This window comes from Amborella trichopoda, chromosome 13, assembly GCF_054954075.1.
Source record: "Amborella trichopoda isolate Santa Cruz 75 chromosome 13, AtrichopodaSantaCruz75HAP2 v2.0, whole genome shotgun sequence".
NCBI classification, from domain to species: Eukaryota; Viridiplantae; Streptophyta; class Magnoliopsida; order Amborellales; family Amborellaceae; genus Amborella; species Amborella trichopoda.
In genome coordinates, this window is record NC_142348.1 from 38,622,174 (window position 1) to 38,694,262 (window position 72,089).

Sequence of the window (72,089 nt, forward strand, 5' to 3'; positions counted from 1 at the left end):
ACACCAAATTTTTCGTGATCCAAAAACAACAAATTTTTCTACCATTTAATCCTTGAAAAACCTAAATAAAGCTGTTTACAGCCTGCAAATCAGATCACATGCCAAAAAAAACAAGAAAAATGATAAAAAAATGACAAATTTCAAAGAATCCCGTGAAGAACATTGTGCAACCCGTGTTCTTCACGGACTCGCCGATTCCGCACGGTGAATCAGCGAGTCACTGTGCGGAATTGTCCGGTTCTCTCTAGAACCGGACGATTTCCGATTTTTTAACCGATCCGGTCCCTTTTCGCGATTTCCGAGTCGAACCGGGCGAGTCTGGTTCGACTCGGCTTTTTTTAAAACGCTGGTTTAAGGTGAGGAAAAATTTTATATAAGTGCGAGGCTCTAAACAATCAAATTAAGTCCCGCCTCAAAAATTTCACTGGAAAAGATTGTTTCGACGCCCAAAAATCCTAAAATTGATCATCTCGACCTCAAGATGCATGGACCTGAGAAAAAATAGATTTCACGTTTTGGCATTAGTACATCTTGTAATGTATATTTGGATAGTCAATTTTCAAGATTTTTAAGTATTCATAGATATGCCGAATCTGCACTGATTTTAAAGCTTTAAATTTTATAACTAGAGATGAAAATAACTTTTCTAGCCATCACAAAGATTTATGATACTGAAACAACATATTTTGGCTTCATTTGAAGGAATGCCCTATTTTGATTGTCTAGGGCCTCGGCCCTATAGAAACCACACCCTTCATGTGATGATATAGTTATGCTTTCTTGTGGGATTTTTTTTTTTTTTTTTTTTTTTTTGGAAAAAGTTAACTATTGTATTAAGTAAAAGGGTGTAGAAGAAGATGTGCATTCCTTAATGGGCAGCTCTATAACAAAAGGGTGCACAAGAAGACATGCACGAAAGTTTTGGGAAAGATGCTAGCGTCAGGGTGGTAGCACCGGCACACCTTTCATCACTATGTGGTTTTCATTCCCACCACTAATATTAGCCTCATTAATACTTTCAAAAAAGCTAACTCTTAATCTACTTGAAAAAACAGATAGGGGTATGTCTTCCCCCTGAATTACCTAAAAAAAAAAAAAAAAATTTCTACAACAAAAAACCAGGTCAAAAAAATGCTATACATCAGAAAAAATAGACCATAAGATCAGGAAACCAAAAAACAGGTATCTAGTGCTCGAAAAGGCTCGTAAGAGTCCCTTAGGGTTCTGTAGAGAGGCACCCTCCTTGGCTATGGCGTCTGCTGTGTCGTTTGCTTCTCTCCAAATGTATGGCCAAACCACTTGGATGACATTCATGGTGCTAGAAACTTTTGGTTGTCATGGAGAGAACTTTATCTTCAACTCTGTTGGTTACATATTTCGACAAAAATTGTAACGGTTGATTGTACAACCGAGTGTTTCAAAACCAGACCTAGCAGTGCGAATTGTTTACTCACATATATTTGTCGGATCGCTCGATTGGCAATCCAGACTGAATTTGGATAATTTTAAATTGGTAATCTCAAAAAAAAAATTAAAAACATAAATTAAATTAATTAAATTAAAATAGAGGTTTTTGAGGCAGAGATCAGAGGGGATTTAAAAAAACATTAAGTAAGCTTAAAAAGGGTAAAAAGAAAAAATATACAGGGGTTTTAAGGAAAATCCAGAATCAGGCCCATACCACCTTGGAGCCAGTTCAGTCTTAAGCAAGTTATATCCAAATCGACAATCCAAATCATAAATCATTGGGCTTTAAAACACTCGTACAACCTCTCCATTTTCTCAATCTTGACCATTGTTGGCAAGTCGAAGAATAATAAAAAGTTGGCTAGCCAAAACATCGGGTAATGAATCAATTTTTTTTCAAAGAGTCAATGGAAAAAATCGGGTCAAAAATACGGATAGTCAAACAATGAGGTAAGTTACAAAGTCATGAATAATTCGGCTTCATCTTAAAAAACCGGAGTAAAAAAACAGATAGGTAAAGATGACATAATATAGGATTACGATTTGCAGTTATTGTATAGATACATTATAAAGCCATTGAACAATAATTTTATGACCTTACCTAGTGTCATTAGAGTGATACTTGACAACAACAGTTCTTACTTTGTTGTCACAACAAGAAACATATCACATATTTATTTGGAGCATAAAATGAAATATAAATAATACTTAATACAAGAACTATATTAGTAGATAACAAGAACTGTAAACTAAATTATAGAATTATTGTTTGAAGAAAAACACACAAAAAAGACTCTTAGTATAGGACTGCAATTGACTAATACAAATTACAAATCCAAATACATAAAATAATAGTCCATCAAAAATGCTAAGTTATATACACCAATGAAATAAAAAATAAAAAAATACAATCAATCAAAACTTCTCCATATATAAAAGAAAGCAACAAAATGTCTCAAATTAGAATCTCATGCTGAAGGCCTTGCTTCTTACATCTTTAGTATACAAAATCTTTAAGTAAATTCTGATCTCACACAAAACAATCTTTATAAAGATGCACTGGGTTTATAGAAGAAAAAAAAAATTGTTTTCATTGAGTTAGTCTTCTAACTCTACCTATTATTTTGAGATACACGATTGTTCTAATATCCTGTTTTTAAAGGAATATAATTTTTTTAAAACCTTTTTTAAAAAAAATTATTGGAGAATCGTTTTATGGAATTTTACTTTAAATTAAGATTTTTAATTTACTCCTACTATTAATTTTTTTATCTTTAAATAAAAATTCAAATAATAATATTAAGTTAATGAAGAAATAAAGTTATAGGGAAGAATTTTTTTGAAAATGTTTTTTTTGAAAAAAGATAAAATACCTATTTACATCGATTCCATAAAAAAAACATGATTTTTTGAAGATCTTTTGAAAAAGTAATAGCTCTAAACGGATTTGAATGGATTTAAAAAAATTGTAGCTTTTTTTTTTAAACAATCATGTTTTAAATGGATACTTGTTAACTACGATCCTGACCAGTGTTTAAAAAAACGCCGAGTAGAACCGGACTCGCCAGGTTCGACTCGGGAATCGCCATGGGCGGATCGAATAGGTGAAAAAAATCGGAATCGTCTGGTTATAGAGAGAACCGGACGATTCTGCACAGTGACTCGCCGATTCACTGTACGGAATCGGCGAGTCCCGTATGAAAAAACAGATTTTTTTTTTTTTTTTTTGTAATCCATGATAGATTTTTTTGTAATACTTGATCTATTTTTTTGTAATCCATGATCGAATTTTTTTTTTTTTTTTTTGTAATCCATGATCGATTTTTTTGTTTTTTTGTTTTTTTTTGTAGCCCACAATAGAATTTTTTGTAATCCATGATCGAATTTTTTGTAATCCATGATCGAAATGTTTGTTTTTTTTTCTTGTAATCCATGATCAAAATTTTTGTTTTTTTTTTTTTTTTTTTGTAACCCATGATAGAATTTTTTGTAATCCATGATCGAATGTTTTGTAATCCATGATCGAAATGTTTGTTTTTTTTTTGTAATCCATGATCGAAATGTTTGTTTTTTTTTTGTAGTCTATGATCGAAATGTTTGTTTTTTTTTTGTAATCCATGATCGAAATGTTTGTTTTTTTTTTTGTAATCCATGATTGAATTTTCGTTTTTTGTTTTTTTTGTAACCCATGATAGAGTTTTTTGTAATCCATGATTGAATTTTTTGTAATCCATGATCGAATTGTTTTTTTCTTTTTTTGTAATCCACAATCGAATTTTTTGTTTTTTTTTGTTTTTTTTTTTTTGTAATCCATGATCGAATTTTATGTAATCCATGATCGAATTTTATGTAATCCGTGATCGAATTTTTTGTAATCCATGATAGAATTTTTTGTAATCCATGATGGAATTTTTTGTAATCCATGATCGAAATGTTTGTTTTTTTTTCTTGTAATCCATGATCGAATTTTTTGTTTTTTTTGGTAACCCATGATAGAATTTTTTGTAATCCATGATTGAATTTTTTGTAATCCATGATCGAATTGTTTTTTTCTTTTTTTGTAATCCACGATGGAATTTTTTGTTTTTTTATGTTTGTTTTTTTTTGTAATCCATGATCGAATTTTATGTAATCCATGATCGAATTTTTTGTAATCCATGATCGAATTTTTTGTAATCCATGATCGAATTTTTTGTAATCCATGATCGAATTTTTTGTAATCCATGATTGAATTTTTTGAAAATTTGTGATTTTTTTTTTTTTAATCCATGATCGAAGTTTTTTTTGTAATCTATGATAGAATTTTTTGAAAATTTGTGATTGTTTTTTTTTAATCCATGATCGAATTTTTTTTTGTAATCCATGATAGAATTTTTTGAAAATTTGTGATTTTTTTTTTTTTAATCCATGATCGATTTTTTTGAAAATTTGTTAATTTTTTTTTTTTAATCCATATTATTCAAAGAGAAAATGAGAGAGATGATGATTCTGAGGCCACCCTATCCCAGCCATATTATTCACATATCGAGTCCCAACAGCAACAGTGTAGGGATGAGCACGACAGTGCAGGTGAGCATGAAGGATGGACAAGCTTCGAGGATTTTAGATTGGGAACACAACAAAACACTAACACTCAGGGATTTGGGAATAGTCAGGCGCCTGCTAATATCGATGATTCGTTTTTAGATCGAATCAATGAATTGTTAAACGAATTCAATCAATGGCACCAGCGTGACCAAGAAGAGCTATAACGTCGTCTATCATTTTATTTTTAGATCATATGTTACTAATTTTATGCTTTATTGTAGTCCATGTATGTTGATATACTTATTCCATGATAATTCTATGTTTATCCTTTTGTGTGATGTAAATTAGATGCTGAATGACGGTTCATGCAGGGAAAGAACATATCAATATTCGCATATTCATTCAAAACCATGAAAATTCTTAATGGAGTACCATCATTTCTTATCGAATTCCTAAAAAATAATATTTATAATGAATTTTAATAATTTTTTCGAATTTTTTTTAAGCTTTATTTTGACCGATTCACCCGATTTCGGATCCGGATCGTCGATTCGCCGATCCAAATCGGTTTTTTGGATGCCCGATCCGGATCACCGATCCGTTTTTTAAACCATTGATCCTGACGGGCAGCCATACAAACTTGCCTGTTATTGTTTTAAAATTAATTCATTCATACCTAACCATTGGAAAAAGTATAGAAAGAAGAAGTGATGACAAGTCATAATCATATTGGAAAAAAGTAAAGAAAGAAGAAAACAACGAGCACAAGTCATAATCATACATAACTGGTCGTAAACGGCACATCGAAAGGGCTAGAATCAAATTAAAGTGATGTATTATATTGTTAATTAGGATATTTTGATTTAGGAAAATCTAAAGCCTTAGTGGTCATGAGGACCAAAATGTTCATGGTTGGGCCCCCCAAAATACCAATTGCTTTGGGGGAAGGATTTTTAATTGAAAATTTTTATATCAACTGACTCGTGAATGATTTTACAAAAAGTAACTGCTTTTGAACTCTTCAAACCCTAGGTCTGATTCGTCCCTCAAATTGATAGTTTAGACCCCTTCTTGAGGAGGATTTGATTCCAGAAAAAAACATTTTTCTCCATAATTTTTTTGTTTTTTTAAAAAAAATTTTAATTTTTCTTCTCTTTTTTTTAGGCAAAATTGACTTGGGGACTCGAAATTTTTCAGATAAAAAATTCCTCCTGATCATGTTTGTTGGAGGTTAGCAAGACCTTTAATAAAGAGATTGTCTACAAAGAGACCATTTATCTTTTGTATATGAATGTCAAAATCATTCACACTCATTAGATGTCAAATTGGATGACTTGAGGTGAGTCAAAAAGTCCAGAGATTTTTTTAAAAAATTTTGTGTTTATTCAATGACACTCTTGTAACTTCCCAATTTGAAATCTAAGGTACAAAAATAATTGTGACATTCATATACAAAAGATAAATGGTCTCTTCTAGATAATCCCCGTAATAAATTATGTGCAAGGCTCATTTTTAAGATGCTCGTTGCTTATTTTTTGTGTCTGTGTATGAGTGTATTCATGACACTATGTTATTATAATATAATGAAACCACAATTTAAAAAGAATAATGTTTGTGGCATTTGTATGACCTCAAAATTTTGTACACACACTCTTTTCATTCAACAAAAAAATAAAAATTTATTTTGTACCTAGATATATTCAAAATGAATTCCCTCCCAACAATAAATCTAGACAATTCATTTGGTGAATTTCAAGGTCTAGATCTTTACGAACTGAAAATCATTTTTTTCTTTTTAACATTGTTCTTCTAATGATATTAAAGTGATCTAAAATTTTTTGAAAAGGTAAAAGATATTTTTAAGGCTTAGATCTAAGCATCTCACAAAAAAAGATGACCTTTATTAATTGGGTTGAAAAATACTTTTTTGGGTATATTTTTATTTTTTATTTATTTATTGTCAACCAGAATGAAAAGAGTGTATATTTTTAGGGTCAACCAAATGGTCCTAATATAGTTTTTGAAGATTGTTTCAAGTTTGCAACCTTAAACAATCAAAGTAGGGGGGCGCCTCCAAACTTTGTCATAAGATGCAAATTTGATAAAAAAAATGTATTGTTTAGCATGAGAATCTATTTTCATCTTTTATTATAAAATTTTAAACTCCAAAAATAGTTGAAATTAAGCAAACCTATAAATGCATAAAAATATTAAAAATAGATGGTCCATATAATATATTACAAGGTGTACTATTTTTAGGACATGTAGTCTTTTTTTTCATCCATACCTATATATCTTAATGTGGAAACTGAATGTTTTTCCGACATCATAGCAATCTTTTTTGAAAGATTTTGGAGGTTGACCTTAATTCTACATTTAAATGTTTTCTCATATAGGGAGTGATTTCATGCAACGGTTTTGTATATGTCCAGGTGGTTACACTACGGGGATATTGGTTTGTAAATTTTAGTACTATGTCAATAAATATGATGGTAATATGGTAAAGTATCATGTGGCTGATTATACATAAAAGGTACACATTCAAATGTCAAGTGATTTGTGATTTGTGATTTGTGTTCTCTCGCGTATAGGCAAACCGCTACCCAAATTTGGGTTACACCTATTTTGAGATTTCTAATGATGCAAAGTAGGTATATATTTTAAATTGTTTAAATCATAAATAGAATCCTAAGGTCACTCGCAATTTTTTATTATCTACATAGCACTTCAGATTTTTAAGTTAGTAGTTACATATGGAATCAAAGGCAATAAATTAAAGGAAAATTATTTTATGGGGGCTGGACCGCATTTCTACAATATGCCGTCGAAAAGTATAAAGCATTCATTTTAAGGATGGATGCAAATAGGTAGTCCATCTAAAAACAAGTGTAACTAACAATCCAAATGTTTTAAAAGAGGTTGCTAGAGAGTTGATAGATAGATCAATACAATGACCTCCCCTTATATATAAAGAAGCTCCGAAAAACCAACCCTATAACTGAAGTTTACATTTACACAAATGAAGGCAGGTTCAAAGGACTATTTATTGTTGTTCATCTATGTATCATGGGTTTTGTTAACGGATGCAGGCCACTAATGGGTATTGATGGGAGATTCTTAAAATAAAAATATCAATGCATATTATCGTGTATCATTGCCACTGATATAGATAATGGGCTTTTCCCAATGGTATTTACAGTGGTCGAGAAGGGGAACTACTAGAGTTGGTATTAGTTCTTGAGTATATGAAGTGAACTATTGAATGAGTTTCCTAATCTGCTTGCCTTAGCAATTGTATCAAATTGACAAAAAGCCTGCTAGAAGAAATAAAAAAATGTTTTCCCACATGTTTTCTTGCATTCTTATACGACATATGGGAGAAAATTTCAAGGGCTTTATGAAGAAGTCAGCAAATACCGAAGTATTACTTATGCTATTTTGGAAGGCTGCCCACAAAGCGACCATTGGTGGTATTCACGAAATAATGTTTGATATACAGTGTGTCAACCCAGAACCATATGAGTAGATTAAGAATAAACGTACCTCCCCCCCCCCCCCGCCCCCCAAATCTTGGGCAAAAGCCTATTTTTCAAGAGTTAGATACAATCATCTTACCTCTAACATAGCCGAGTTATTCAATCCATGGATTTTATATTCTCGAGAGAAGCCGACCATTGTAATGTATGAAGAATTAAGGGTACAATTTATTATCATGTTTGAAAAGAAGAGGGAGTTAGCTAATAGTTGGATTGGCGTGCTAGTACCAAAAGCCCAAGAATTACTCAACTTGCGAAAGATGAAGGTAAGATTTTTACACCATTTTATATTTGTCATGGATACGCAGTTTGAGATCCACTATACAGGGAAGAAGTAAGTTGTCGATTTAACTCATTGGACATGCAGTTATAAGAAATGGTAACTCTATGGCATATTGTGTAGTCATATATCATTGCGTCTATTAACTATATGCACTTGGATCCCACTGCGTACTGCAGTCATTATCTTACAATGGAATGTTTTAAAAGGGTCTTCCAAACTCCCTTTGAGCCTATCCCAGATGATAGTGAGTTGACTGGTGTGTTCAACCGGACAGTGTTGCCACCAAGGCTAACACGTCTTCTCGGTAGACCAAAAAAACAATGAAAAATATCTAAGACTGAACACTCCACCAGGGCTTGGAAATGCAAGTGATGCAACACAATGGCTCATAATAGGAGGACTTGCAGATAACCGATAGACCATTAGGGAATGAATCATAGGTTCATAATGCTGTTTGGATTATCGAAATATTATTTTGATGAATTAATGAAAGTTCATAATGCTGTTTGGATTATCGAAATATTATTTTGATGAATTAATGAAGATCTAAAATTTCATGTTGTCAATCTAGTGTTTTTATACTTGGTATTATGTGGTGACATATTTGTGACTGGGAATGCAATAACCCTTAATATCAAACTTTTGTGCTAATTCTAAATGACATGCCCTTCCAAGTGTGGGCAATAAACCTTAAATATCAAACAAGCCCTAAAGAAATGGTCAATTTCAAAATTTATTATCATTTGGGTTACAAGTGTAGAAATGATGGGCTACAAGTGTAGAAATGATGGGCTACAAGTGTGGGTTTGTAGTAATATTAAACAATCAAATGCAATGATCTCAAACAAATTGCTCTTCAAATAGTGAGTTATTAAAAATTAAAAAAAAAATTATTGTTCAAATGTTCAACACCCGAAAATTCTTCATTTTCGATTGTTAAACAATCGAAAACAGATGTTAAAAAATAACAAAATTTCTGGAATTTGCATACATGTTTTCGGTTGTTCAACAACCGAAAATGCCAAATTTTAGACTTTCCAAAAATCGAAAATTCTTCATTTTCGATTGTTGAACAACCAAAAATAGATGTTTAAAATCAGTATTCTTCTTGAATTTGCAGAAGTGTTTTTGGTTGTTCGAAAACAAATGTTAAAAAATACAAAACTTTTGGAATTTGCATAAGTGTTTTTGGTTGTTCAACAACCGAAAATGCCAAATTTTCAGCTTGTCAAAATCCAAAAATTTGGTATTTTCGGCTGTTTAACAACCAAAAACACTTTTGCAAATTCCATAAGAATACTGGTTTTGCATAAGTATTTTCGGTTGTTCAACAATCGAAAATGAACAATTTTCGGTTTTTGAAAAGCTGAAAATTTGGCTGTTTCGATTGTTCAAAACACTTCTGCAAATTCCAATAGTTTTGTATTTTTTTAGCATCTGTTTTAGAAAATGAAGAATTTTTTAGTTTTCAACAACCAAAAATTCATAATTTTTGGTCGTTGAATAACCAAAAATTAAAATTATTTTGTTTTTGAGTAGCTCACCATTGAAGAACAGTTTGTTTTGACATCATTGCTTCTCAATATTTTTCAAGTGTTGAGATATGTTGTGGTTCCATTTTTTAAAGAGTATTTTGAGGTCTTACATTTGAAGAGCAGTTTATTTGAGGTCATTGCTTTTAAATAAGATATGTGCCTATGATTGTTTAAAATTACGACATTATTGTTTAAAATTACGATATTATACAAACCCATTATATAAGAAATGGCTTTTCATTTCTACAATATGTTTGCTTGTTTAAAAAATACGTGGTCCCAAGGTATACCAAACCATCATTTCTTCAATAAGATATGTGCCTATGATTGTTTAAGCAATATGTTTGATTGCTTAAAGATGGATGCAAACCGGTGGTCCTTCTAAAAACAATTGAAACTAATGGTACAGATCACCCAAGGTATAAAGCATCCATCTTAGAAAATTAATGTATGTATTCAAACTCAAAATACTCAAATATTGCCAAAAGACTATTACATTAACTGCTTGAGAGTTTATTACAATATGATAACATTATAAATGCTTTTAAATATAAAACTATACAAAACACTCAATACACTCAAAATTAGGAGTCATCGCCTTCTCTTGGGCTAACACTTCTGGGCTCCTCAACCACAGGTGTGTGGACGGGACCATGTCTTTTACAACACGACTATTTTTACCCACTACACCACTTCTAGGCTCATCATATGCGGCTTCTTCATTAACTTGACGTTGTAAATGTTCCATCCTAGCTTCTATTTCATTCATATCCACAGGCATAAACTTAGACAGCATTTCAAACGCGTTCTTAACAAGATTATGAACTTCAGGATATCACTTCTATCTAAGTGCAAGTGCCTCTGCTAACATGACTATACTAGCCTGAATTGCACTAACCTACAAAAACAAGATAGATAAATATAATATTAAAATAATTTCATAGAACTAATAGGTAAGTACAAAATTAAAACAATTTTAAGGATAATATAAGCATATCAACTGGTCCTCATAACCTCGAGGTCTCATTATATACTGTGGTTCCCGTGCTGGAACCACCTTTTCTTCTTCCTAGTTAACAGGTTGTATTATGTCTTTTGGTGGGTTAGCAACATTATGGATAATAGGATGGGTCACTTAGTTGAACCAAGCCTTGAACTCCTTTAAGGGTAACCCATTGTCAATATCCACTTTAATGTATGGCATCATGCGCTCATGTCCAGTCCACCAATGATAGATTTTGTTAGAACTAGCATTTCTCCAATCTCATTGCCCACATTTTCTTCTAGACGTTTTACCAACAAGATGAGATTTTTTGGAATCCCTTGTTTAGCTCCAAACTGCCGGGACAAACGATCCGACATATGTGGCTCGACAATATCATCAAATATCAGGGTCGTTATGCACATTGCAGTTTCGAATACCTACCGCTATCATCTGAAATGGCACCATTAGGCTTGAAATAGGGATTCCATATTGCCTGTCATATGATTTGAAATCACACATATGACAATCAGTCAACAAACAACTACAAATACTTAAAACAATCAAAACTAATCCATAATAAATCTTGTAATATGAAGGTTAACACTATCCTCATTAGGTTGGAGGTTGTCGAATTCTTGTCTACTGTGAGGCATTAGGTTATGTGGATTATCATAATAATTCTTTGATGGCTCCCATCTTTTTGCTCTAGGCATATTTGAAGAGATACTATGTAGTATGGGCCTCGTATACATAATATGCTCATAAGACCAGCACTGCATTTTATCAAAATATGATAAACAATAATTATTTTTGGAAACTAGTCCAAACTATTATGCTTATGTCAGATACGAAAATATAATTTACCTGCATAAGAGTGGTTGAATCACTAAAATGTCTTCGCTTGAAAGTACAAGCCTTTTCGAGGGAACGATATAGATATGCGAGGGCTGCAGCACCTTGTTGGGTTCATGTGGCCTTTAAAGGCCTTATGAGTATTTGTAAAATGAAATGATATAGTGAAACATGAACTCAGTGGGAGTGTGGTCCCTCGTGGACCATTCTAAGCAAATGATGGTTTGCTAATACCGATCTGTACTTAACGATCTAGGCCAGTAGGTTGGAAAAAACCCATGTTACCTGAGCATAAAGAACAAATCGAGAAGGGTTCTAATGGGTAAGCCCTTGATGAGGTCGAAGAATATGCCCGGATGAGTGAGCCGATGGACTGTGTGTGATGGTGGCCTACAAAGACAGGGCTCAAAAACTCATCCATGTACCATCATACAAAATGCATATCGATAAATCGTTCGTGAAAGCTAGAAATCTACCTTTTAGGGTAAAGCATATGCATGTGCGAGAGATACCCCTATGCGCTATAGAGCTGTGATTGCATAGACCTGAAAACCACAGATTGGGATTACGATCCCTTGGCTCATCGGCTGAACTTTGGTAACCCACTAATGAGCCCATGCTTGGACTGTAGGTCATGGGAAAAATTGGATTGGTCTGATAAAGCAAGTGTGGTTTGTAGTCCATAGTTGAAGGTGGAGGGCCCCATGATTGTTGATTCTTAAACCATATAGATCATTTTCCCATCAAATTAATTTAATTGTGTTTTTTTTATGATAGAAATTATTGTAAGTTTATTATTTTAATTTTTATGAACCCCTGGATATTTTATTTATAATTTTTTGTTTTATAAAATTAAAGATATTGATTTTACAATTGTTTAAATATTCAAATAATATTCTAAAATCATTTTATTAATTTTAAATATATAAAAAAATCATGGGGGTCTATTGTGTACATGGGCCCACTATATTTTTAGAAGGTGGGGCCCATGAGTACCTCCCTTGGGTGGCACGCCCCACCCTTATACTCTTTCCTATTTTTTGGTGATATGGCATGTGGCCATATGGTTGGAAGATATTGACTAAATATTAATTTGATATATCTTTGAAATATTTTGTGGAAAGATTGAGTAGACTTGTGCTATTTTATGATACGCACAATATTTTGATTAGATTTAATTTATTTAATTTCTATTGATGGGAAAATGGTTTAGGAAAGAGGGATAATGGTTCATGCATCTTTCATAATGTTAATGACCCATCTATGGAATGGATGACTCAAATCTATCACCCCACAAGTCACCCTTGATCGACGATCTATGTTCAATCTCACAAGAAGAGACAAGTCAAAGAAAACCCTAAGAAACCCTAATCTTATTCAAAAGCCTATAAAAAAGGATTGTCTCTACCAAAAAATATCTACACCTTATCTTTTTATTTCTCTCTCTTAAGAAAGTTTCGCTCTCTCATGTTTAATCTCTATCTCTCCCACATTGTGAAAGAACCTAAGGGTTTAGGTTATGGAGTTCTTCTCTCATATCTCTCAAATATAGATTTATGGCTAAGGGTTTTAGGGTTTAGCAAAAAGAAAATCCATCTCTCTCAAACTAGGTTGCTAAGAGAATTCACCTAGGGTTTGAGTTTGTGATCAAAGGGATTCATGTTCTATTGGTGTGGCTTGGCCGAAATTTGTTTTTCCAATTCGAGATTGAAGCTAGAGCATTGATCCCGCACCATCAGATGGTGGTGACTCGGTGTGGGGTGTAATAAGTCTGGTTAAGGTAATCTCTGGCACTCTTCCTTTTGTTTCTTGCAATCTTATCTTTTATTCTCAAGCATAGTGCATAGTTGTTTCAATGGCACCAAATTGTTAAGATCTTGGTTTTATTGTTATGTTGATTTTATTTTGAAATTTATCTTATTATAATAAAGACCACCTGTAAGTGATCTTTTGCCAAAAGAAAAGGGTGAATATATATATATATATATATATATATATATATATATATTTCCCTGTAAAAGATCACATAGGTCTTTCTTTCACACCCCAAGTATATCTGTTGACTTCCTCAATATCCTCAAAGAATTGTAAATACCTCGTTGGCACATTGCCTGTGATAGATCTAAGAAAATGGTGACACTGATGAGGAAGAACAGGTAGGCTCAAGTATACCTAAAAACTTGTACATAGGTTGTATCAGGTGGCAATTGATGAAAGTTGGCCTTCAACTATGCGTACTTGATGACTGCCAAGTTGCCTCTAGTGGGGACTATACCCAAATTGTTTTTTATAAACTCTAGGAGGTCACTACCTGGACGACATGTAACAAATTCGCCATCCACAGCCAGTCCCAAGATCTCGTAAGCATCAAATAATGTAGGTGTCATCTCACCAATTTGAATGTTATAATGAAAAGATTTGGTCTCAAAATGCCACCTCTATATATTGGCTGCAACCAAGGGATGATCTACTCACCCTAGCCGGATAATAGATAGAGCACCTAACCTTGACATGTTCACTAATTAAACTTGCTCATTGGTTAGATGTCAATCGTTTAATTGAAGTGTTTTTGCATCAACTCTTATTTCTTGTTTTTCCTAGAATACAACAAATAGAAAATATATGGGTCATAGTACATATACATGTACTTCCTGTACGACGTTTAAACAAACTACAATTTATTGAAAAATAACAAACTAATGGAAAGAGAAATGAATATATATATATATATATACATGTCATTCCCAAATGTAATAAGATAAATGTTTTGGATGCAACTGTAGCAAACTAGGGTCTTGAGGAGCTCCTACATATTCATCATCTGGATGGATACGATTCATATTCACTGAAACCCCATATGGTCACCATGTTAATTATAAGGTTACATATGTAAAATTTAACTAGATAACTGATGAACAATAATGACATGCTATCATTAAACGGAAAAGATGGTCAGTTTTAGATTATAACCTAGTGTTATGGAGCTCTTCAACTCAACATATAGGTTCTAATACAAGTCCCATATTTGGCTTATCATCATTTTCCTCACTTTACCATTAACCATTACAACAACAAGCGCTACTCTATGAAAAGAATATGAAAATACAAAGGAATAAATATCGAGATACCAAGACCTCATGACGCATTTGCATATAGAATCAATAAAACAATGCTAAGTCACATACTAAACCTCCAACTAGGTGATCACAAATGCACATATCGAATGAGCTCTCAAATAAATCTAGTCACGAATTATTCTAATCCAAAATATTGAAGTATGAAGCATAAAGTTATTATTTCCTATATACTCCTAAAACCACAAGTATTTGCAAAATGCTCAATGCATACATCATAAATCAGATACAAATTTTTATTTTTAAGCTACTCAATCTATCGACAGGAAAAATCAACCCTCTCTAAAGATATTACTATATTTATCACAAATCTGTATTTAAAACTATCTAAGAGTATCAAAACACACAATACAATATAATGAAAAATTTGCCCCGTCAAAACGAAGCAACACATCAACAATATATGCAAATGTGTTACCTCACAGTCATGGTCAATCACAATTTTGTAAATTTCCTCACATACACTAAAATGTTATGCTAAAAAGATACTCAATAGCGTATATAAATTTCTAGTTCTAAAAAAAAACCCAATTTCCTAGTTCTTAAAAACCCCAAATATCACGGAAACACATTTTCATGCTTATACAACCGTGAAGTCCGTCAAATAAACTCTAAATGAACATTATGTACTCAAGTGTGAAACCCTAAATCAAAATCTTATACAATTTAAATTTCTAAAATGGATCCACAAATCATTATATACATACCTTCACTATAGATCAGAAATCCATAAAATACCTTCAAAATCCGAGAAATACCGTCAAAATCCAGAGCTTGTAATATAGGGTTACATTTTTGTGACAGAGGTTTTTTGACAGATGCGGTAGAGCAGAATGTGTGAGGTTTCCCACAGAGAGCGTGAGACATAGAGAGCAGAGGGAAGAAAGTTTTAAACTATCGAGGCTTTTTTCGGTCTTTCAACAACCAATATAAGTCTCATTTTGGTTTTTGAAAAACCGAAATTCCAATCATTTTGGTTTTTTATAAAATCGAAAAAAGATAAAATCGCCTTTTTTAAAAAAATTCGTTATGAAGTGAAAAAAAGAGACATGCCAGTAGTAACGGAAACAATTTACTATTTTGGTAATAACGCAAACTTTAACAAATATTTACATAATTTTCCCTAATTATTATTTATAGTTTTCAAATTTATTTATTTTTTTTATATTCATGATCTCCTGTTAAAGACTATATATTCTTTAAAAATTAGAATTAAGTTACATTTTAACAATTCATTTATTGCCAAGCCCGCCTTTCTTGAATATGCATCGAAACCATGTCTTAAATTAAAAACTGAGCGAACCATATGTAATAATAATACTACTAATGGGATTATAAAATATTAAAGTTTGAGTTTAAAAAATCAGTTGCGATTCACAATAGACATTTAATTAAAAATTGAATCTAACATAAATCAAAATTACTATTTTTTTTGTTTAAAAATATGGCAGTATTGTTATTTCAAATTTCTATAATTAAATTTTCATGTATTAATTAAACATGGTAAAAAAGATTTATTCCTTAAAATTAAGACTACCGACCCATTGAGATTCTTTTTTTTTTATTTTTTTTTCTTATGCTTCAAACTTTTCTTGATAGTAAGCAAAAAACAAAAAACATATGCTAAAATAGTTTTTAGATAGAGAAAGAGAGATTGAGTTTCTAGAGAACGAAAATGAGTTTTAGAGAGGGAGATCAATTTTTAGAAAGAAGAAGAGAGATTGAGTTTTAAAGAGAGATAACGAGTTTTTAGAGAGAGCATGATTTTTAGAGAGAGAAAGACATTGGGTTTTTAGAGACAGAAAGAAATATTGGGTTTGTAGAGAGAGAGCATGAGTTTTGAGAGAAATTGTGTTTCTAGAGATAGAATAGGTATTTATAAATACCAAGAAAGATTGGGTTTTTAGAGATGGATTGGGTTTCTAGAGACGGAAAATGAATTTTTAGAGAGAAAAAGAGAGATTAGGTTTTTAGAGAGAGAATGAGCTTTAGAGATATATAGAAAGATTGGGTTTAGAGAGAGAAAGAAAATGGGGTTTTAGAGAGAGAGAGCAAGAGAGATTGAGTTTCTAGAGAGAGAGTGGTTTTTTAGAGAGAGATTGGGTTTTTAGAGAGAATGGATTTTTAGAGAGATAAAAAGAGATTGGGTTTTTTGAGGGCAAAAGAGAGGATATGAGTTTTTAGAAAGTGGGTTTTTAGAGAGAGAAATAGAGATTAGGTTTCTAGATAGAGAAAGAATGGATTTTTAGAGAGAGAGACTTATTAGGTTTCTAGCGATGGAGAATGGGTTTTAAGTTTTCTAACAAATATTTGGACGATATAATCAGACCATTTACCTTTAGTACAATTAATCTTGACCGTTGGATGTGAAATTAGATGGCTGAATTTATTCCATTGACTATGCACAAACTTCAAAATAATTTTTTTGAAATTTATACCACACCCAATCTATTAGATTTAATATTGGATGGTTATAAATAATTGTGACCCTCCTCCGATCAAAGGTAAATAATTTCATTATATACAATCCCAAAATATTTTAATATATATTTATTTTATTTTTTTGACTTAAAAAAAAAAAAAAAAAAGTTTTAAGGGTGAAGATTTAAAATAAAATGAAATGTCTTAATGGGCAAGGCGGGCTTTTTATTTGGCTCAGGGCTTGCTGGGCCAGCAGCCATATCGGACATATTTAAGGATTTTCCAGGGCAATTTGGCCCACCCCATTAAGAAGTGCTATGGATGGAGACCTGGCCCGGCCCAAAGGCCTGAACAGGCCCAGCCCGGACCATTACCAGCCCTACTCCACAACCTCGAGCTCAAGATCTCAAGTTAGAGAGAGAGCGGGAGAAGTTGGGGATTTGGGAGAAATGGGGCGTATATGGAGGGAGGAGATGATGTTTTGGGGAAAGCTGCGCGGACAAAGCTGGGGCACTCTTTTAAGGGGAACGCATTGGGGAATTTAGCCTTTGGGGAAGCACGGGAGAGAGAGAGAGAGAGATGAGGAGAGAGTTTGTAAGGTGAGAGAGAGAGTGTGTGTTTTTTTCAGCGGGGGCAAATCGTTCTCGCATTTTTAAGTTGCGAAAACTTATAAAATTGCAGGCCTTCAAAATCTAAGGCAGAATTTTGGAATGCAGTAAAGGCCACCCACAAAATAACCTAAAAAATATAGTTAAAGGTTTAAATATCTTTAAAATTTGCAGATATATATATATATATATATATAATTTTCTCTTCTTTTCTTTTTTTTATTATGAGGCGAAGTTTCTCAACTGTTTGAGACTGCAAATTCCTAAATTAACGGATGCTTCCTCATCATCTCAAAATGTGCCATTTTCACCTCAAATATCATTTGGATAGCATTTCTGGTCACAGAGGTACTTAAAAGTGACATAATCAGTGGTGTGCCCTACTGCCCACGCACTGTTTAGAAAACATAACAACCGCTAAATGAGCAAATGACACATTGACTACAACTCCTCGAACGCAAATCCAGTCCATTATACAAAATATATGCATGGATAATCAGACTTAACACATAGCTTCTTAAAAGAAGCAGGTTTTGTCCCACACTGATTCTCATTGCTTCCTTACAAAAGTAATTCAGAAATTCATTTGAGGCCTCCACTAATCTCACAGGTTCAACTTACAAGAGATGAAGAGCTCTCGTACAACTTCTAAGTTGATACAAATACTAAGTAGAGTAGTTAAATAAGGGAACCCGGTATGTTATTGCTCTGGGGTTTGTGGTCTTCTTTGGAGGAAGAAGGAGCCGATCAAAACAGCAATTCCAGTAAGTGCAATTGTGAAAAAAAGCCTCTTCTGAGATGAATCATGTGCTCTCCCTCTAGGTATGCCTCGTTGCCCCCAATCAGATGCGCTCTCAGCCACCCTTAATGTGACAAGAGAAAAACACAATTCACAAAGTATCCCAATGCATTAGATAAGAACACATTCCCACTGATTCTGCAGAGTTTACTTAAATGCTCATTTATTGTAAACACAGGTTTTTATTTACTGCTACTGCGCCACCTCAGGAGAAGTTATAATAATAGCGTCGTAATTTCTCCTACAAATCTTCCAACCTCTTCACACAATTTCAATCTCACCAAACCAAGCATAAGGACATGGTATTGGAAACCTCTTGTAAATGGTTACAATCTGAGGAGCAAATGTCCTGAAAATATCTCCAAACCCTAAATTTTGGAGAACTTTTACTCCAGACCTTAGATGAGCAATCCAAGATAATTTATTCCTATAGAGGAGCACAATCCCCTCTACATGTTAAGTTCGAGTCCTACTATTGAACCATAATTAATAAATTTAAAAAAAATTAAAAAAGAGAAAAGAGGAACACAAACCCTAGCTTTTTGGAAACTGAAGGCCTACCAGTCACATTAGTCAACAATGTTCCCCAATGCAAAACGACCAAAATGAGAAATAACTGAGGAAATGACAAATACACTTTTTAAGCCAAACCAGATGAGAAAGCAATGAAGTACGCGTGGACACAATACAATAACACTCAACAATGAATCTCAAAATTTAGAGAAGCATTGACCAGTTGGGGAATTGAACCCTAGGAGTTCAGTTTATGTCACATTAGTCAACAATGTTCCCCAATGCAAAACCACCAAAATGAGAAACACCTCCTAACATAGAGAGAGATGCATATCATTCATGTCAAAACGAGGAAATGACTGATACACTTTTTAGGTCAAATAGGATGAGGATGTGATCACTACATAAATACCCCTGAAGTACACATGCACACTATAACACTCAACAGTGAATCTCAAATTTTAGAGAAGCATTAACCGGTTGGGGAATTGAACCCTAGGAGTTATGTGATGCAGCAGGTTTTGAAAATGAAATTCAATACACAGATCAGGACCATGCTTTACATAATCATAGAAAATTTACGGCCATAAGTGTTATAACTATCCAATTCATCAGTAGTTCGAAAGTGGGACCCATAGGAGCATCACATGACCCAAGGTATGCCATTAGCTTTTCTACGATCATATGGATTATAGTATACCTTCTCTAGACATTGAAATAAAAATACAAAGAGTCAAAAGAGTGCGATTTAGAAGTTATAATATTAATTGCATGACTAAACTTCCCCTCATAGGATTCATAGGACTGTGATACATAATGGCAACAGAAAAGGGACACAAGTACAACCACATTTTGCCAGATTTGTTTCCATAATGAAGAGGAAAAAAGAAAAATCTGAAATGGCGCTTTGTCCAAAGGTGCCAGAGGCCTGGGGTGGCACCCTCTCCATTCCATGACAAACACAATACAAATACCTATAGATGCAGAGTTTAAGAACAGAGACATGAGTCCACAGGATTAATCACACAGACCAAACAGTGGACATGAGAACATGTTACCATGTAGTCATAATAACTACCATTCTCCCATTGGGAGAAAAGGATGTGTTCTATAAATATATACAAAACAGCTCTTCATGATGAGCCAATCCAGCTCTATACCAGTGATGTCAACAGAAATGGTAATCCACTTTAGCCACAATTTCCAACTTTCCAACAATCCAAATTATCATAAACTACTAGGTTTTTCCTAATCACATGCCCTGATCGATAATGGGACTGGAATACCCTTTACTGGCCCTAAACCTTTTGTTCAGTTTTCTCTTAATCCCTATGCTGCCTAACCCTAACAATACTCGGTGGGATTTACAGGTAATAAACATATGCAGGGAGTCTCAAGAGCTATTCGAAAGAGAAGAGGTGAAAGAGCATTAGCACACACAAACATCAAAGCAAGTAGGAACCTTTATCTATTCATTAGTTAATTTATTAATGGCCAGGAGGTCGGGTGAACTTCTTTTTTCTGTCAAACCACAGAGAAGCTAGAAAAACGGAATAGAGAAAGAAAGAAGAAATGACTCAAATTCCGAATTGCCCCACAAGATCCCTTGCACACCCTTTCTATAGGAGTGGAGACGGGTCCTTATAATAATGGAGGCCTCATCATTGCACCGCATACAAGGACACATCTTGTACCATCACAAGGACAAAGATTCCCTAAAACAAGTAAAATAATGACTGACAAGGACAGATTGGGTATAATAATTGAAGCATTAGCGGTACTATAGTGACTGATATAACAATGACTAACATCGACTGGGTATGATAATGACTAACACACTTACAAACAGGGTACAATAATTTAAAGGGGGGGGCATGGGGGGGAGAGAGAGAGAGAGATTCTGCATCACATGGCACTGTACGCAAAGGAAGGCCCATCTACTAAATACGATGTGGGTCTCATCCTCTACCAACTGTTTCCCTTCAGGATGACATTTCCACAAGTTCTCCTGTCAGATCCTCCAGTTCCGGCAAGTCTTCTGATCGCTCTGATTGAGCCTTTTCTCCGAGCACAATTCCCCTTTGTTGTTGCCAATAATCATGAGCCTTTTCTCCAAGCACAATTCCCCTTTGTCGTTGCCAATAATCACGCCGCTTCATGTCTTCTTCCCATTTATTGAACATTCCTTCCTTCTAAGCTTCCGTCTAGCTTCATCAAGCAAGGCATTCAGTGGCCTTTCTGGAGCTAGTTTTCAAGTAGGCGGCAGCAGAACTTTGGTGGACTCATGACTGTAGATTCTTATGCAGTGCACTCGTACCAGAGACTTTGTTTTTTCATGTCCCAGAACACTTCTCTCCTTCTTCAACCTGTAATTCCACCTATAGATCCAAGGGCAACAGCTTCATGGAGAGCAAAGACAATTTTGTGAGCATTTGCATCTCCTAGTTTTCTAGGAATGATTCTTCTAAACCATTCCTTAGTCAACGCTTTTCTCAGAACTCCGTACTAGGGCCACCATTCTTTGTCAAACCAGAGGGGCCTAGGGGAGACAAAGTGGATCTCGATTTTCCCCATTTTCTTATGCCTCACAACTACAGAACCCATTGGCAGTAGCAACCTTTCGGCAGGGGCCAAACTAAGTGCAGACCATTAAGCTCCGAAGCAGTCAGACCTTAGTAGGGCATTGGCTATGCTCCACGCATCACTGCTACACACTGATGATGATATGGTGGTGAACTGGTGATTATCACATCCTTGCCATTGCTAGACCACTTGCTCCACAATTCATCCCTTCTCATCATTCCAATTTGGCATACTCCAATGAAGTATTCCCTAGTTAGGAAGTCTGTAAGAGAATTCTCTTTCCCTGGAACGTGTTTGATCATGTATGTTGTGTTTTCCCCATTTTCATAGTGATGCGTCATATCTGCATACCCGTTCGCATTAGCAACCTTTTGGCAGCGGCCGAACTAAGTGCACATCATTCGGCTCCGAAGCAGTCAGATCTTAGCAGGGTATCAAATATGCTCCAAGCATCGCCGCTGCACTCTGATGATGGTATGGTGGTGATTATCACATTCTCATCATTGCTATACTACTCGCTCTGCAATTCATCCATTCAAAGCATTCCAATTGCGCCTTCTCCTCCAGTGAAGTACTCCCTCGTTAGGAAGTCTGTACGAAAATTAATTTTCCCTGGAATGTGTTCAATAGGGAGAATTAACTTTCCCAGGTCGACTTGGGCAGTAAAACGTTGATTCAGGATATGAATTTGAAATTTCTGGATAGCTTTTAGGGAAGACAACTTCTTTTTCAAAAATGCATATTTGATTTGGACATCATTCCACAATACAACGCAAACTGCATTATCCCTCTCCCTTTTCTCCCATTCTATTTGAGCACTCCACCCCATTCGACATAGGTGTCAATAGTTTTTGGTTTCGAATCGTCCGGTAGGACGAGAATCGAAAGTTTCTGAACCCTTTCTCTAATGCAGGCTACGACCTTAGCGTGATTCTCTAATGAAATAGTCTTTAAGACTGTTTCTTTAGGAAATCTGTTAGAATTTTTTGGTCTGTGGCTAAGCCAGAGTATAGTCTGACACATAGTTTAGGTATCCCAAGAAACTCTAAAGCTGAGTTTTCTCTGGAATTTGGTCCAGGAATTTAGAGGCAAATTCAATGGAACGGTCCAGTATTTCGATCTTCCCATTCTTAATTTTTTTTTCCTAAGGTTTCAATTTCATCATTGAACATGTTCATTTTTTCTCAAAGAGCCAGTTTCTATCGCCTTTCTAAAGGACTGAAGATGTTTGAAATGGCTTTCTAGGTCCTTCCTGAAAATTAGGATGTCATGGATATAGACTGCAGTCTGCAGAAATGTAAAACATGGGTAAATGATCTTGTCCATTTTATTATGAAATTCGGCAGTGCATTCTTTAAGCCAAAGGGCATTACGCACCATTCAAACAATACCATAGGGATGGCGAAAGCAATCTTGTACCATAGTTACCCGAATCTCTCACCGATGGTCCTGATTCTGATTCAAAACCCCAATCCAGCTATTCAGACTAGGAATCTTCATGGAACCCATTTCCGTGAAATCTAGAATCACATTTCCTTATTTTAGGAATCTCAATTCCAACACTAATAGAATCTCATTTCGAATATTTATCGATTCTCGATTCTGCAGTTGGTGAATCATGATTTTACACTTATTGAAACTAGTTTCCACATTTACCGGAATTCTACCACTTCCCCCCTTTTTTTTCCTTTTGCTTTTTTTTTTGAGAAGTGATGTTTAGAAGTTTTCAGTGCATCAAAGTAATCGAGTTAGATACTCAATCTCAAGTTACAAGGTATAGTCACCTTTTATGACATGAAATGATGAATAGAAACCAAAGTGGTGGTCCACGTTCTCTACTTAATTCTTTAAATATGTATTGTATTGATCCAATGGAGAGATTGTAACTCCAAGATGTTACAAATAATATAATACAGATACTATAAATGTGCATGTATAGCATGTTAGTCAATGTCTAGCATCGAGAAATGTATTGTTTCCCGTGCAGTTCCCCTCTCGATTCTAAAGATGTCGGAATCTCGATTTGATAAATAAAGGAATCTCGATTCCATATTAGTCGATTCCAAAGAGCTAGGAATCTTGTTCCATCTATGTAGAGATCTTGATTCTTTTTTGTCGAATCTCTATTCCTAGAAATAGGAATCTCGTCTCCCATGTTTCCTCTTGTATAGACATCGATTCCGAAAATAGGAATCTTCCAACCAGCAGTGATTCCGTGCTTCCAATTCCTAAATGGATTCGGTTCCCAAATCGCTTTTGGTAACTATGTCTTGTACCGATCCCTCTAAGCAATTCTAACATGCCAAACACCCGATTTGGGGTCAAATTTGTTGAATATTCTGGCATCGATAATACAATTAATGAGCTTTTGGTGGTTTAGGACCCCATAGCGAATCCACTCCACAATATCATTGAGTAGCCTATAATTGATCACAAGCCTAGAAACCCCTGTTTCTGATCATTTCGATTATTCACAAACAAATGTTGGATAGGACCACAGGTTTTTGCTTGGTCATATTAGACCTTTTACTAGGAGGTCTTGGATCTCCTTGTTGTATTGTTGGACCTCCCACGGCATTTGCACTGCCCTAACTCGAGTAGGGATTTGTTTATCTGAAAAATCCTTTTGATATGAGAGGTTGATATGAGAGGTGAACCACCCACGAATGCTTTTCCCATAACACTTCAGGGTTTAGAGAGCAAACAGTATCAAAGCACTACATGATCTCCTCTATGTACTTTTGATAGCACATTTCTGCAAGCTGCGATCTAATCTGTACGTGCGGAATATCGTTCTGCACACTAGTGATGGTAGTGTATGCCCAACTCATTCTCTGGTAATTCTCGCAATGGCTGACGGAAATGGAGGGACAGAGAAATAGAAAAGAACTTACTTTTCTCCTAAGGTGGCCACTGATTCCTTTGACACAAAAATGGGCCCGATTTTTGCGATGAAAGCCATCCCTAGACCTCTATCACATTCTAGGCCATCCACGACTATGAAATCAAAGTTTTCACAAACATCACCTATGCGAGCGTGCACATCTCCTACCAGGATCTCCCTCTTCAGGAGAGCTCCATCTATAGCTTTAGCTCTCTCTGCACATGCCATCCATATATGGGATGGAACCAAGGACTTTCTAAGGCCCTTGAAGTTAGATCTTGAACCTACGTTGGAAAAGACCTTTCAATGGACAACTCCAACTTTGATGGTTGTGATGGTTATCCATTTCTGGGCACCGTGAATCATTTCGCCAATGAACATATTGCCAAGCTCATCACCTTCTGTTTGCGGGATTTGAAGTGGTGAGACATCTATCTTTGATCAGCTTGTTTTCCTATGCTCTTTAGCCTGCCAAAGTTCAATGGCTTGTACCAAGTCTGTCAATGTCCTTCACTATTCTACCCACTTTATCCTGGTCTGCTGTTGCACCCACCCATTGTGAGAGCTAAGAGTGTGAGGAATCTTTGTCCATATGATGACACAAAAGGGGTCCTTGAATGTAGAGAAAAATGAAGCCTCATTCTTGTAAGGACCCCTGCCCACTCCAACACAAAGGTGGTGCCAAAGTCTCAAGGGGGCATTTTAGGGTCAACAAACAGTATCCCAGTCGCATTATCAATCAAGGCTAATGCGATTGGTACACAAAACTCCGAGGTATCCCATCCATCACATTTAGTTTAAGAACTGAAAAACTCGGCCAGACCCAAGTTTTCATAATGGGACCCTGCAGCTCAAGTTCACAAAAACTTGAAATGGGTTTTGAAAACTAGTGTTAAAGTAAACATGTGTTTGTCAGTGTGACATGTGAATCTATGTAAATGTCTACCAGCCTACATATTCAGTCAATAATAATACCAGTATCAATATCATCAAGTTTTCTGTGAAATGAGTGGACAAGGTACAAGTCATAGCAAATAACAGCCCAAACAATTGCTAAATATTGAGTCCTACAACTTAGAATAGAACTGCTTAGCCACAAAACACATGTGGAGCTTACAATTACTAATACCTCCTCAAGCAAGATACATACTTGAATAAGTAAAATGCTTCTGTTATTCATCGCTTTGCAACATGCAACAGATTGAACAAGCCACTTATCCTCGCATCGTAACAACAAAATGAGTTATAATAGTGTTAGTCTAGTTCCTCCTAATAGAAGGGCATAATCACCAATTTTGTATAGAGTGTTCAAATCAATATGGTCGTCCAATGCTCAATTCCTGTCTCCCACACTGAATGGGAAGTGCAAACAAGGTGGATTAAAGAAGGCAGGGTGTGACAGTCATGAGTCTTCCAAGTGTTCCCATCCCAAACAGAAGAAATCTAGTCAGTTATCTCTTGTGCATAAAACTTTCAGAGCAATTGTAAGCATAAAGATTCCCAAAAAACCATAAATGATCTATGGATTATATGAAACGCTATCCGCAATGAGAAAAAACCCCAAAATGAAATAATATCCACCTGGAAGGTTCAGCAGGAACACCAGGAGTGCCGCTATGAAATTGTCTTTCATGGTCCAACCGCTCTCTGAGCCTAACATATTTGCAACAAATTTCACAATATTCCGTCCGGTTCCCACATACCTCCTGGAAAACAATAAAAAAAAAAAAAAAATTGAAACATTTTTCAAAGAGAGCTATTGCTGTTACAACTGAAAGTTTGTTCCGATTAAAATCAATATCCAACAGATCTCACCTGATGCTTGAAGAGATCGACCACAGGCAATGGGAACTCGCAATACTCACACGTGACAATCCTCTGAGGGCACCTTTCACCTTTATGTAGGGTTAGCACTTCACGCTCAACTGTCTCACTGCATAGTGAACAAGACACCTGCTTTCACAATTATCGGCTACAAAGGTCAAGACGATATTGCAGTGGCCTCAGCATTAATAGAAATTTTATTGAAAGAAACACAATAAGGCAAACAAATCTCATGAAATTTTCAATGCAGGAATTCCACTAGATCGGCATAACTAGGGATAATGAGTCTTTGCTTTGACATTTGACATCATTTATACTAATGAAAGCTTCAATATATATGGCGGTTGAGAATCACGACATCGATTAAGTTTGAGAATGAAAGCGAGATTGACTTCCCAAATTAAACAAATTACTTAATTGGAGGTGCATAAAGTTCTTGCTCAAACACAATGTTGGAAGTGCATTATGCTCAAACATCTCATCAATCACTCAGGTTCATAATATTTTACACGGCATGGAACCAGTGTAAAACAATATATGTGTATATATATACGGCATGGAACCAGTGTAAAACAATATATGTGTATATATATAAATATATATATGGAAAAATTTGATACAGAGCCGAGGCTCTAAACAATCAAATTAGAGCCCACCTCAAAAATTTCACAAAAAAGAGGTTGTTTTGATGCCCAAATAACCTCAAATTGATCATCTCGACATCAAGATGCATGGACATGAGAAAAAAAATAGATTTCAAGTTTTGGAAATGGTGCATCTTGTAACATATTTTTGGACCGTCAATTTTCAAGATTTTCAAGTTTTCATAGATCTGCTCGATATACACTATTTTTTAAGCTTTAAATTTTATAATTAAAGATGACAATAAATTTTAAGGCTATCACAAAGATTTCCAGTATTGAAACCACATATCTTAACACTATTTGAAGGTGCGCTTTACTTTGATTGTTTAGAGCCTCGGCTCTATACAAACCGCACCCTATATATATACATATATATATATATATATATAGGAAAGCTCTTCCCAACGCCTATAGACGAAAATGAACAGTGATTCCGCCTACCCTCATCACAGTTGTCCGGCAGTGTTTCAATTTTCATTTTTTTTCTACAAATCCAAATTACTTAAAATTTGGAGCGTGTGTACATCTTAGTGAGGTGCAACTAATAAAAATATGAAGAATATAATTCGCAAAATATAAATGGACAAAAATACCCCCGTAAACTTTCAGAGGTATTTTGGTCAATTTATATTTTGTAAATTATTTTTTTCATATTTTTATTAGTACACCTCACTAAGATGTACACAAGCTCCAAATTTCATATCATTTCGATTAGTAAAAAAAAAATTGAAAATTGAAACACTACCGGACAACTATGACCGTGCGATGAAGTTTGGATGGTGATGAAAGTAGGCGAAATCACTGTTCATTTTCGCCTATAGGCGTTTTGTAGTATCTTCCATACATACATATATATATATATATGGAATTGCAGGTTCTTTTTGGTTTTGAGTTTATTTTGAACTCTTTTCAAAATATCACTAAAGTTGTAATCTTCGTTAGTAGGAACAAGAGTCGGTTTAGGAGCAAGAGAACTTGAAGGTTCTTTGGCCATGTTGATATAATGAATTAAGGCTTCTCTTTTATCCTCAGGGTCGCTTATTTTATCAATTAGATCAATTATGAGATTTTCTTCCTTGGTCAGAGTATTTAAGTTTAGGCCATTCAAGAAATTACACTGACAATTAATATCTTCATAATCTTATTTTATCAATTAGGTCAATTATGAGATTTTCTTCCATGGTCAGAGTGTTCATTTTTTATAAATCAATGTTATTATATATGAATGTTACTCTTTCCTCTTTATGAATTTTATTTTATTCTTCTTCCGCTATTTATGGTATCAGAGCCGAGTTTATTCAGTAGAAAACTGAACCAATTTGTACATTTTATCTTGTTAACATACCTAAAGTCGCTGTGACCCAAAGACCACCGTGAGCTAGGAAGGCCAAAAGGTGCAGGGACTGTTTCCGGTTGACTCGGAACGAAAACTAAGATGAAATGGCAAATTTGTTTAAAACATTATCGAATAGAACCGCTTCTGGTAGTTCTAGTAATAATACTCTACAAGTAAATAATAGAGAAGAAATAATAATAGATAATATTGAGAAACAATTGCAAAACTGGAATATCCCAAAGGTCCCAACAAATGATATTTATAAAAAAGGAATATTTGAGTTTAAAGCAGTTTTTCAATAAAAACAATTGAAGAAACTCTCAGTTATGGAAAATCAAGATAGCTTTCAACTCTTTTCAACTAGAATGATTGCAGATCATATCAAAAGGGGTTATAACTATCTTCATGTAGATCTTGTACAAATAGTAGTAAAACCATTAACTAAAAAGGACTAAATAATTCGGTTTTACTCTATCTATGACATAGTAGACATAAAAGATTCAGTGACTCTTTTAGGGATCGTTGAGTCGAGTGTTTGCAATGGACCTATATATTTCAACTGCTTTCCAAATTTTTCTGTGTACCTATCCAATCCAAATTTATTAAAAGTTCTAACTCTTAACCTTAAAACTCAAGGTTTTGACATGGACCCTAGATCCCAGAACTTGGCTTTTGTTTATAGAATTTGTTATAAGGTCATGAACACTCTTTGTCCTAATACAAGATTAATGGATAAAAAAAGACAAACAATATTTTTTCAAACTAATATGGAAAAATCTATTCTTGTCACGCCCAAAGCTATATACTGAAAGCAGGTAAACTTACCAGAAAATTGGTCTGTACAAACTGAGACTCGTTTACCTATTCCTGAAAATAAAGAGCCAGAACAAATAATTGAATATCCAAATGGAGAAGTTGAAATCCAATTTCCATCCCTTAGAAAAACCAAATTGAGTATTCCAAATACTGTTTTAGCTCTTAGGCTGCCTGCCAAGAATACTGTACCTGCAACTTATACTCCTTCTAGAAGTTTGACTTCTTCAGTACCTCAATCTAATTATGAAAAAGCGCATGATGACAAAATCATTTTAGAAGGATTAAAAAAAAATGAAAAACAGGTATAACATCCGGTTTATACTGTAAATACTCCCAGCTCTTCTCAGACTAAACCTGATGAGCCAACCATGTCTGAATTTGATTTCGAAATTCTGACAATTCAAACCCAAGATAAGTTTGTCATAGATAAAACTGGGTAAAAAGGGATTTTCTGTCTAAAGAAAATAAACAAATAAGGGAATGGTTCCTCGAAGAATTTAATGAAAGACTGAAAGAACTCTTTCATAGTAAATTTAATAAATTCATGATACAACATAAAACAAATATAAAAATTTTTAAACGACTTAGGTATATCCTTAAAAAGGAAGGAATAAAATACCCAGAATTTCAGGATAATACTATCCAAAATATTAATACTGTTCAAAACACCTTTCATACAGTTAAAGGAGAAAGCATTGAAGCTATCCATCCTCTTGAAACTAGTCTAAACCTAAAAGGAGAAAAACAAGACAAAAGCTTCACCTTTCAAAATTGGACCAAAAGTTTCTGATAACCAGATGGCTAAAATTGAAGCCATATCCCATATAATAGAACAGAATAATTATACAAATTTATTCCTACAGACTATAGGGAAACAGAGCAATAGAATAGAAAACGTCTTAAATAAAATAAAACCTCAAGAGAAGAAATAAGATAAAGAAAAGAGTGCAGTTTTATTCAAACCACCTCCAAGTATTGCCGCAGGAAAGTTTAACCTGCAAGGAATTAAAAAGAAAGAAGACAATAAAGAATTGGTAGATGAGTTGATGAAAAGATTCGAAAAATTAGATATTAAAGGAAAATCGGGTAATATCCAAGTACTTCAACAAGACAAAAGTTTTTCTGATCTTGAAATATCTAAAATAGAAGAAACTTTTAAACCAGAAAGCTTAAAGCTTAATAGGATTGACTATGGGAGAACAACTAGGCATGTAGCCCCAACAAGAATGTATTATCCTAGGCCCACTCCTGTAGATCTACAATAGAAGATGATCTCATTACTACTTCAGTCTCCTGTTCAGGACGATCTATAGTAAAGTGGAATATAGATGGGATGTCTGAGACTTAAATTCTCGATCTCATGAAACATATGACTATATATGCCACCGCATGTAAAGCACGTGGAAACCAAAGCCACGAAATTGCTAAAGCCATTATATGTGGTTTTGCTGGATTACTTAGAGGATGGTGGGGTTTTCATATGGACGAAGAAGCAAAAAATCAAATCTTAAATGCTACTAAACAATGGGCTTTTAAAAGTGAGGTAGGACCTGGACAGGTCCTTGAGAATATAGTTACTGATGGAGATGCAGTAAATATTTTAATATATACCATTACTCTTCACTTTATGGGGAGTACGGCCTTTTTATCAGCTAGATCTAAGGATCTACTTTGAAATCTTCATTGTCCAACTCTATCACATTACAAATGGTATAAAGATGTATTTTATTCCAGACTGCTAACTAGAGAAGATAGTAAAGCTAACCATTGGAAAGAAAAATTCATTACTGGACTTCCTCATTTGTTTGGGAAAAGAGTTAAGATAAGATTGAAAAATAAGCATGGAGGAATTATTCTTTATTCTTTGTATACTCTTCGAGAATTATCAGCAGAAATTTGTGTTGAAGGTCTTGCTTTATGCACAGACTAAAATTGAAAAGACAATTGGAGAAAAAAAGAATGACGGGAAAAAAGGAATTGAGAGATTTTGTGAGCAATTGGGCTTTAACACAATACCTACTTCCAAGCTCTCTCACAAACAGAAATTTAGAGACAAAAGAGATTCTAGAAAGACAAAGTCTAGATATTCAAAAGGAAAGAAAAATACCTTTCCTAAAAAAATTTTACAAGATCATTAAACAAAAGGGAAAAAGGAAAATAGCAGTTTGCTATAACTGTGGGAAAGTAGGACATTATAAAAATAAATGTCGTATGAAAAAGAAAATAAATGCTTTAGAAATAGACCTTGAAATAAAAAAACAATTATTTGATATCCTCTTAATTAAAGAGAGGATTCTGAAGAATTCTTCCGACTCTGATGAAGAAATGCTCATCGGAGAGATAAATGATGAAGAATTGATTTTCTCCAGTTCAGATTCTGAAACAGATTTTGAAGATATTAATTGTCAGTATAATTTCTTGAAAGGCCTAAACTTAAATACTCTGACCAAGGAAAAAAATCTCATAATTGACCTAATTGATAAAACAAGTGATCTTGAGGCTAAAAGAGAAGCCTTAATTCATTATATCAACATGGACAAAGAACCTTCAAGTTCTCGTGCTCCTAAACCGACTCTTATTCCTACTAACGAAGATTGCAGCTTTAGTGATATTTTGAAAAGAGTTCAAAATAAAACTCAAAACCAAAAAGAACCTACAATTCATGATCTAAAAAATGAAATAAATGAGGTTCGAAATGAATTGATAACTCTAAAAACTAGAGTACAAATTCTTGAACTAGCAGCCACTAAAAATGAAAGTGGAAATGAGGAGAAAGTCCTAAAAAAGAATTTAATAATCTGATGCATGATTATAATTAAAATCTGTTATCACCCGAAATGGAAGATACACTCCCAAAAGTGATAGACGACCCACAAACTTCCAATAACTGTAATATGTTAAGAAAAATACAAGATTATCAATATGTCAACGTCCTGGATAAAGTAATAACCCAAAGATGGTTTACCATCATAAAAATAGTGGTACAAAGAGAGTTCACTTTTCAAACTACTGCTCTTATCGATTCAGGAGCCGATCTAAACTGTATAAATGAAGGACTAGTTCCAACCAAATATTTCAACAAAACAATACAAGTTTTAAACACTGCTGAAGGTAGTAAAATGATAATAAAATATAAACTATCTAATGCAGCAGTTTGCAATAACGATGCATTAAATTTCTTTTTATAATGGTTAAAGGATTAAGCCGGACTGTGATACTTGGAACTCCCTTCTTAAACATGCTTGACCCCATTAGAATTGATAATACTGGGATAAAAGCTGATATTGAAGGATATGAAGTAAAATTTGACTTCATTGATAAACCAAGAATTCATGAAATAAATAGCATCAAAAATAAGATTTTTATGAAAAAAAGATTTCTCTTTCATTTAAAAGAATAGGTTAATTATAAGACTATTGATGAAAAATTAACATCACCACAAATACAAAATAAAATTAATAACTTCAAAACGATACTTGAAAAAGAAGTTTGTGCAGAAATCCCTAACGCTTTTTGGAATAGAAAGCAACACATTGTGGAACTTATGAACCAGAATTTAATAAACAGAAAATTCCAACTAAAGCCAGACCAATACAAATGAGTAGCAGACTCCTAGAAATTTGTAAAACGGAAATACAAGAACTTCTTGACAAAAAACTAATTAGGAAAAGTTCTTCACCCTGCAGCTGTGCAGCTTTTTATGTAGAAAATGCTTCGGAGATTGAAAGGGCAGCCTCACGCCTTGTTATGAATTATAAACCCTTGAATAAGGTTTTGAGTTGGATTCGCTACCCTATTCCAAATAAAAGGGATCTCCTTGATAGATTAGTCAATGCCTGTATTTTCTCAAAGTTTGATTTAAAATCAGAATATTGGCAAATTCAAATTTTGGAAAAATATAAATATAAAACAGCATTTAATATTCCTTTCAGGCATTTTGAATGGAATGTAATGCCTTTTGGGTTAAAAAATGCCCCTTTAGAATTTCAGAATATTATTAATGATATTTTTAATCCATATACTAAGTTCATTATTGTCTATATTGATGATGTCCTCGTATATTCTGATAATATTGACCAACATTGGAAACATTTAAATATATTTTTTAAAGCTACAAAAAATGCCGGACTGGTTGTTTCTGCTAGGAAAATAAACCTTTTTAAAACAAAAATTAGGTTCCTTGGGTATAATATCTTTCGAGGAAGGATAATTCCTATCGATAGAGCAATTGAATTTGCTTCCAGATTCCCTGACATCATAAAAGATAAAAAAGAATTACAAAGATTTTTAGGATGCCTAATTATATTTCAAATTTTTATAAAGATTTAGCTTCAGATGCTAAACCTTTATTCCAGAGACTAAAAAAGAATCCTCTAGATTGGATTAATGAGCATACCATGGCAGTTAGAAAATTAAAACAGAAGACCAAAGAATTACCTTGTTTAGCTCTATCCAATCCTACAGCTTTTAAACTTATAGAAACCGATGCTTCTGAAATAGGATTAGGAGGTATCCTTAAACAAAAAATCCTACATGAGGAACAACTTATACGCTTTACCTCTAAAGCCTGGAATCCGGCACAACAGAAATATTCTACTGTTAAAAAGGAGGTCTAAGCAATAATACATTGTCTCACAAAATTTCAAAGTGACCTGCTTAACAAAAAATTCCTCATACGGATTGATTGCAAATCAGCCAAAGACATTTTAGAAAAAGATGTCAAAAATCTCGTCGCCAAGCAAATTTTTGCTCGATGGCAAGGTATTCTTTCCGCTTTTGATTTTGATATTGTACATATTCAATGGAAAATAATCATCTTCCTCACTTTTTGACTAGAGAATTTTTGCAGAGAGGGAAGGAGAAGCCAACAGCCGAGAATACAGCCGATGGATATAGTTCCTAGCCCAGGAAAAGGCCTGACTTTATAGTATAATAGCCCAGGAAAACACCTGGCTACAAATAGTTCTAGCCCAGGAAAACCCCTGGCCTCCTCATCAAATCCAAATGCTTTAATAAGAAAGCAAGCTCAAGAGATTCAAATATCTCCCCAACAGTCCCCTTTGAGCTCTAATAGTCCAAACCCTGATAGAACTTCATTTCTTGATACAACTTATATCCCGCTGATCATAATAGAAAATAAACACAGGAAAGAAGACCCTGCTGAATTAGCTGCCATATATCTGCGCCATCATCTACATCATAACATGGGATAAAGATGTAGAGAATGGTATGAAGCTATTTTAATGGAAACCGGGTCGGTGTCAATAGTACACCACCATAGAAACAATGACTCGAAAATAGCATACTCAAAATTCCAAATACATAAAATTATCTCTTATAATGACTTTGGCCTGAATCCTTTAAAACCAAGGGCATTAATTACCAAAGGATTTAAAATCAAATCCTATACTTATTTTGAATATATTAAGGCATGGGACGAAGTCTTTGCCTACCAGAATGAAAAAATACACACAGCTGGTATGTGCAGTTAAAGGAACTGAGCCAACAGAATTTCCAAATTAGTTTAAAAGTTGGTTCTTGTTATGGGGATCGTTAAGCCAGATACTTCCAAAAAAATTTCAAATATCACAAAGAAAATTCTCTGAATATAATAAAGCGAATCTAAAACGAGACTATCACATATATTTTATGGCTTTATATCAGATTCCCTGGATTTTAAAATGGTCCTACCAAATTTTTGAAGATGATTTAGACCGGTGAGATTATATTCCAGAACTACAAAGGCAAATTTCAATTAAATGGTGGGACAATTATAAGAATGATTCTCTAGATTCAGATAAAATCTACATGAAGGCAATTCTGTATTCCTCACCAAAATCAGATATGGGATTTTCCGACTACATTGCTCTGATGCAACAGAAAAACCCCACTCTGTCAAAAGCCGAGCTCAGAAAAAAATTACTCATTGCCCTGAAAGAAGAAGTAGAAGTTAAAATAACAACTTTCTCAAATGATACAGAAACCGAAGATTTGGATCCTCCAAACGAAGATGATTGCATGGGAATATTTTCCCAAATAAATTAGACAAAATATCAGAGACGGTACGACTCCATCACCATTCAGGACACGTGTCCCAAAGATGACAGTAAAAGAAGAATGTCAAAACACCAATCACTATTGCTACAATAAAAGAAGCATTACTGGCGACAAAAAACACCGTTGCTACAGTAAAAAGCCGACAAGAATCTTTCCCTTACCTTTGTTTTTACCCTACCTTTTACTTTGACGTGAAAGAAAAGGCATCTTACCTTGTCGGTGCGGACTTAAGAACGTTTGGAGTCCTCCGTCCCCTCTTCTATAAAAGGAAGACCCGACCTCAGAAGTAAGCACCTTGGGATTTCCTTTTGAATATCATAGTTAGGGTTTTGATACTTTATAAGTAAGTGCTTTCTGAGTTGTTGTTGTAAGTTTGAGTGATTACTGTGAGTACTTCAAGTCTGTTTTCTGCCTCTCACCTCTGCTTCGAGCTTTCATATAAGTCCCTATCTCTGTTCTGCTTCTGTAAATCTTGTACTTCTGTTTCTATTTTTATAAATCAAAGTTATTAGGTATGCATGTTACTCTTTCTTCTTTATGAATTTTATTTTATTACTCTTCTGTTATTTATGGATATAAATATAAATAAATATATATATATATATATATATATATATATATATATATATATATATATATATATATATATATATATATATATATATATATATATATATATATATTCCACTGCATCCCTTCGAAGTTCTAACTTCATGTTCCCGCCATTTCAGCTCTTATCAATCAAAACTATGTCATCTGCGAACAACGTAAACCACAGTACCTCATCCTGTAGGGGCCTAGTTAAGTCGTCCATAACTAAGACAGAGAGGTACAGGCTCAATGCTTGACCCATGACAATAGGTCTACATCAAGGGACAGCATTGAGCTCGTACCCTTTGTCTTAGTTATGGACGACTTAACTAGGCACCTACAGGATGAGGTACCGTAGTGCATGTTGTTCACAGATGACATAGTTTTGATTGATGAGACCCAAAACGATGCCAACTTAAAGTTAGAACTTTGGAAGAATGCTCTAGAATCCAAAAGTTTTAACATTAGTTAAACTAAAGCAGAGTATATGGAGTGCAACTTTAATAATAATAGGAGTAGACAAAAGGAAGTAGTTAAGATTGACGGTCAGGAAGTACAAAAAGGACCGCACTTTTGATATCTTGGGTCGATAATCAAGGTAAATGGAGAGATTGAGGAAGATGTCGCACCCATAATTAGAACTAGGTGGGCAAAGTGGAGATGTGCAACTAGAATTTTATGTGATTGCCGCATACCAATGAGGCTGAAAGGTATGTTCTATAGAACAACGGTGAGATCGGCTTTCCTCAATGGGGCGGAATGTTGGGCAGAGAAAAAACAACATACCCATAGAAGGAATGTAAAGGAGATGAGGATGTTGAGATGGATGAATGGCAAGACAAGAAGGGATGGAATTCAAAATGAATCTCTTCGAGAGAATTTAGGCGGGGCACTAATAGGCGATAAAATGAGAGAGAGTAGACTTAAGTGGCTGGTCATGTGTGGCACCGACCAAGTACGGCACCTGATAGGAGGTGCGTGTTAATTCAAGTGGAAGGATTAAAAAGGGCAAAGGGATAGGCCCAAAAGGACATGGTTGGAAGTAGTCCGAAAAGATACGGGGACTTATGGCTTCACTGAGGATATGGTCTTTAATTGAGCAAAATGAAGAACCAGGATTCATGTAGCCGACACCAATTAATTGAGAAAAGGCTAAAATGATGATGATGATGATGATGATGATGATGATATATATATATATATATATATATATATATATATACACACACACACACACACGTTTTATCTAAGTTCTAGGACCTATGTGTCCTTTCACATTTTGTATAGCAGTCCTACCCTATCATATATTTTTGATAATACATAAGTGGTTTAAGAGGTGCGTGAGTGGTTTTGTTTTTTAACCTCACCTCACTCTCTTCTCTGACATATGTCTCTCATATCTATCTCTCCTCTCTCTCTCTCTCACATCCCTCATATCTCCCTATCTCTTTTCTCTCTCTTCTTTTCTCCTGTTACTTCAGAGCTGATATGATCTTTCATCTTACCCTTTCTCTAAAACCTAGACTTTCATCTTCCTCTTTCTTTAAACCCTAAACTTTCATCTTCCCCTTTCATTTAGAAAAAAAAAGAGCAAAACAAGAAAAAAAGTAAAACCTAACCTTGTTGATGTTGATCTTGTCAGGGGTACCCTGGGACTGTTCAATCTAAAACCTAGGATAGCTTCCTAGGGTTTTGTGTGCAAAAGACCATGTGGATTTGTGGTTAGCGTGGCGATACTATTGTGTGTGTGTTTTCTCTTTCAAGATCTAGATCTACATAGAGGTTGTGACCTAGTTTCAATGATGGCAGCATGTTGATCCTCAAAGATGTGTTTAATGTGGTCCTCCCTAATTCATTCAAGTGTGAGAACGTGACCAGATCTGAATGATACGTATCTCTCTCATCATTATGAGATTTGTAACATTGTACTCGGATTGTGTGAGTGTCTGAAATTTGTCGACCCCGGTTGTCCTCCTTTCACTTTATTTTGTATAGGAAATTAGACTTTGAATACTTAGTCTTCCTGAAACTGTGGAGATACAAATCACCTCAGTAAATTAAATGAGTCACATTATGTTGTATGCAAGGTTTTGAAAATTGGTAATCCAGATTGGCTGGCCGATCCGGATCGAAAATAGGTCAGGCCAATCTAGATCCCACTAAATATCGGGAACTGGCCAGTTCCCCCCATGAACTAGTCGGTTCGGCCGGTTCTCTGACATAACAGGTCCCACTTTATTTTTTTTAATATTTTTCAATTTTTTTATTCCCTAATCTTTTTAAATTTTGTGTTAACTGGTTCACTAGGTCAGTCGTCGATCTAGACCGCCAATCCAAACTGGTTTTAAATACTCATATGTCTAGACTAATGTTTTTATAATACCAAGTATGTGAGCTGATAGTCAGTTCATTAGAATCCTCGACAGTGTAGGAAAATCGTGTGGTTCAAATTCTAACAGCCAGTTAGATCGGAACAGGACGGTTCCGGTTTCAACCGGTTTTTGTGAATTGGCCGGGTATTTTAAAAAAAATTCAAACAAAATTATATAAAATCCCAAAAAATACAGGATTTTGTTTGTAATGCATTTTTAATGTTTTTCACCATTTTGGCAAAGATTGGAAATTTTTTTGGCAATTAATACGTAATTTTACATTTTTCCATCTTTTTGGAAAATTTCAAAAACAACCCTTGGCACAAATCGACTCTTTAAAATCTATTTTTTTCATTAATTTTCAACTTCATTTGGATGTGTTGTGTTTAATCATGCTTTAAGTATACTTTTCATATTATAAGATTTTTTGTAAACTTTTTAACACTTTTTTGATCACCCGGGACTTGCTCGGATAGGCCGGTTGAACCGGCAGGTTTATCGGTTAGGCTAGTTGAACTACTTCCGGCCCCATGTCCAGTTAACCGTTCCCGTTCAATTTTTCCTACACTGATCCTCAATTACCGAAGACCATGAACCATTGGGAATGTCTTAGGATGCCCATCCTATTAGGCTTGCTTGATACAAGTTTTGTGGATAAGATCACTTGGTTTGTATGGATTTACAACCAAGAGACTATGAACCTTTGTGGTTCGGGTATTGAGTTATTTTGGCATAGGCATGAGCATGCTTTGATAGTACATGTTATATGTTTTTTGTTTGAGTGGCAGTCACTACAGTCCCATGGTTGTTTTAGTTGCTCGGATATTTAGATATAAAGGTACTCTATTGTAAACTGCAGAAGGGATCCAAATAACTTAATTTTCAGTGGGGTTGGTGGACCAGCTGGAACAACATATTGTTATGTTGTCCAACATGGAACCCGGATATGTGGTATTGGTAGTCTGGCTACAAAAGGAAGCAACATGATTAAAGAAATTCTTTGAGTTGCAGAGATCCAACCCTATAAGATGGGGATGCGTGAAGATCTTCTACGACAACAAGTTCATGATTCGCGATGCTAATACTGAGGAACGTAAAGATGGACTATGGCCACGTTCGGGACGATATCTGAGCTAGAGAGAGAGAAGCTTCATGACTCCCATAGAGGCTGCATCCATGAATCCTCAGTGAAAGGATTGATGGTGACGGAGTTCACCACATTATATAATGAGCATGATGCAAGAATAGGTAAGAAAAGCTTCAGAGAGGTATTGTAATAGGGGGATGAGAATGTGTGGGAGAGATTGTAAGGCCTTCAAAGCCAAGTGGGAGATGTTGGGGTTATGTGACCATTTAAAGGCCTTATGAGATCATATAAAACTATGAATATAGTGTATAATAACTCCAGTGTATAATGTATAACAACTCCAGTGGGAGTACGGTCTAGAGGGACCAAAGGACAATTGTCCAACAGGACCGAAGTTAGCATACTGATGCCAAGACTCAAACTTGGCTTGACGAGCTAGACCGAGTTTGAGTTCTAAAACCCTATGATACCTCGGCATATAGCACAACCGAGAAGGGTTAGCAGGGTTACCCCTTAATGAGGTTGGAGAGATGCCAAGGTAGTTAGCCAAGGGATTGTGTGACCCTTGTGTGTGATTGGTACGCCTGAAGGGATGAGAGAAAAATCATCATCATGACCATCACCATGTAGATATGATAGCTGTATCAGGAAGTGAACATTGAGGGTGTTAGATATACAAGTGCGAGAGATAGCCCCCATGCACTAAATTGCGATGTGTGTGCATAGGCATGTGTGACCTTGGCATGTTCCTAAGGGGGAACCTGTAGTCCATAAATTAGGATTGTGTTCTCATCACCTATTAGCCTACTTTGGTAATCCAATCATGAACCCCTATGATGGAATGTGGGTTATGAGAACTACTGGATCAGTTTGATAAAGTGAGAGTGAGATATAATCACTAGTAGAGATAGAGTGCCTCAATATTTTTCACATTTTCCTTAATGAAGTTGGATCTAATTCCATCAAATTAATTTACAATAATTAATTTGATTATAAATGATTTTTTATTATAAAACTAAATTTTTAGAACTCCTTGGATATTTTATTTCTTCAAAATTGATTTTAAATAAACTTAAACTGCATTTTCAGGTATTTAATTATTCAGAGAGAAATAAAAATACTTATTTTTTTCTAAAAATAATTTAATGAATTTTAAATTATTAAAATACGTTGGGGCCCATTATACTCCATGTGCTCCACCTTTCTAGCACACTTGGAGGAGTGGGCCCACAAGTACCCCATGGGTGGCACGCCCACCTCTTTCATTCTTTTTCTACTTTAGTTGGCTTGCACGAAGGGCTATACAATTAAATGAAATAAAATAGGTAGGTTTGTAATAAGGCTAATTGACTTTTCAAAAGAAGAAAATGCAGAGAGTTTATTGAAAATAAAAGGCAAGTTCATAATGTTTTCTCTATACTAAACATTTGATGGGATTACATTAAACAAACTGACGAATAAGGTTCTAGCATCCAAATTTTAGTCTTGTTTATTTCTTTTGAGTTTTCATTGTAATCTGTGGACTTATGTAAGTGTCCTAGCCGGTTTGGAAAAACAAGAAAATTTAAAGTATATAAATTGTGCTAGTTCACATTGTCCACATTCAGTATGGAACCCTAAATAAGTGCCTAATACAGCAAAAAAAATTTGGGACACTTTGAAAGAAATATTTGCCCTTGTTGCTAAACTTAATTCTGTTTGGGTGGTTATATTTGTGGCTGCCAACAAGGGATGGTCATTGTGGCAACTTGATGTCAAGATTGCTTTCTCCATGGTGATTTACAAGAAGAGCTGTACATGGAGCAACCACCTAGGTTTGTTGCTCAGGGGGACGTCAAATAAAGTTTATAAGTTGAAGAAATCCATTAATGGCTTGAAACGGTCCGCACATGCATGGTTTGAAAATTTTAGTGAAAAACAAGACTCCAGATAATTGTTTTAGTTGTCTATGTTGATGATATTATTGTTACTGGCAATGATCAAGAAGGAATCAATCATTTGAAAGGACATCGCAGATTATATGTTCAGATGAAGGATTTAGGTAAGTTAAGGTACTGTCTCGAAATTGAAGTAGCCAGATCAAAGCACGGCATTAGTTTGTCTCAACGAACATATGTGACTGATTTGTTGACAGAAACTGAATGTTTGGTGCTAGACGAATGGATACACCTATGGATTCAAATACAAAATAAGGGAATTATTTGGGAATTCTGAATAAATAAGTATCTAAGACTAAAAAATGAAAACAAACAGCCGGGAAGACTTGTTCAAATTTTCCTAGGATTATCCACATAGGATTTAGTATACCCTACGCCTGATTTCTTGACAGATGGTGCACTCTGATCCTATTAGCCTTGTTGAATTTTCTGATTCGGAAAGCTAACTTAAGCAATACCTCAAAAAACTACGTTTCAGAAAGCATGAACATAATTAGGGTTAATTGGACCACCCTTTGGAGCAATTAGGGCATGTCACAAGCGTCCCTTTTACTAGGACTGAGCATGCCTCCATCTACAAACCCAACTAGGGTGGTGGATGCCACCCCTTGTACCTATGGGGGTGGTGTACAAGGGGTGGCGTGCCACCGAAAGAGTGAGAGATGAGAGTGGGGCGTAATGAGAGTCAAGAGAGAGAGAGAGTGAGAGAGAGAGAGATAGAGAGAGAGAGGACAGAAATTTGCGTGTAGAATGAGAAGGGACTCACCTCCTTATATAGGCCTCAAAGGCCCCTTAGTATATCTATCCAATTATGACGCACCATGACCAATAAGATTTTAGGAAATTTGTGAGGTGAGAGAATTATATCTGAGCTATCCATCCCATGAATCCCCATCATGCTTTAAGGAGCAATATTAAGAACCTTATCCCCTGAATCATTGATCCCATATCTACTTCTAGTCAAACTAGGATAACATCAATCTAAAAGAATATTCTAGAACTTCCTTAATCTCCTATAAAATTGTAGGAAGTTAATAAATAAATATTTTGGCAAAAATAAATATTTTGGCAAAGAATATTTCAAATAACGAACTCCCACAAAATTAGGATACAATTTCCTTTTTAAAAGATCTTCTTTTAACTAATAAAAACTTTTTACAAAATTAAGAAAACAAAATTGAGAGGGGGGAGCATGCCACCACATCTATGAGGTGTGGACCCCCCATGGGCTCCACAGCCCACCCACGTGATGTGCCACATATGTGGGGTGGGATCCATTAATTGGCTCATGATTCGACTTTGATCGTTCCACATGTGCCCCTCCACACTATCAATATATCAGAAATGCCCTTTTCAAGAAATTTTGTAGCTGAAATTATTTTTATAAATACTGAAAATATTTTCATATAAATATTTCTAACACTAAAAATAAAATATCTAGAAGTGGATTGGTGCCAATTAGTCAAGATAAGTGACTATCAGCGCACTCCACCTAACCTAGCAACCATGACTCTCAACTATCTTCTAAAACCTAACTACAAGAGACCCACGACCTACAATCTCATGCAGAGGCTCATATTGGCTCTTCAAATTGACCAATAAATAGTGGAATCATAGTCTCAAAATGTGGATTACAAGTTAGCCCCCATGATTTGCATTCTAAGACTGAGATGTTGTAAGAGCCAAAAAGCCTTAATAAACTTTCAAGATGAATCCATGTACAATAATCTTTGCTGCCCAATAGATTTATCAATCTATAAATCACAAAGTGGGTGGCACTCCCACCTCAAGCTAAGACATTTGGGTGGCAGTCCCACCTTAAGGTAAGATGTTCATGTAGGATGTCTGCAATAACTAAATGCTTATTATTGATTATTTACTGTACTAAGTAAAGGATTATGTGGGGCATGTTTGGTGGGTGATCAAAAAAATGCTTATTTTGATAATCTATGGTACTATGTAAAATACTTATCATTCGTTGTCTTATTGTATATTTGGTAGGGCATAGTCTTAAACCTCTAAAAGAAAAGAAAAAAAAAGGAAATGGGTTAACGGTGATCGAAATTCATGGCCACTTGCGGTCATTAGATTTTGAGGAAAATACAACCCCTTGATCTTTCAATCTAAAACCAAGTTATGGTATCTGCTTGGTTTTACATAGATCCTTTGGGTCAAGCTATGGCATCATCTATGTCTATACCCAATCATCTATGTAAAACTTTAAATCTTTTCTCGCAAAACACTTATCTCCTATACCAAAGGGGATGGGTGCACGATTCCCAAATTATGGGAATTTAGATTCCCAATCCATGGGGACAATGATTCCAATAATGTAGAAATCATGATTCCTATTTCATCGAATCGCGATTCTGGAAGTCATTGAACTGTGTGGGGTCATGTGCGATTCTTGAAAGATAGGAAGCTTGATACCAACATGATGGGATACCAATTCCTACAAATAAGAATCATGGTTTCTATTTTATTGGATCGCGATTCTAATAATTGGGACTCACGCCTCTGATGGTTTTCATTGTACGATGGACTGCAATTCCAGGATCAAGTATCATGGCACATGCAATTTCGAGATTCCGATTGCTGAAACGAATCGGAATCACAAGTGTTTCCAACATCTATATGATGGAGTGCTAAATGAAAATCACCAGAGAGGAGATAAAATATTACATTTTATGCCAATGAGAAGTTGCATGGAGCATGCAGATGTTACATCACAATAAAAGTTAGCTCTATCTCCTCATCTGTACATGGTCCTTTTTTTCTCATGTCCCTCTAATACACAAAAGAATTAAACAAATAAAATGGATACAGTGATAAACACATTTTCCAACAATGTTAATGCAGCAACCTCATCCTAGTACTCTGTCAGAGTTCCAAAGATATATAAAACCAAGAGATTTGGTACCCCCACTGAAGCATACTGTCAGTTTACTCCCTCGGATAAAACTCAAGCGGGCTGCCCGAGAGGCCTGCGCCCCGCCCAGGGGCGGAAATGACCCCTCATTGAGGATATTTTTGGGTCATTTTTTTAATACCAAAGGTACAAAATTGTGGGTTCATTTGAAACCTAAAACTCATTAGAGCCTATTTTAGAAAAAGAAAAATCCAAAAAAAAAAAAAATTTCTACTTGGCCACCCAAGTTCTGAGCGCCCACCTAGGCGCTGGGCGGCCTGGACCCCCCGACCACCTAGGTGCCGCCTAGCGCTTTTTGAAACACTGCTCATCCTATGGGTATGTTGCTTCTTGACCACTTAACAATCCACCCCATAAACCAAAGTTGGTCACACAATTGTCCTATAGAATTTACCCTTCAACTTCATTGAAAAACAATTTACATGATTTCTAATAGCAACAATTGAAAAACATTTTAAAAGATCCCCTATCAGTACTGAAGCATGCGCAAGTAGTTCCCACAAATCATATTCATAAAATAGAGCACAGGCATATATTCAGAACAGTATCTAAACAAAATTATTTATGACCATATGCATTCAGCACCATGTTTGAGCCACTTAATTAAGTGTAGCATAAATGGAATCCTTAACCATTAATATATGGTAAATAGAACAGTGCATTGTCTCCAGAAAACATCATATCAAAATATTATTTCAGAAGATAATACCACGTTGCCGAACCATTTATAACAAACAATTAGTAGTAAATTCGGTGTTTGTACTTGATATCTAAAAAGTGAGTTCTCAGAAACTCCAATTATATGAATATCTTGAGGGCTTCATTATTTCAGAATCCAGTTATGCTCCAGTGAGGCATATCGTTTGAAATGAAAATATTATGACAATCAAACATACCGGAGCATGGGTATTGAGGTAGTGTTCCTCAGAATGCTTTTTGGGAACCATATCTCCACAAATTCTACATTTTTCAAGGTTGCGGATGCAATGAGCATAATGCAAATCAAAATTCGGAGCTGGGATATCTCTGTCACTGAAAGCAAATTTGACATATTACTTATATTCATGTTTCTGAAGGAAAATAACCAAAACAAGATATAATCATTTGATAGTAATCATGGGAAGACAGACCGATTAATAAAAGTATCTGACATAGCAATATGAACTATAGTAAAGCTATCACCAAGCTACACGAAAACATATGCATGACTAAACTTCTGTTATGGGGACCAATATAACATGATTTCCCAAAACCAGTTTAAGCAGACAATTAAAATACACTTGCATATAATCGGAAGTATGTATGTATCAATGCAATAACGGGAAAGGTAGGAGCAAACAATTGCACCTTTGCATCAAATGGATCCATCATTCAAACGAAAGGAAATGATAAAGCCTAAACTAGGACAAAAGGGTCAACAAAGAGCAGTATTATTATCGAGCTATTGATAAAGCTCCAGGCGAGTAACATTATGCACCATTCAAAAACTATCTATAGCCTATCCGTCTATCGCATATTCTAGTCTTGCCCACCTTTCCAACCCATTCTTTCAGAAAGATAAATTTTCCTCCCGAGATACCATATGAAAGAAATATAGGATTGTGTTCTTAGAGAAGACAAGAGGAAGTATTAGAGATATTTCTCCATCATTAAGTGAGCAATCCTAATCAGGTGATATATATGAGATACAAAGATCCTCCATCATTAAGTGAAAACTCCTAATCGGGTGGTATATAAATGAATTACAAAGATCAGGAAATGAGATGCCTTTTCTAGTGGAATTACAAACATACCCTATTAAGACCGAAGGCCAATCAGCTGTTACAGCTGGATATTGAAGTTGAACTAACTTGAAAATCAGTGAAAAAAAAATTAACATTTAACTAACATTATCATGTACATCTCCAAATCCACATCAATACGTCAGTATACCCAACAATACAAAGGATGAATATAGCTTTGTTTGGAGTGCTTCTGATGTATTGGATGAAGTGACGTGGTTTCTTTGGATCCATCATAACTCAACGGATAACAAGAACTGCATGACCTACGTTTGATTGTGTGATGAACAACAAGTGACTAAGAGTCCAACACTACCCACAAGCCGTCTAAAGAGTGGCATTTTCCTGTAGCTCTCAAAAGAAGTTCTTCACATTTGCAAGGTAGTGCGGAAACTCTTACTGTATGTGAATGAAATCAAGCTATGAGATCAATGATCAAGAGCAAGATTATGTTGACTAAGACTCTAAACTCTGAGCATTTCACTACACTCCCAACAGGTAAAATGCATAGCAGAGGTCTTTAATGAAAATTTCTTTGGAATATAGTATTGTGCATAGCACACGTGACTAGCAGGTAATCCACATAGAATTGAAATGTTACTCCACCCACCAGTACTAAATTGTACAAAAGCAGAGTAATTAGGAGGCTGTCTTCCAAAATCTAAAATCAAAATAAAAAAACAAGAGATTTTTCTGTTTTTTTTTTTGGACATTCACAAAAGAATATCATGGCAATCATTAAAAAAGCATCACATGGATTCAAAACCAGTTCAAACAGTAACTCTATAATTGAGAGGATCATAAGGGAGGGCATGACAAAAGGTTTGATCAAACTAGAGTTTCCAAATCAAGCCAAGAAGGGAAAAACCATGTGGTAATGAGGGAGAGGCAACAAGAATCAACTTTCAGTTAACAATCAACAGGATTTTCACTCCCAATATGGAGCTTCTACAAGGGAAGCAGGTTCTATAAGGGGTTATGGTGTTCTGGCATAAGTAATTAGACCAAATGTTATTCGATGGAAACACATGTGTATGTTCAGATGATCCAACATTCCTAGAGTTACACAACTTATGAAGAATAAATGATAAGACCTACATCCCTATCTTGGAACTGTATATCCCCAAAATCTGCACCCCATAAGTTTTGTTAATAATTTGTCCCAAAAAAGAGATTACAACACAAGAAAGCAATTAAATATCAAGTCGACAATCACAAGTACTTTGGGGTCAGTGAGGTCAGGATTACAATAAGAAAAACAGTGTAATGGATGGAAGGTTATTAATTAATCAAATAGGAAAACTGTAGGAGCTGCTTCAAACCAGATCAAATTAAGAGTAACTTTATAATAATATTGCTACAATTAGCACACAATATAATAAACTATAGATGTCAACCAAAATCAACCAATATGCATCATAGACTGTCCAAGTTCAACTCTTTTTTTTTTATGAAATGATAATTCTGTCAATCTTGAGTTGAACCCATTAAATGAATATATGCATAAGCATAAGCCAATTCACTACTAAGTTCAACAAAATCATGATATAATTCTCCTAGGAATTGGCTTTCTATAGAAATGACACAATGACATTCATAGAAGGCAAACATTAATTTCAAACAAAAAAAACCAAAAATATTCTTGGAAGCTTTGGAGAAGGCTGCAATAAATAGAACAAGGAAATCACCCTACAATAAATATGTGGCTTCGCTCCCTCAGTTGCACTCCTTATTCCTAACAAACGACAATGCTGGACTTAACCCACGCCAATAAGCTGCAGCTCCTAATATTTTAATCACTTATCTAATGGTTCCCATCCATTGCTTACCAAACATTAGGACCATACCACAAATCATAAAAAAAAAATCCATTTAACCACAAAATAATTCTCAATTGAATTCAAACAAACTTTTCTTATCCAAGTTGGCATCTCTAAAAATGTGATTATTTCACTCCTTCCAAGTCATCCACATTTTATGGCATTCAAGTACATGTAAGCCGCTAAAGACCCATCCCGTAGCTTCATAAAAATAAAAATGAGTGCTCAAGACCCAAAAACCCATGTAAAGACATTTGGGTCCAATCTTATGAGAGTTCCAAAGGAGATAAAAGCATAATTGGGGGCTTCTGTAAGTCATAGTTATGAACCAGATTTTGGAATTCCATTTTCACTTAACCAAGTCATGTCAAAGACTAGAATGCATGGAACTCACTCAAAAACTTCCATATCTGTATTAGAAGGGCATAGTCAGAGGTCTTGGTCTTTTATCATTAAGGGTTGGGAAAGGGTGGTTAAATAAATCGAAAGTAAGGTTAATTCACTTGCAACACCAAATTTCAGCTTACCTTTTCCTAGAAAAATCAGAAAAAAAAAAAAAAATCTGAGTTACCTATCAATATCACCCATATCACATTTACCACTAGAGGGATCAATAATCAATTGCAGTGAACCAATTCACAACGTCTCACTGTCAAAAGGCCAGTATACTATCGGAGCGGAGATTTATTTCTCAACCCACTATACTTGCAGGTTATCCAAGCCAACGTTTCCCTTTGAAAAAGGAAAAAGAGATATGACACTGAATATCCATGGGATACATGGATGAATTACAAACGGATGAATTACAAACCAATGTACCCTGAGAATCAGGGCAGACCCATAAAGACTGATCAAACCAGACCAGCCATCAGAAATCAATGTAATTTTGAGATCCACAGTCCCATAATTCAATCCATAACTCAAACGTAGACTATCAAACCATTGAAACAACAAAAACCAGAGATTTAAACCTTCACTATCCGCATCCAACAATCAAATCAATGAATTATTCTCAAAAAAACAATCAAATCAATGAAGCCCAATTCTATTTTAGCCTCGAAAAGCCAAAACACTCTCACATTCTCCCCAAAAAAAGGAAGAAAAGTACAGAGAACACCAAGCAAAAAAGCAGATACCAACAAAAAAGAGAACAATATAGAGTAAATAAATTAATAATGCATAATTATATATAACGGGAAAAAGATATGAAATTTTCTGAGGAAGGGGTTCCATACCAATGATTACAGAGAGTTGTGGAGAATTCCGTACTAACTGCCATGGAATTCATTGATCTTTCTACCTGCACTGAACTCCACCAAACCCAGAAAGCAGAATTTACAAAATATGAAAAAAAAAAAAAAAAAAAAAGAGAGAGAGAGAGGGAGAGAGAGTACAAAAATAAAGAAGAAAAAAAAGAATGAGATCCCCTGGAAGACCTTGGGATTGAAGTAAAGGAGGCTGCTTTGCTCCGATTACAGAGTGAGGTAGAAAGAAAGTCTTCCTTTTGTGGCTCTAGCTACCTTTTATTCTCGTTTTCTTTGGTTCTCTCAATGGGAAGGTTACCAAATTGCCCCTGGTTTTGTCATCACCATTCATTATACAAAGCGATGGACAAAAGTCATCGATCTTGAAAAAGTTAAAGAGCAGGAAATTGACATTGGTTGATTATGGGAAGAGGGATGGATGCATGGATGGACGGTGGACGGTAATATCCCTATTATTATTGTACCGCCTATGCTTTCCCTTGGCGGGACCCTACTTCGATGGGTGACCGTCCGTTAGACCCGACCCAGGTCTGATACAGGTCCAAATATGAGATTCGGCGGGTTGCGTCGAGGTCTGGGTCCCACATTATATTTATGAGTTTTTTATGAAATACATTTAAATATTTAGATATTTTAATTTTTGGGTTGGGTCCAGTCGAGTCGGGCCTAGGTCTTGTATTATATTTTCGGGTCTGAGTCCGATGACTTCAAGTCTGGGTCCCATAATCTTTTTCAAGTTCGGATCTGGCCTTGGACTCGAATCTACCCTCTCGACTTTTCTAGAAGGATTTCTTTTTAATCTAAAATTTTTGGGAACCATTATAGGGTGCGGTTTCTATAAGGTTGCAATCTTAAACAATCCAATTAGGGTGCACCTTAAAATTTTATTATAACATGTATTTTTGTTATAAAAAAATACTTAGTATTATCTTAAAATCTATTTTCATGTGTAATTAGAAAATTTTTAATTCCAAAAATAGTTAAAATCAAGTAGATCTATAAATATATGAAAATCTTGAAAATGTACAGTCTAGAAAATGTGTTGTAAGATGAACTATTTTCAAGACTCGAAAATGTTTTTTTTTTTATATTCATGCATCTCTATGTCGAGATGATCGATTAGAGGGTTTTCTCAATATTAAAACAACATTTCCGATAGATTTTTGAGGTGCATATGTGATTCTACATTTTAAAGTTGTAACCTTATATAAACTTTTCCCTATAATAATTACTAGATGATTATTCTAAAAAAAAAAAAATTTAAATTTTGAGTTTTGTGACATTAGGTCTACCCTTTAAAAAATTGGACGGTTTCTATTCAATCTTCGTACATTAGTTTTCTCGGATACATAGAGAGTTTATATTTTAGATTTTGTTTTTACTAAGATTACTCAATGGTTTGTAGAGATTACATTGACACAATTTGAGGTCCAAAATGTATCCCTAGTATGTGTTTTTTCCGATGGAGTAAGTAGATAGCGTAAAGTAGAAAATCTTTCCCAAAGATGGCAGCCACTAAAAACAGTTGGAGCTTTCACCAGTCAGTCTCATAATCTATCCGCCTCTGATTAATCTCATCCTCTCTATGCAAAGTGCTGTATCTTATTTTTACTGTCCTCATCTTCAAAGAAATTCTCTATCTTAAAGTGTAGCGACTTTGTAATATCAACTAAACTAAAGGGCATTAGTGAAAAAAATTGTAAAAATTAAAGAATTAACATTTGTTTATTATTCTTTAATAAGGCTAATTTAATGTTTTTCACCGAACAAGGGACCCGCATTTAAATACTCTAAAAAGTCCACAAGAGCAGTAGGAAAAAGAAATTGAGTTGACAAAAAATTCCTTTTTTATCGACTTAATTTTTCGAAAGATCTCAAATAATTGAAAAAGAGTTATGATGATGACGAATTCTTTGAACACATCCCTCCTCGGGCTTCATCTTAATGCACAAGTTTGATAACCTAAATCTAAATTTCGCGGGGAAATTGTATTCCTAACATTTCGGTAAGAACTAAGGGGCATGTTTGACCGAGATTAATTTTGGTGAAATTGTATTTTGATTAAAAATCTGTAAAACAGAATCTAATTGTTCTTAAGCTGTAGCTTTTTAAAAAAAAAAATTGTGAATTCATTTTTTTTATGGTTAAACTTGGAAAAGTGGAAATTTGGGAATCTAGAAGTTAGCATATTCGTCCAACAGTGGAGATTTTCTTGGTCATAGCCTATCCACAATAGGACAACAGATAGAATCATAAACTCTTGACTTAGTATGATCTATTATTAAGATCACATGGTATAGTAAGGTACATAGTTAAAAGTTAGATTTGTGTTCCCAATAAACATTGTCTCGAGAAAAGCCAAATAAAAAGTTTTTCTTGGTTCTTTCATGACCATTCTCATACACTATAGGACCATTCTCATATACTATTATATCTTATGGACATGTATACAATAACAATATTATTTTTGATACAAGGAAGTCACAAACATTATCGGATGTCTAATGTGAAATTAGATATTGGGAATGTGTCATTGACTAGGCAGAAGGTTGAAAATAAAATTTCTTGAACTATATGACATATTTTGAGCCATTAAAATTCACATCCGATGGCTAAGGATATTTTTGACTTCTTTGTACCAAAACTACATGGTCTCATAGTATAGAATCTCATATTTTATATATCAAGTTAGTCTTAACTCAGTGTGGGCCTTTTATATCTCCCGGTATAAAGAGATGGAATAAATTAGCTTAAGGGAAAAAAATAGAACCAAAGTCCACAACCAACCCTCCAATCCTGTCTAACAAAGACATGCTTATGTCATTAGCCATTTATTGGTTCATTCGTATTGTGAAATCCCTCGAAACGAAAAGCTCCAGTAACCATTGCCAAATAGCAATCATTTAAATCTAAAGTCCAAACAACTGCAATCCAATGGCAAACTGGATAGTCGTATTTGGCATGACTCCTTGGACATGATCTTCGTGTAGCAATTTTATAGATTAGGAAATGTGCATTACAAAGCTAGTTTGTTTATCTAAGCAATTGAGCATGATCTCCATCTATGATTCAAAGATACACACTGAGGTGGTAGACATGATAGCAAATGGCTTGGTTCATTGAGCATATGACCTCCAGCTAGCATGTCTTATTGACCTTAAGATTCAGATTGCAAGGTCGAAACAATAACAAATGGCAAGGCTCTTTGAACATAATGTCCAATTATTAATCATTGTTACATTTCAATATTAACTTATCAACGTCCAATTTAGATAGCTTGAGCATCCATATAAGATCATGGCATGATTCAATGTTTTACGGGCTATCGATTTGTTCAAGTGACACAAATCTGCCATTTGGGGTGATGTGTGTTAGCTACCTGCTAATGTGATATTATCCACTAATCATAAGATAGAAATATACCTTTCGATATGATGTATAAATCCATCTTTTGAAATGATGAATAATACAAAACGCAAGTGTTCGATATATTTTTTAGGACACTAGCAAGAGAGAGAGAGAGACCATTGATATTATCCATTAATCATAAGATAGAAATATACCTGTATGAATCCATCTTTTGAAATGATATATAATACAAAATGCAAGTGTTCGACATATTTTTTTAGGACACTAGCAAGAGGTATGTGTATGAAGTTCATTATGTGGTTGATGATTACACAATAAGTCATGACAACCACATAATTGATATGTGGTTGATGATCATACAGTATGTTACCCACAATAAATATTTTATAAGGTGGGTTTCTTGAAAGGGTAAAACACCTTTCCACAAACTTTCTACCCCTCTCCCTTGCAATTCCTTGAGGGCGGCGAGCTGGAGATATGTCTCTCACTGCCATGAGAACCTTTGTTGTACTCTCTCTCTAGGTTTGCTCTTGCCATTGGGTTTGTAATAGGCCATTCATCCTATCTATTTTTTGGAGAGGGTAATATATTTAGATTTGTCAAATTTGGAAAAGTATAAAATGAGGTTATTTATCTTTCGTATAAATTGATCACAATTAATTTTAACCATTGGATGTGAAATTAGGCGGTTGTATTTATTTTATTGACTAAGCTCAAAATGAAAAAAAAAAAAAAAAAGATTTATTGAAGTTTGTAAAACACCCAATCTATTAGATTTCATGTTGGATGGGTATAAATAATTTTGACCTTCTTGTAAGAAAGGTAGATAATCTCATCTTATACAATCCCTTTAATTTTTTAATGCTCTGTCTTGAGGTTTTCTCTTTCAATCTCTTTTTGGGGAGCCCCATCTTTCACAATTTTCTCTTAAGCTAATACAAGGGGCCTGCTAATCCCTAAAATCAATGATTTTGTTCCTTTTATTTATTTGCTTGTATGGTGCTCGAATGCTACTTGAAGTTTGGGAGAGAAATGCACAAGCAAGAAGAAGATTGGAAAGTCAAAATCATGTTTTATTTGCACTGAATATTGGGTAGAATTTGAGGATTTATTGGAAAGCTATTTACTTTTACTTAATTAGAAAGATAATCATATAAATCCCTATCTTACTTACTGGATTTTTATTTTGGTTCATTTTGCATTGAGTATATTATTATGTCGAATTGAAACAACGAAATAAATATAATCCTGAATTTTTTAACATTAAGGAATTCACAATAAAGTATTGTGACTTTTTTTTTATATCAAAATTTGCTTATGTTAATGAACTTAACTCGACCTTCTTCTTTTTCCTTTTTTGGGAGAATGACTTAACTCGACCTTAGTTGGCATGCTTAAGAAGTCAAATTTGGGGCTAGTAAGTCTCTCTCTTTGTATTATTTTTTTAATATTTTATTTTGGTGCGATTTGGTCATATATACACACGTCTCCAATGTTAAATAAATTTGATTAGTACAATAATTATAAAAATTTAAATATTACCGGACAACTGTGACCGTGTGATGAACTTTGGACGGTGATGAAGTGTAGGAAAAGTACTGTAGAACTTCACCAATAGGCATTTTGTAGATGCTCTCTCTCTCTCTTTCTCTCTCTCTCTCTCTCTATATATATATATATATATATATATATATATATATTTATATACGCAAAAATAAACAATGATTTCGTCGATTCTCATCACCATCTAAACTTCATCGCACTGTCATAGTTGTCTAGTAGTGTTTCAATTTTCATTTTTTTCTACAAATCCAAATTACTTGAAATTTGAAGCGTGTGTATATCTTAGTGAGACACATGTATATCTTAGTGAGACATACCTAATAAAAATATGAAAAAAACTATTTCGCAAAACATGAATTAATCAAATACCCCGAAAATTTACAGGGGTATTTTAATCAATTTATATTTTACGAATTATTTTTTTTCATATTTTTATTAAGTGCACTTCACTAAGATGTATACACGCTCCAAATTTCATATCATTCCGATTAGTAAAAAAAAATATTGAAACACCAGCCGACAACTGGAACCGTGCAATGAAATTTGGATGGTGATGATGGTAGGCGAAATCATTATTCATTTTCACCTATAATATATATATATATATATATATATATATATATATTATTTTTGGGGTGGGGTACCTACATGCTAAGAATCAAACTTGGGGCATAGACTTACAATCATCAAGAAGTAACTCATCCTAGGAATCGAACTTGGGCCACATACCTACAATCATCAACAATTAACTCATGAAGCACAAACCCCATTCCTAACGTTGAGTCCCTCTCTCTCTCCCATGTGTGGTGGCCCCCTTGAAAATGAATATGCATGCACTTTCCTAAATGTTGCATGTACACATATTTGTATACGAATCTCACATCTAAGCTACCTCGAAAGGACAATGTTTTGTTATGTTCTGTATAAAATACAAGGTTCACATGTACAAGCAATAGACAAAGTGCCATGGCTCGAGCTCATTTCACTATACTCCTGCACAATATGTGTTGATTATGCCCCTCAAGGTTCCGGAAAAAAGGTTTATATGGCCTTGAATATGCACCCAAACACCCACATTTACAATGACCATTGAGGCTTGTACACTAGTACCACCCAAATGGCCCATTAAAATGAGGTTCACAAGTATGGTTAGCCTACTCCACAAGGTATTAATAAATTAATTGCCCATATATGCCAATTCATAACTGCATGGCCTATTACAACAACAACAATGGCCTATTCGTTTGCATGTGCACTCCCTCTCTTTGCGATTTGTTCACTTAGCCTGCATGCAAGATGCTAAGGACAGTGGCCTGACACTATGGGCTAGAATCTAATGTATTTTGAGATAAGCATATGCACATGCGCGTATTATTACATTATCATCATCATTAGAGCCTTATTTATTTCATGTATGCACATGCAAATATATGCATGCCATAAATAAATGTGTGGGCTACAATGGCACCTCTCGATTCATATCCTATGAAAATAGATACTCCATCAAATCTTATATAAATCCTTTCCACCCAAGGTTTAAAAAAATAGATTGGTGACTTGAATTGGTCTCACCTTTACCTATGTTGGATCGGTGGATCCGATCGGCCGAATCGGCATTTTTGTTCCAAAGTTTTTAAAAAAAATCACTATAAATCTCTAAAAAATAGTATTCTTTTATTTTTTAAAAGAAATTAGGAGTAGTGCATTATGTACTTTCATTACTTTGTAAAAATAGATGAATATTGAGACGTTGTTTTTTTGCCTGCATGTTTGTATAATTATTAATTATAATATAGTATTATAATATTGTAAGATTAAAAATAATAATTCACATAAAAAGCAAAATTAGAATCACATGAAAGTATTAAATATATTTAATTCACTGTACTCATTCAAAATTATCACAACCTATCAAACTATAATATTATGTAATGAAATTGAAATTGTTGTTTATATTTTATAATTATTTTACTATACAAATAAGAGTAAATCCAAAATGTCTTATAATATCATCTAATTTAAAAAATATTATTTACAACTATAAGAAAAATAATACATTACAAAATTTATAATATAAATAAATAATAAATAAATACAAAAAGTGGTTATCAATATATAATTATTAATTATAATATTATAGTAAAGGTGATTAACAAATTAGTCATATGATTAAATTTAAAAATAAAACCCCTAATAAGTTCTAATGTTATGATATTAAAAAAATTCAAAACAACTTTACCCAAAAAAAATGAAAAATAAAAATATCAAAATTCAAAATATATAAAAATCATACCGGCAATATGCACAATAGCAACAAAAAAAATAAAATAAAAATTAAATATATTAATAAAACCTAAATAGCAAAAACTTTTATATGGCCGTTTTTTAATTTGGCAAGCTAATTAATTTATTTAATTAAAAAATATATGTTGATGAGACTTATTTAATATGACACATTAATTTCGAGACATGGCACACATTAATATGCCACACTAAGATTCATAAATTAAAAAATATACTTATTTAATATGACATACTTCAAAGAGATGCTCATTTAATTGACACGCTCAAATAACGCTAATTTAACATGCAGTTTTATCATATGAGACTCACCTAAAAAAAACATAACTAATATTTATCATATGATGCTCAATGCACCTTAATTTAATATGCTAAGACCTGACTTGCCTATTAAAAAAAGAGACAAAAATTAATCCCACGTCGACAATTTTCGGAAGGTTCAGTACTCGTACGCATGAAGATTGACGTGTGGAAGAGCCTGGACTCAGGTGCGTTGATACCCAGCACGTATTTAATGAGCTGCACAGACTGATTTAAAATCACTTTTGATAGAATTGGCTTTGAGATAAAATCTTCGCCATATATTATATTGCAATGATAGATCTCTCATAGATGCACTCAAAATTTTCTAATATTAAGCGAAATAGTTAGGAAATCTTCAGCTCATATTGAATCATGAACTAGGCAATGAGAAAAAGAGAGACTACAAACTAGGTAATAGGGATGAATGAAATGCGCTACTTGTACTAATTATAAGTTAAAAATAAAATCTGTTTTAACTTTAAAGTGGTTCAATTTCATTAATATATGCAAACTCTCACCATTTTTATCTGTCTTATTAGAGCCTGGATTAAAGTAGTGAGACTTATGATATGGCCGTTGATGGCGGAATCTATTTTCATCTATGTCCTATTAGAGCTTCGATTAAAATAGTAAGACTTATGGTATGGCCCTTGATGACTGAATCAGATTCATATAGTCGACACCCAATTAGTTGGAATAAGACTATGATTTAAACTATAGCTTGTTGGTAACCAAAATTACAGTAGGTAAATTCAAACCTATTTACAATCAAATTAGTATCTTGAGCCCCTTGTTGAGCAAGTATATTCACCTCTTGGTTTGATCCTCAATATATGCGATCCTATTGCACCCTCCAGCCAACACTGGTCATGAATTTCATATATGGACACAGTTAGCATGCGGACACGGTTAGCGTGTGGGCCAAGCCCGCACATGCAGAAATGCAAGCCCCTTAATAAATCAATTTTTGAGATGGATTTCTAGACCTAATTGTAGACGCCCCTTCAAAATTCTGGCCAAGGGAATTTTGAAAAATATCGATTCTGGTCTTAAAGGACTACACAAACCTTAGTAGACCTTAGGCAACCTAGACCCAATATAATTATCCCAAAACTTTTCAATGCATGTTCCAACTTGAAGTAGAGCCTATAGAGCTTTCCAACAGTACAAGGATCACCTGAATCGGACCTACGGATAAAAAGATATAACAAATGATAATTTGGTCCCTGTGAGCTGATGACGTAGTCAACGCATCTGATGACACAGTAAATACGCTTTTTTTAATTAGATAGAGCTAAAACTTCAAGATAAATCCAAAAAGTTTCAAAAAACCTCAAAAAAATAAGGAAAAATCATAACCCAAAGAGGAGAGATCAAAAACCACAAAAAAAATCCCTTAGAAATTCCCAAAATTAGAAAAATAGCCTTAGAAATACCAAAAATAGGAAAAACCCTTAGAAAATTCCAAAAAATTTAGAAAAAATCAGTAAAAATTCTAAAAAATTATAGAAAATATCAAAAATCATTATTAACCTCTGGAGATCCCAAAACCCTTAGAAAAATAAGGAGATTCTCCTCTAATCCCAAGAAAAGCTTGGGTAGACCCTACCGAAAATTCTCAGTGTTTCCTCTTGCCTTAGGAACCCTAAAACTAGGTCAAAATAACCTTAAATCTACCAATTTCAGTAAGCAAAGACATTCAAAAAAGGAGATGGTGGCGTAAATAGAAAGAGCGGCCTGATCCAAGCCCAAACTCCAGGTTTTAGGTCCCTAGAGGTAAGTATATATTTATTTGCTTGATTTAGTTTGTTTTCATCATTTAATTATCGACTTTATTTTATTTTTTCTGAAAACTAATTCATCTTTAGATTTAATTAAATTTAGAAGCGTTTTTAAGTCAAAATACGTATTTGGAGCTGGCACTGCCAATGGACTCAGAAAAAGACCGGATCTGTATATATCTAGGATTTTTCTGAGCCCATAATTCAAGCGACCCCACTTTCTATATCTTTTAAAAAATAATACAGTTTTTTATAAGATTTGAGCAGATCTCATCACAGAGATTGACGCAGATCGAAGTGTAAACATTTTGGCGCCACCGTGGGGCACCTTGAGCTTCAGATCCGTATTTTAGACTTAAAAAGCTTTTTCTTTTTTTCTCATAATTATTTTTCCAACAAAAATAAAAAGAAGAAAACCAAGGTAGATTTGAAAAGATTTTGTTTTTTATTAGATTCGATTTTTTCTTTCTAGATCTTATTTTTTCTCTCTCCATAAAAAATTTAGGATCCTTTTTCTCTTAATCTTTGTGATCTTTTGGATCTTTTAGATCATGTTCTTTTAGATTCATCTTTTAGAACAATTATTATTATTATTATTACTATTGCTATTGCTATTGCTATTGCTATTACTATTATGATCATGATCATGATCATTATCATTATCATTATCATTATCATTAGTATCATTATTATTATCATTATCATTATCATTATCATTATCATCATCATCATCATCATCATCATTATTATTACCATTATCATCATCATCATCATTATTATTATTATTATTATTATTATTATTATTATTATTATTATTATTATTATTATTATTATTATTATTATTATTATTATCATTATTATGATTATTATTATCATTATTATTATCATTATTTTGAATGCATCTGGATTTGACAAAGTCAAACAAGGTAATTCCTTTGCCTTGGCTTTTAACCGTTGAACTGCTTTAGTGTGTTCGTCAGTCCATTTTGGGGGTTTTTCTTTAGTCTAGCATATAAAGGTTTAGCTTCAATTGCTAAATCTTTATAAAAATCAGCAATGTAATTTAAACATCCTAAAAATCGCTGTAATTCATTTTTATTAAGTATTACAGTAGGGAATTTATCAGCAAATTGAATTGCTCTTTCAATTGGGACAATGGTTCCTTGATGTATATTATGACCAAGAAACTTGATTTTAGTTTGGAATAAACTTATTTTTTTAGCAAATACGACCAAACTTGCATTCTTGACAACATTTAAGAATGTATTGATAAGCTCGAAGTGTTGCTGGATATCTTCTGTAAAGATCAATACATCATCAATATAGACTATCATGAATTTAAAGTAGGGGTTGAAAACGTCATTCATTATTTTTTGAAATTCGAATGGAGTATTCTTCAGTCAAAAGGGCATAACGTTTCATTCATATTGACCAAAAGGTACATTAAAAGCTGTTTTGTATCTATCTGTTTCTGCTATCTAGATTTGCCAATATCTAGATTTCATATCAAATTTGGAGAATATACATGCATTTATCAATCTATCTAATAAATCTTTCTTATTAGGTATTGGGCATTTAAGAATTTTGTTTGGTGGTTTATAATTAATTACAAGTCTAGGAACTCCCCGTTCTTTTTCAGCATTGTTTGCCCCATAAAATGCAGAACAACTTCAAGGGGAAGAACTTTCTCGTATTAATCCCTTTTTTAGTAATTCATCTATCTCTTTTTTACATATTTTTAAAAGCCTTATATTCATTTGAATGGGTCCGGCTTTCGTGGGGATTTTATTTTCATCAAAATCATCTTCATATGAAAACTTTATTATATGTTTTTTTCTACTCCAAAACGCATTAGGCAAATCATTGCATATTTCCTTTTCTATACGATTTCGAATGTTTTCCATTTTATTCTTATTTTCTGGTAATAGTAATTGTTCTTCAATTATTTTATATCTTATCTTTTTTTTGAGATAACATAAAAAATTTTCTTTATTTTCTATGTTTTGTTTAACATTATTTATTTCTTTAGCTTTAGTTATGTCTATAAATTCAAATTTAACTTTATGACCATCTATATTTGATTCTATTCCAGAACCATCAATGGTTATAGAATAGAGTAAACTTAGAAAAGGTGTTCCCAGAATTACTGATTGACTTAATCCTTTAACCATTATAAAAGATATTTCAAAACAATTTTCATTGTTGCTGACAACAGCATTAGATAGCTTATAATTAATGATTAATTTACTTCCATCTGCTGTATTAAGTATTTGAGTTGTTTTACTAAAATATTTTGTAGGAACTAAACCTTCATTAATGCAATTTAAGTCTGTTTTAGAGTCAATCAATGCTAGAGATTGAAAACTGTATTCATTGTTTACAATAATTTTTATTAGAGTGAACCACTTTTGAGTGATTACTTGGTTGATTAAATTGACATAATTATTGTCTTCTATTGTTTCTTTAGCATTTGATGTTTCAGGCTCAATAATATTCTTGCCTTTTAATAGTTTATCAAATTCTAATTCATCATTATCATCAGATAAGTTTTCAGAGAATTATGTATGTAATTCTAGAATTTTAATTCTAATTTTCAATTGTTGGATATCTGATTTCACTTCATTAAGTTCTTGTTTTAATTCTGAAATAGTAGGTTCTCTTTGAACAACTTCTTTTTTGCTAATTCTTTTCAAAATTTTCGAGAAACTATAGTCTTCAGATGGTTTTACTAATGGAATGGGCTTATTTTTTAGTCTTGCTATTTTTATATACTGAGTTATTATTTCTCTTTTTTCATCCGGGTCAGATATTTTGTCTATTATATCTAGAATTAAATTTTCTTCATTAGTAAGAGTATTGCAAAAACAATCTTGTTCTTCTAAATCTGAACTACTTGATTCTGAACTAGTCCATATTAAATTCTCATCTTCTATTTTTCCTACAATTTGAGAATCTGAACTTAATGATGAATTTTCTGTGCTAGAGTCTTCATTTATTAAGATAGTATCATATATTTTGGATTTTAAATCTTCGTCTAGTATAAGAGCATCTATTTTTCTTTTTACTTTACAATTATTTTTATAATAACCTATTTTGCCACATCTATAACAGACTGGCAATTTCTTTTTTCCTTTTTTATATTTATAGATTTTCTTGGCAAATTTTTCTATTTAATTTTTCTTGAATTTATGTTTTTCTTTTTTATTTCTTCTATTTATCGTTCTTTTATATATTTTATTTGGAGAAGCATTTATACTATATCTGAACTGCTCACAAAAATCTTCTAACTCTTTTCTACCTATCATTTTATGCTTTTCTAATTGTTTTCTTAATTTAAGATCAGTGCACAAAGCTAATCCTTCGGCACAAATTTCGGTAGAGAGTTCTTCGATTGTGTAAGCAGAATAGGGTATTATTCCCCCATTTTTATTTTTGAGGTGAGTTTTGACCTTTTTAGCAAAGAGAGAAAGTAAACCAGCGATAAATTTTTCTTTCCAATGATCAGCGCTGCTATCTTCGCGAGTTAGCAGGTGCGAGAAAAACACATCTTTATACTATGTATAGTGTGATAATGTAAGACATCGTAAATTAGATAGCAGATCCTCAGTTCTGGCTTCTAATAAGGATGTACTTCCAATAAAATGAAGAGTTTTTGTGTATATAAGTATTCATAGAGTCACTTTCGTTGTATGGTATATCTTGATTTTGTTCATTTTTTACTATCCATTACCGTGTGGCATTAAGAATTTGATTTTTGGCTGTTTCATTCATATAGAAATTCCACCAACCTCGAAGCCATCCTGTGAATCTACAGACTATGGCTTTGGCAACTTCTTGATCATAGTTGCTTGCTATTTTATAGGCTGAGGCATACATTGTCATATGCTTCATTGTATCAAGTATTTGATGGTCTGACATACCATCAATATTCCAATTGACTATTGTTCTGTCTGAATAGGAGACTGTATGTGCTATTAAGTCTTCTTCAAACTAAATGTCTACCGGTGTAAGTCTAGTATGATACATTCTAGCTGGAGCTACTGGTCTCCATTTAGACCTGTAAGATATTCTATCAATATTTTGATTGTCTTTAAGTTGTATTTCTTCTTTGAAAGCATTTTCTATATTTTCAATTGTATTTTCAATTATGGGCTCTTCTTGGAGAGTCAGGGCTTCCGATTCTTGGAGTATTATTCCTTTTCGTTTACTGTCTTTTATTTGTAATTGAGACAACTTTGATACTAATTGGTTTATAAGTTCTTTGTTATCTTCTTTGTCTCTGACAGTAAATCTATTTTTATTTATTTCAGGAGGTGGTTTTAATAAGACTGATTTTTTCTTTTCGTCTATTTTTTCTTGAGGTTGTCTTATTATATTTTCTATTCGAGTTGTTTGCTTACTTATGGTTTGTAAGGAAAGATTGGTACAATTATTTTGTTCTATAATATGTGGTAATAATTCTACTTTATGCATAGATTCAGTAGGAGCCATTTTATATGGTACAGTTTTGGTTTCTGTAACTGTTCTAGGGTCTGCATGATCTTGTGAAGTTCCTTTTATTAGAAGGGGTTTTTCAGGAGGGTGTATACTTCAAATATTTTCTCCTCCACTTACCTGAAATGTTTGATACTGCGATTCTAAAGTATTTATTCCAAAATTTGGGACAGGAACATTTTTCTCTCTAAGTGTCATGATTAACCAATCATAGAAGCCTATTGTTTGTTTATTTTTTTTAGAAATTTACTGTATTTCTTATGAAATATATCTATTAATTCTTGTAGAAATTCTTTCAAGTACCAATTTCGAATTTCTATATTTTGTTCAGATAAAATCATTTTTCAAAAATTCATAATGTGTCTAACGAGCTTGCTTATATTTGTTTATATTTGGGAATATGTATATTACTTTTAGTTCTAGTAAGTCCTTGGATACTGGGTTCTTCTCTAGTCACCTGGGATATGGTAGACATGGATTTCCTAGCAGGTATTAGTGTATTATTTTCAGAATTCTGTTTTTTGACTCTATTATTGTTTACTTTATTTTTAAATTGCAGTTCTATTTGTCTATCAGGATGTTCTATAATTTGTTCCGGACTGTTATTAACAGGGGTTTTATATTTTTTATTCTCATTTCGAATAGACCAAGTCTTGGGTAGTACTATCTGAGACCAGTTTAATGTTTGAGGAACTATAGCATTAGTTTTTTCTACATTTGTTTGGAAGAATGATGTCTTCCCTTTAGTGTCAATGTGTAACACGTTAGGGTTCAAAGTATTCATTACTTTATAACAAATTATATATATTAGAGCTATATTTTGAGATCCAGGGTTCATATCAAACCCTTGTGTTTTTAAATTAAGTGTTAATACTTTGAGGATATTTGGATCGCTAAGTGATACAGAATAGTTAGGAAAACAGTTAAAGTATACTGGTCCACTACAGAGGCTAGATTTTACAATTCCTAATAAAGAATCGTTAAATTGATTATGCCTACTGTCTCGTAAACACAAAAGTATAGAGTTATTTAGTCCTAATCTGGTGAGAGGTTTTATTGCAATTTGTATTAGTCCTATAGATAAATATTTATATTCTTTTTTAAGATGTGATTGAATTATTTTATCAGATAACAATTGAAAGTTTTCTTGTTCACTGTGAACAGCTACACTTTGTTCAACAATTTTGATTGAGTATCCACACTTTAATTCAAAAGTGCCTCTTTTATAGACGTTTGTAACAAGGACTTTAGGTATATTCCAATTTTAAATTTGGTTTTCAATATTACCAATTATAATTTCTTCTTTATTTTTCATTCTTAGAGTACTACTAGCTGGTGCTAATACTTTATTAGATAGGTTCCTAATAAAATTATCCATTACAGGTTACGGATGAATACTCTTTAGTCAACCTCTTACGTCTCTACGTCCTCAGCGGCTCCTCCTGGCCTAAACGGACAACTGACTGGGCGACAACAAGTTTCAACTCTTGGACTAACCTTTTAATAGCTAATTTTCATAGGTTCCTACTTAAAAAGATATTAGTATCTATTAGTAATAAACTTTGAATATAAACTTTTAAGAAACTATGTTTGACATGGTTCTGATACCATTACAGCCAAGAAAATCTATAAATACAAAAAAAGAAAAAAGAAATTGCCAGTCTGTTATAGATGTGGCAAAATAGGTCATTATAAAAATAATTGTAAAGTAAAAAGAAAAATAGATGCTCTTATAAATTCATCATCAAGTTCAGATTCACAAATTGTAGGAAAAATAGAAGATGATAATTTAATATGGACTAGTTCAGAATCAAGTAGTTCAGATTCAGAAGAACAAGATTGTTTTTGCAATACTCTTACTAATGAAGAAAATTTAATACTAGATATAATAGATAAAATATCTGACCCGGATGAAAAAAGAGAAATAATAACTCAGTATACAAAAATAGCAAAATTAAAAAATAAGCCCATTCCATTAGTATAAACATCTGAAGACTATAGTTTCTCAGAAATTTTGAAAAGAGATAGCAAAAAAGAAGTTGTTCAAAGAGAACCTACTATTTCAGAATTAAAACAAGAACTTAATGAAGTGAAATCAGATATCCAACAATTGAAAAATAGAATTAAAATTCTAGAATTACATATATATTATCTGATGATAATGATGAATGAGAATTTGATAAACTATTAAAAGGCAAGAATATTATTGAGCCTAAAACATCAAATGCTAAAGAAACAATAGAAGACAATAATTATGTCAATTTAATCAACCGAGTAATCACTCAAAAGTGGTTCACTCTAATAAAAATTATTGTAAACAATAAATACAGTTTTCAATCTCTAGCATTGATTGACTCTAGAGCAGACGTAAATTGCATTAATGAAGGTTTAGTTCCTACAAAATATTTTAGTAAAACAACTCAAATACTTAATACAGCAGATGGAAGTAGATTAATCATCAATTATAAGCTATCTAATGCTGCTGTCTGCAACAATGGAAATTGTTTTGAAATACCTTTTATAATGGTTAAAGGATTAAGTCAATCAGTAATTCTTGAAACACCTTTTCTAAGTTTACTCTATCCTATAACCATTGATGGTTCTGGAATAGAATCAAATATAGACGGTCATAAAGTTAAAATTGAATTTATAGACAAAACTAAAGCTAAAGAAATAAATAATGTTAAACAAAACATAGAAAATAAAGAAAATTTTTTATGTTATCTCAAAAAAAAGATAAGATATAAAATAATTGAAGAACAATTACTATTACCAGAAAACAAGAATAAAATGGAAAACATTCGAAAAAGAAATATGCAATGATTTGCCTAATGGTTTTTGGAGTAGAAAAAAACATCATCAATATAGACTATCATGAATACATATAGACTATCAATATATTGATGATGTATTGATTACTTCAGAAAATATCCAGCAACACTTCAAGCTTATTAATACGTTCTTAAATGCTGTCAAGCATGCTGGTTTGGTCGTATCTGCTAAAAAAAAATAAGTTTATGCCAAACTAAAATCAGGTTTCTTTGTCATAATATACATCAAGGAACCATTGTCCTAATTGAAAGAGCAATTCAATTTTCTGATAAATTCCCTAATGTAATACTTAATAAAAATGAATTACAATGACTTTTAGGATGTTTAAATTACATTGTTGATTTTTATAAAGATTTAGCAATTGAAGCTAAACCGTTATATGCTAGACTAAAGAAAAACCCCCCAAAATGGACTGACGAACATACTAAAGCAGTTCAGCGGCTAAAAGCGAAGACAAATGCACTACCTTGTTTGACTTTGTCAAATCCAGATGCATTCAAAATAATCGAATGTGATGCCTCAGAACTTGGGTTGGGAGGCATACTTAAATAGAAAATAGATAATAATGAACAACTTGTTCGTTATACTTTCAAGGCTTGGAATAGAACACAACAAAACTATTCTACCGTCAAAAGAGAAATACTCGTAATTGTCCATTGCGTAACCAAATTCTAAAGTGATATCCTTAATCAAACATTTTTAATACGAACAGACTGCAAAGCAGCCCGTGATGTTCTTGTTAAAGATGTTCAAAATCTTGTATCTAAACTAATCTTTGCCTGGTGGCAAGCTATATTATCTTCCTTTGATTTCACAATTGAACATTTAAAATGTTCTTCTAATCACCTTCCCGACTTTTTGACTCGTGAATTTTTGCAGGGGGGACAGGGATTAGGATCGTCTTGATACAAATACAAATACAAATACATATATTGATATGATTAGCTAAGAAAAAGGCAAACATCCAATGGATTTGGTTCCTTCCTCTTCTGTTGGGTCACCAATATCTTTTTATCTACCTCTTTCTCCTTCTAGTCTAGTATCCTATCCTAAATATTCAAGTCAATTGACCTATACCCAATATTTATATCATCACCTATTCCAAAAAAGACTTCTTCCTCAGGAAAATCTCAGTATGAAGAAACAACATTTCTCTTTGATGCAATTATAGAATGTGAACATGCTGTGCTTGACCCAAACAAAGTAGCTAGCATGTACCTATACAAACACCTGAATCCTTCCAATGGAAACAAAACTCGAGAATAGTACGAGGGCATACTATTAGAAACCGGTTCAATTTCTTTAATACATTATTATCATAAGAATAACAAATATTGTAGCTTATTCCAAGCTACAAATAAAGCAAATATTACCCTACAGTGAGTGGGGATCTGAACCATCTAGGGCAAAGAAACTCCAAGCCCAAGAATTCTCTAATAAATTCTATAGGCATTCGGAGTATACTGAGGCCTGGTCCAAAATATTCTCAATACAAAATAATAATTCTCATACTTGGTTTATCCAGTTTAAGATGCCTATCCTTGATCAATTTCCGAATTGGTTTCGAAATTGGTTCTCGGTATGGGGATCTGGATCACAAATCTTACCTGAAAAGCTTCAAATATCTCAGGCAAGATTTGTAGAGTTCAATGGCAAGAATCCTAATGTTGTTTGTCATCTATATTTCATGGCAATATATCAAATACCATGGATAATGAAGTGGAGATATGATATATCAGAAAATACCACAAATAATTTCGAATATATACCCAGATTGGGAAAGAAAATTGCTATCAAGTGGTGGGATGTGTTTGACAATAAGAATTTAGACCCTGAGAAAATCAAGCTAAGGAAAATACCAGGACCATCCACCGTCCAATACGAACACCCAAATAATTTATCCGAGTATATCAAAAGAATGAGAAAACAAAATCCACAAGCAACCAAAGCAGAGCTTGAAAGACAACTATTACAAATCTTTGAAGAAGAAGCATCTCAAAACTCCCAAAATACTGATGAAGATTATAATATGGAAGATGAGCATTATGGCATGAGTCAACATGGAGGAGATTTCTCGCAAAAGCCCGAAGATTGACCCGCAAAATACTCAGCCCAGAAGACTCAGAATCTAGAAGCCTCTGGTAACATCATCGACACTAAACAGGAAAAGATTCCCAACTATCTACAGTATTCAGCCACCTGTACAGCTACAGTAAGATGCTCTCTCCACTATCTACAGTATTCAGCCACCTGTACAGCCACAGTAAGATGCTCTCTCCACTAGCTACAGTTAAAAGAGCAAAAGACAAACCTGTCGACATCCGTGCACCAGCTGTCCCAACTATCGACATAGGAAGCCGACAATAGTGTTCCAGCTGTCCCAGTCACCGACAAATGAATCCACCGACAAACGATCTAGCCATCCACTTGTCTTCCATCTGGCCGTCCAGCTGTTTCACAATACAATAGAGTTAATTTCAAATTTGGAATCCGAACAATATAAATACCTGCAATGCCAATCGCAGAAGGTATCGAAAAGAAACCAAAGAGATCTGATGAAGGCTCAGACCCTCTCTCTCTCTCTCTTTCTCTCTTATGTCCGATTGTAATTTAGCCAACCTTCCAAGCTTCTGTTCAGATGAATGGAGGTTGTTTACTAGTTACTGCATTTGTAAGTTGTAAGTCGTTTCCTTTATGAATCTTCTGTAAAAATTTGATTTCGAGTTCTGTAATCTCTGTTAGTTTGCTATAATCTCTATCAGTTTGCTGTACTCTCTGTTAGTTTGCTGTAATCTCTGTCAGTTTGTTGTACCCTTTATTAATTTGCTGTAATCTCTGTCAGTTTGCTGTACCCTCTATTAATTTGCTGTAATCTCTGTTAGATCTTTGTAATCTCCGCTGTAATCTCTGTTATTTTATAAATAAATTCTGTTATTATGCAAGTTAAAGCTATTTTTAGTGTTCAGATTAGACAAGCTACTTATACTACTTGGATTATTCTTGATATTGCTCCTTTTTCTATTCTTGTTATAATTTCTGTGTTAATTTATTTAGGTTACATGAGAATGTTCTGAATATTTGGTTATATAATTCTAAAAAAATTTATTGGTTTTTAGATCTTATTATTATTATTATTATTATTATTATTATTATTATTATTATTCTTCTTCTTATTGTTATTATTGTTATTGTTATTATCATCAAAAAATTTATTGGTTTTTAGATCTTATTATTATTATTATTATTATTATTATTATTATTATTATTCTTCTTCTTCTTCTTATTGTTATTATTGTTATTGTTATCATCATCAAAAAATTTATTGGTTTTTAGATCTTATTATTATTATTATTATTATTATTATTATTATTATTATTATTATTATTATTCATCATCATCATCATCATCATCATCATCATCATCATCATCATCATCATCATCATTCATCATCATCATCATCATCATTCATCATCATTCATCATCATCATCATCATCATCATCATCATCATCATCATCATCATCATCATCATCATCATCATTCATCATCATCATCATCATCATCATCATCATCATCATTCATCATCATCATCATCATCATCATCATCATCATCATCATCATCATCATCATCATCATCATCATCATCATTCATCATCATCATCATCATTCATCATCATCATCATCATCATCATCATCATCATCATCATCATCATCATCATCATCATCATCATTCATCATCATCATCATCATCATCATCATCATCATCATCATCATCATCATTCATCATCATCATCATTCATCATCATCATCATCATCATCATCATCATCATTCATCATCATCATCATCATCATCATCATCATCATCATCATCATCATCATCATCATCATCATCATCATCATTCATCATCATCATCATCATCATCATCATCATCATCATCATCATCATCATCATCATCATCATCATCATTCATCATCATCATCATCATCATCATCATCATCATCATCATCATCATCATCATCATCATCATCATCATCATCATCATCATCATCATCATCCATCATCATCATCATCATCATCATCATCATCATCATCATCATCATCATCATCATCATCATCATTCATCATCATCATCATCATCATCATCATCATCATCATCATTCATCATCATTCATCATCATCATCATCATCATCATCATCATCATCATCATCATCATCATCATCATCATCATCATCATCATCATCATTCATCATCATCATCATCATCATCATCATCATCATCATCATCATCATCATCATCATCATCATCATCATCATCATCATCATCATCATCATCATCATTCATCATCATCATCATCATCATCATCATCATCATCATCATCATCATCATCATCATCATCATCATCATCATCATTCATCATCATCATCATTCATCATCATCATCATCATTCATCATCATCATCATCATCATCATCATCATCATCATCATCATCATCATCATCATCATTCATCATGATCATCATCATCATCATCATCATCATCATTATCATTTTTAGATCATATTGTTAGATAATCTTTTAGATCATCTAAAACATCTTTAGATTCATCTTGATATCATCTTTATCATATTTTTCATATCCTCTTTTATTCATACTTATCAGCTTTAGATCATATTTTCTCTTCTTTAGATCATACTTATATTCTTTACGTGCATCTTTATTTTTTTATTGTACATCTTTTAGAAGCATCTTTATCTCTTTCCAAAAAAGAAGAATCTTTATCTCATTTGATAAAATAATTTTTTTTTTTTTAAAAAAAAGAAGATAGATCTAGACCTTCTCCACTTTCTCTGCTTAGATTGGAAATAGATCTCCTTTTTTTTTATCTTATAGTTTGTTGTTAAACCTTATCTGCATAGCTTATAATTTTCTTGACATTATCTTCTTTTTAAAAGTAAAAAAGAAAAATAAAAAAAGTCTTTTTCTTTTTAGACGCATCTTTGTCTTGTTTTTTTAGATAGCTAAAAAAAAAGAAGCAAAAACAAAGAGAAAAAGATTAAAAAAAAAAACAAGAGAAGATTTTTGTTGCATAATTTTCTAGTCATGTCTGTAGTTCGTGGTTACTCAGATACTGAGTCTACTGCGTCATTTAGGCCCCCTAGGATGACTGACCAACAAGACTTTATGGCTCAGTTCCCGAATACCTTATCTCAAGTATGTCGAGATCATGCTCCAGTGGGTCCATTGTCCCGTACCCTAGGTTAAGCATAGCTAACACATCCGTAAGTCAATCGAGCTTGGAGTCCAGCAAGTATGTATGGCCCAAGGCACCCTCAATATAGTTAAGGTATTCGACATGGGTCTAAAGAACTAGAGTTGAACCCACCTTCATCTTCTAAGTCTAAGTCTAAGTCTAAGGTAGATGCTGCACAATCAGGGGCACATATCCCACAAAACTCTGGTTCTAGATGACATACAGCCCAATCAGTAGCTAAAACCCCATTATCTTCCAAACTATGGTCTCATTGCCCACATATGCCTAAGTCTAAGGAAAGTCTCATTAAGCTGGCAGCTCACCCCACATCATCATCGCAATCTAAGGGTGACGCTGCCCAACTAAGGGCCACCACCCATCCATGTCAAAACCTAGAGTTGATGCTGCCCAATTTGGGGCATACTACCCACCTCCTCAAAAGACCTATTCTAGGGGCCACCAACTCAGTAAGGTCCATAGAAACCTAGATGATGAGCTCACCTGGCAGGCTAACCCGTTATACGTTGAGTACTACCGAAGATCAAGTCAGGGCCCAAGCAAGGATAGCCACCAAGAAAAACTAGAGAGTAAGATATTTTCACTTAAACCCAAGAGTTCTTCAAGCCATGCCTCTATTCCTCAAAGTTCATCCCTACACAATTCTAGGAATTACGAGTCTCTCCAATCGAGTGTCGCAAGAACTTACCCGGGGCCAAGGCTTTCTTAAGTCGTGGTGGCCTTGTTGAGCCACATGCCTCACCTAGGGCATCGAGTCACCAGTCAGGTCAGAATCTGAGGACCACTTTAGCCTATGACCAACAAAGTCATGTGAGTTCCACCTCGTCGGTGAGCCGACACTTCCAATCTTCACGTCCTACACCTTTCATAGAATCGGCTCGACCACGGGACCGTCCATCTCATAGTCAGTTTAAACCTGACCCTCTTCAAGTCATGTATAGTCATCCACTAATGCAGCCTCTTCAAGCCACCCCAGTTCCATACCATCAGTCACATGCGCCCTATTCGGCTCCTGTTCCAACTCAGTATCCCCTAAGTCAGTCATACCAATCGGCTCAATATCCTCCGGTTGCAATCCCAGCCTCTAGTCACC

The 72,089-nt window shown here is 33.9% G+C and overlaps 1 protein-coding gene and 2 long non-coding RNA genes across 8 annotated transcripts; all 3 read right to left on the reverse strand.

The window, feature by feature from the left end:
* Window positions 1–10,326: 10,326 nt before the first annotated feature.
* Window positions 10,327–15,715, reverse strand: LOC148779207 (uncharacterized). 3 transcript variants are annotated; one of them, XR_016047052.1, is made up of 3 exons: window positions 15,527–15,715; window positions 11,275–11,326; window positions 10,327–10,746 (listed from the first exon to the last, which is right to left on the reverse strand). It is a non-coding gene; the product is annotated as an uncharacterized LOC148779207 (long non-coding RNA). The 3 variants fall into 3 exon arrangements; XR_016047053.1 differs by lacking the exon at window positions 11,275–11,326; XR_016047051.1 differs by having other exon boundaries at window positions 10,327–11,326.
* A 2,555-nt stretch (window positions 15,716–18,270) lies between these two features.
* Window positions 18,271–49,312, reverse strand: LOC18446405 (TRAF-type zinc finger-like protein). 4 transcript variants are annotated; one of them, XM_011629572.3, is made up of 6 exons: window positions 49,258–49,312; window positions 49,057–49,121; window positions 45,117–45,252; window positions 26,443–26,580; window positions 26,209–26,333; window positions 18,271–18,711 (listed from the first exon to the last, which is right to left on the reverse strand). In XM_011629572.3, the coding sequence occupies exons 2-6, from the start codon at window positions 49,107–49,109 to the stop codon at window positions 18,549–18,551; spliced, it is 615 nt and encodes a 204-aa protein (XP_011627874.1). In that variant the 5' UTR covers window positions 49,110–49,121; window positions 49,258–49,312; the 3' UTR covers window positions 18,271–18,548. The 4 variants fall into 4 exon arrangements, with proteins under 4 accessions (XP_011627874.1, XP_011627873.1, XP_088712101.1 ...); XM_011629571.3 differs by having other exon boundaries at window positions 49,057–49,126; XM_088855975.1 differs by lacking the exon at window positions 18,271–18,711 and adding an exon at window positions 25,585–26,037.
* LOC148779208 (uncharacterized) lies at window positions 28,441–29,560 on the reverse strand. Its single transcript, XR_016047652.1, has 3 exons — window positions 29,437–29,560; window positions 29,257–29,298; window positions 28,441–28,525 (listed from the first exon to the last, which is right to left on the reverse strand). It is a non-coding gene; the product is annotated as an uncharacterized LOC148779208 (long non-coding RNA).
* Window positions 49,313–72,089: the final 22,777 nt, after the last annotated feature.

Bases quoted from the DNA above. Each gene is read 5' to 3' on its own strand.
- LOC18446405 (XM_011629572.3), bottom strand. From the start codon at position 49,109: ATGAATTCCATGGCAGTTAGTACGGAATTCTCCACAACTCTCTGTAAT. The intron at 26,581-45,116 runs GTATGTTTGATT...TTGTGAAAGCAG, and splicing joins ACCTCAATACCCATGCTCCG to GTGTCTTGTTCACTATGCAG. The intron at 26,334-26,442 runs GTGAGATCTGTT...ATTGTTTTCCAG, and splicing joins TCGATCTCTTCAAGCATCAG to GAGGTATGTGGGAACCGGAC.